At 32.0% G+C, this 60,089-nt stretch overlaps 3 protein-coding genes across 3 annotated transcripts; 1 reads left to right on the top strand and 2 right to left on the bottom strand.

The window, feature by feature from the left end:
* Nucleotides 1–6,215: 6,215 nt before the first annotated feature.
* On the bottom strand, nucleotides 6,216–27,265 carry LOC134690032 (uncharacterized). Its single transcript, XM_063550003.1, has 15 exons — nucleotides 27,165–27,265; nucleotides 26,442–26,558; nucleotides 25,430–25,567; nucleotides 24,562–24,638; nucleotides 24,082–24,138; nucleotides 23,482–23,562; nucleotides 22,662–22,785; nucleotides 20,016–20,035; nucleotides 18,179–18,342; nucleotides 17,084–17,161; nucleotides 15,487–15,761; nucleotides 13,607–13,821; nucleotides 10,676–10,862; nucleotides 9,180–9,383; nucleotides 6,216–7,261 (listed from the first exon to the last, which is right to left on the bottom strand). Exons 2-15 carry the CDS (start codon nucleotides 26,539–26,541, stop codon nucleotides 7,011–7,013), a joined length of 1,971 nt encoding a protein of 656 aa, XP_063406073.1. The 5' UTR covers nucleotides 26,542–26,558; nucleotides 27,165–27,265; the 3' UTR covers nucleotides 6,216–7,010.
* An 8,208-nt stretch (nucleotides 27,266–35,473) lies between these two features.
* LOC134690349 (uncharacterized) lies at nucleotides 35,474–44,546 on the bottom strand. The gene is made up of 5 exons (XM_063550314.1): nucleotides 44,489–44,546; nucleotides 40,880–40,936; nucleotides 38,176–38,339; nucleotides 36,911–36,997; nucleotides 35,474–35,930 (listed from the first exon to the last, which is right to left on the bottom strand). The coding sequence occupies exons 2-5, from the start codon at nucleotides 40,926–40,928 to the stop codon at nucleotides 35,580–35,582; spliced, it is 651 nt and encodes a 216-aa protein (XP_063406384.1). The 5' UTR covers nucleotides 40,929–40,936; nucleotides 44,489–44,546; the 3' UTR covers nucleotides 35,474–35,579.
* Nucleotides 44,547–49,754: 5,208 nt separating this feature from the next.
* On the top strand, nucleotides 49,755–55,607 carry LOC134690348 (uncharacterized). The gene is made up of 3 exons (XM_063550313.1): nucleotides 49,755–50,131; nucleotides 51,770–51,946; nucleotides 55,197–55,607. The coding sequence occupies exons 1-3, from the start codon at nucleotides 49,822–49,824 to the stop codon at nucleotides 55,439–55,441; spliced, it is 732 nt and encodes a 243-aa protein (XP_063406383.1). The 5' UTR covers nucleotides 49,755–49,821; the 3' UTR covers nucleotides 55,442–55,607.
* Nucleotides 55,608–60,089: the final 4,482 nt, after the last annotated feature.

Raw genomic sequence — 60,089 nt, 5'->3', positions numbered from 1 at the left:
TTTTGAATGAGTACAAACAGTTGGATCTCCTACAATATCTTGGTTGAAACACCTTTAAAAAATGGCTGGATCTGCCCCTGGCATGTACCATAGGTAGTCTAGTGGAAAGTTTACATGCATGAAATATTTTTCACTGGACATTAGGCAATGATCGACCAATTAATAACGAAATATATCAAATTGCTTTATAAATAATTTCCCTTCAAAAGGTTCATGGTTGACTCTTTTTATGTACAAAGTAATTGCATAAAAGATACAGGATTACAAATTTTAGATGGAGTTGTACTTTAATCAAGGTATAAAGAGACTATTAAAAAATAGTTTAGTATGATGTTAAAAATTTGTTTGAAAACTAATTACAAACTATTTAGTTAAATTTGGAACACAGAATTTATTTCAAAATAGCCGGTAGCAATTTTTGGTGTAATATCTTGATTACGATATAATGAAATCTTACCCATGTAGTCATTCATTCGTTGTTACCTAGTACACTGGAAAAGTATATACTTTGACAATTAGAAAGCAGATTCAAACAATTTGATTGGACGAGAAGATGTAAGTACGTGCTAAATACATATTATAAGAACAATACTTTATAAATTTTATTTGTAAATCTTCAGTTAAGGTGTTTTCATATCTTTTTTAAAGCTACAACCTAGGTTTCATAATTTATAAGTTTATCATTTATTAGATTGTTAGGTAAAGAATTTCAAATTGATTAAAACCAATTAAGCATGTAGTCTTGTTTTGTGGTTTAACGTTTCTTTAAACAAGGTAGATACTAAATAAAATTAGTTTTCAGATATAAACACATCCATTCACATTATTTTTTTTCAAAATGGTCACAAAGCCATCAATTTGCCATTGCTTCATTGAAAAATGTATATCCAAAAAATACACATAACACTTCGGTTTTATACATTTTATTAGCAGAAGATTATATGGTCGGTTGAAGACAAAAAATACACATAACACTTCGGTTTTATACATTTTATTAGCAGAAGATTATATGGTCGGTTGAAGACAAAACTTAACGACAAAAGAGATGCTTTCAGCTTTCCAATTGTGAACTTTCCATTTCTAAGTAGCAACATTCCAGCAGCACCTGCATACGGGGTATATATCTCCCAATTGATACGATATTCCCGTACTTGCATTTCCTAACATGATTTTCTTGATAGAGGGTAACTGCTCACAAGGAAGCTATTTAACCAAGAGTTCCAAATGGTGAAGTTGAGATCATCCCTTCGTAAATTTTACGGACGCCATCACGAGTTGGTTGACCGTTATGGAATAACCGTTTCACAAATGATATCGGATATGTTCCTTACGTCGTAACTAAAATCCCCTTCCCTTTCATGAATTTGACCTACCGAATTAGACTGTTTACCGAATTTGTAATCACATAAGTAACACGACGGGTGCCGCATGTGGAGCAGGATCTGCTTACCCTTCCGGAGCACCTGAGATCACCCCTAGTTTTTGGTGGGGTTCGTGTTGTTTATTCTTTAGTTTCTATGTTGTGTCATGTGTATTATTGTTTTTCTGTTTGTCTTTGTCATTTTTAGCCATGGCGTTGTCAGTTTGTTTTAGATTTACGAGTTTGACTGTCCCTTTGGTATCTATCGTCCCTCAATTATATAATATAGTGAAATACGAACTCATAAAACCATTAAGAAATCGTACCCTACATGAAATTAACGAAAATCAACCAAGCACTGACAAAAAAAGACCTAGTTTTGTGAAGTGATCTCCTTTTCTAGATAGCTTCTATCTGAATTTTCTTGTATTTTGATTCCTATATTTTTGTAAAGATTATCAGATATGATATATTCATTCGTTTTGAATTACTACTTGTGTAAAATATTTGCAACTATATATATATATATATAATGGAATAGTTTAAAACGACTGTGGATTGATTTTTTAAAATCGGATATTGATTCGTTCATCCGTCTATTCATCTATTCTTTCATTCATTCATTCATTCATTCATTTATTCTTTCGTTCATTCATTCAATCAATCATTCATTCATTCCTTCCTTCCTTCCTTCCTTCCTTCCTTCCTTCCTTCATTCATTCATTCATTTTTTCATTCGTTCATTCATTCATTCATTCATTCATTCATTCATTCATTCATTCATTCATTCATTTTGTCATTCCTTAATTCATTCATTTATTCATTCATTTATTCATTAATTAATTCATTAAATAATTTATTTATTTATTCAGTCATTCAATAATTCATTGCAGTAATTTAATTATGTGGTATGTTTGAGTACATCATCTCGGCAACGCATCAAATTGGTTTTACGTTTGTTACCAAATCAAATAAAAAAATTGACCTGACCTGTCTTCTTTAAACTAAATGCACTCGTAGATGAATGAACTTTGTATACTGACTTGACTGTGTAATCTTTTGTTATTAAAACGTACATTTTAAACGACCTTGACATATCAAAAATATTGCAAGATAAGCCATCAAAATTTATGAAACACCTGATTTTAAATGTAATGTTGTTATTTATGTAAATACTTGATGAAATGATACTTGATAACGTTATTGTCTAAAAATATGTACCACGTGCTTCTTTTTGTTTAGGGATAGGTATTTTGCAGGATTTTCCAAATAACAACTGAAGAATGTAAAGTACTAAAAGCAGTCAATATTACCGTCAATCCTTTTTTTTGACAAAAAAAAATCATCTACTTAAATGGTGTTTTATAAAAACTATTTATGAACCAACAAAGTTTGTCCAATTTCAGTTCGGTTTCTTCTTATTATTGTACTGCACTTGGATATCTATTATCCAATGGGTTTTTCTTGGTGACTTGTTTGGTTTTTAACGATATCTTACGATTTTAGAAAAAAAATTACCCAAGTTTGATCAAAATAAAAAACATTTTCGGCCCTTAATCATTTACATTTGAGGAAAAGTCTGTGCTTGCATAACATTTTCCAGGAGAAAAAAAATAAATGATAAAACAACCAATCTTATAGTAAACTTAAAAAATGCATAAAACGGCTGATATTTTTATCTCATCTTAAATTTAGTTTTTCAAATATTAGTAAGGTACATGTGTTATGTAAGTTAATCTTACTTAAATGAGTTATGATAATACATGCTTAACGTCCATTGGCAAAATTTCATAGATTTGCAAAGTGTACTATTATCACTTTAATGTAAATGCAAACTAAATTTTCCACTTCCGATTTTTTATGTTCATGTTCCTTTTCATTAAGATTCATTAAAGGCAAAACAATGAGTTCGCGTCAAAAGACCACAACGTTTAGAAATTAAGGTTTTTTTTATTGGAAATTGTTTAATTTCAATGTGCCCGAGTATGACTTTATCAGGTTATCAGATTATCAACTTCACCTGCATATGGGATATATATTTCCGAACTTATTCGATATTAAAGAGCTTGCAGCTCCTACTCAGACTTTGTAAAACGTCATCAATGTCTGAGGAGAAAGTTGATGAACCATGGGTATGTCAAAGAACGTCTCGTCCTTTTTCTAAAAAAGTTCAACGAAAGGTACCAAGACCTTGTTGATAAATATTCCGTATCAACTTCACAAATAATACATGATGGTCTTGATGCATATATTTTACGTTCTGATGTTGTCTATCATCTTAATGTGTTATATTGTTTTTTTCGTTTGTCTTTGTTCTAATATTAATATTACTTTTACTGTTGGATTGTTTTATGTGATATCCGTTTTGCATGGCATCGGTACTTAAACATCACTTCAATGTTTTGTATATGCGACTTTTTGTGTTTCTTTGATTCTTATAACGTGACGCTATACTTTAAAATATCCCGTCAGTATGGTATTGTTCTAGTATATGTCATTATGATATATTTCTATTAGAATTAGAAAATACGTTAGTGTAAACATATTATTATTATTTATATTCAGGTACATACATACGCATTTACATGATAATACATGTGAAATAGTTAAAAGGATCCAGAAACAAGCTCTTAGCTTATATTAATCCGTTTCCTAATAAGAACATTTCATATTGTAATACTCAAGGAGTAAAATGTTATAACAAATAACAAGGTTACACTAGATGGAAAGAAAAAAAAAAAAACATATAATAAGGTTGTGACACACAAGACAAAAGAAAAAAAATATACATCGGAAATTCAATAATAAAGTGAATGCTTTTGTACGGATACAATTATTTAAGATATAAGTATTACTTGTTGAACAAGATGTGTGCTATCAATGACAAATATTTTACTACTGAGTATAAATGTTTGAACTCCAAAGAATATTTCAATGTTTTGTTCGTAGCTGAAGTCCGTTGAACCGTGTAGCAAGATTTCTTCCGACAAAAAATGTATTATATTGATATTATAAAAATGCTGTTCACGCATAATGTGAAAACGCGGGCATACAACAAGTAGTGCGCTGTCGTTTCTATAGCAGTACATAAACAAAGTGGCGAATCCACTATATTTTTAACACAGATGATGATTTACAGAACTGCATTGCATACGAAGTCTTGAGTGATAAATTTGACCCAATCGCTTACCAATGTAAAAATAATTTGGAGGTTTAATCGCCCAAGACTGGACACAATTCCTGAATGCGTTGAACCACTAACGTCAATATTTTTTAATTGCGTAGTGGAATGAACTATTTATGGTTTCTCATAAATTCTATTACATAACTTTTGGACTATGTTAAATCTCGGTCTATTTCTGAAATTCATTTCTACATACTTTTGATTTTTTTAACCCTGTATGCTAAAATTGCCCATGTGAAATTTTAAAATTGTTTGTATAAACATTGAACGACACATATATGTGAGGTATACAATTTTCTTACGTCAGACACGTTTTTAGATAGACGGTTTGTGTTCTGTTAAATTGTTCCTTTTAAAATTGTACAAGATGATAACTGCTGTACCCATATTTTGATTATTTTATTTATTACGTCTGTTTAGTTCACACGCATCATTGTAAATATTACGGAATTTGCTGAGACTGTCATCAAAGTGAGAGGATTGATATGTTTTGTCTTTTGATTTGCCATGTGATTATGGACTTTCCAATTAGATTTTCCTCTTAGTTCGGTATTTTGGGGATTTTCTTTTTAAGAAGTGTCTTATACAGATCTTTAATATTATCCTAACTAACCTATAAATTAATTTTGTTTGATGAAATTGTGGTAACATGCTATATAAGCTCAAAAATGTATGCAGTCTCCTAAAAGGTTAAGAAAAACTATAGATACGATACTGTTGTCAGGTAATTGAAGGTGACATTTTTTTGAAATGAATATCGATCTGTGCAATGGAATAATACGTATTTATTCTCAAACCAGTTGAAGGCATGCTACGGGTAATGTTCTGCACATACATCTTTTCATGGAATGATATTCAATCCCTGACGGGAGGCGCTGTGCCTAATTTTCATATGGTGAAGTCATAATCTTTCAATCAATATAACAGAGGTATGAAACTGTCAAGTCAGTAACTGATAGTAGTCCTCAGATATTTTATGTTTTATATTTTTTTGTGTGTTTATTTATTATGCATATGAAAGAGGTAAAGAGGGAGGGTTGAGATCTCACAAAAAGTGTGAAGCCCCACCTTATTTTGTGCATGTCCCAGTCAGGAGCCGTTTCTATTCTCAATAAATATATAACACAATGGGTGCTTTACATGCAGCAGGGAACTACTAAGTAATCTTAGCACGTTAGCTCATTTCCAGTTTTGACGCGGTCGGTTGTGTTCAGTCTCTAGTTGTAACGTCATTGTTAATGATAGTTGTTTTTAGTCATGGTACTCGTATGTTGATATAGTCTGATTTAATATCTATATAGGTCGACAGAGAGAGGAACGTTTGTCACCAGAAAGCGAATGACATATTAAACCAAGGCAGATGTGCCCTAAAAATCTGTGGAAATAAAGGATATATTGAGACGAACATATAACCTAGTAGTCTAATCACAACGAATTAATATTTTGTTGACTTTGCTTTATTGTCATTTCGAATATTAACTAAAGCGAAAGACGTTGTTTAGATTCAATACAGTAAAACATACTAATAAGGGATATTTGACGCTAAATTCTGTTACTCTAGAAATTGTTATGAAATGAAAAAATCACAACAATTAGAACCCGCATTCTTATTTCTGAAACTTTGCTGATTTGTGTGATATCTGAATAAATGATCTCGATCTGTTATTTAAAAAAAAAATGCTTAGAAAATACACGTATTATTTCTGAATTAACAGTATTATAGACAGTTTTGTTTGGTTTGTATTTACATTGCCTTTTATTTCTTAGCAGTTAGATAAGCATTTCTTAAAATTTGAAGTTGAAACATAGTGTAGGAAAGTTCTGAAGCTCTACTCTTTTCTTGTCTTAGTTGAAATACCCCGGTTTTTCATTGAGTCGGTATCATTCATGGAAATCTTCACTCTAGTCGAATTTATTCTCATGTTCCGTAACACAATATTTTAATTGGGAGATACATGTTAGGGTATACATTGGAATTAAAATTAAAATAGAGTTAATAATCTTAAATGGATGAACTAAATTAGTAGTCAATTTTCTTAATGTACATGTACATACGAATTTATATCTCCATAATCATTTTGTTAAGGTTAAACTGTTGATTAAGAGCTTAGCAGACACAGCAACTGCTGGGGATATATCAGATTGCCTCTTCAGTTTTAGGACCATTGCACGAAATATTTAAAAAAGGTCTCTACCAAAAGGTTTATGGTAATCTACTGCTGGTACAATTGTGTTGCTTATTTACCAATATGCAATAAAAGGTTATGAGATTTTGATCTATAGTATTGAATAGGATAAAACTTCACTCATTTAAAACAAATATAGATTCTACAAATTTAAAAAAAAGTGAAATTGAATAAAGACTAAAAGGGAAAATCAATGGTGGTATTACTCCTTCATCTTTTCTCATTTTGGACCGCTTGAGGTCCCTACACTGGTGAATTAATGCAAAATTATTGAATGTTTCTATACTTTCGTGAAAGTTTGACTATTGATAATGAGTTCTGTATAATATGACACAGCATCTGCAGGGGAAAGATGAGGTTGTGTCTTCAGTTTTAGGACTAGGGCACACGTATTTACAAAAGTTCTTTTACTTGAAAAATAAATATCAATAGGTTTATGGAAACCTATGGCTGGCACAATAGTAGATCCAGTCAACCACATTAGAACGTCCTTCGGTTGTAAATTTATCCCATTGATTATAGTTGCAGTTCCTAGGGAAAAAGACAAAAAATATGATTGTTATGCACATTTTAGTTGTTTTATGGAACAATGTTTATACTAAAATGAAACCTCTCTGCTTTAAATCCATCCAAGTTCTTATAAGTGATACAGTTTTATAGGATTACTTGCACCTAATATATAAAATAACGTAATATTGTATCTTTTTTTACACATTCGTTCGTTAGATGGGTTCTTTGTTTTCCTGCAAGTTAAGTTCTGACTTTATTGTGACTACATGTAGTGTTGTGTCTTAAGGGAGTTCGCTTCTCAGTTTTAGAGTAATGAATTTTTGAAAACACTAGTTTATATAGATAGGAGATTAATAAAGGAATTCAAAGAGCCAAAACAATATATATGTCACCGTGCTTGTTTTCGAGATATTAGCCATTGAAATTTTGGCGGGAAAATAATCTCTCTTGACTTTTCATAGCTTTGTCATTGACAAGTTGAAGTTCTCAAAAACTAGTAAAAAGTAATTAAATTTTATAAGACTTTTACAGATGGCTAATCATTATACATGTAAAAGATTTACAAAAAGAAAATGGGAGTCACCGGGCAAATTTTTTCAAGGCATTCCAATGGATAAAACCAGAGGATTCCGAAAATCTGACAAAAATTCTAAAACAAGACAAGCCAGCGTCCTAAATGATACTTACTGCATATCATACCATCTTGATATATTCAGAGAAAAGACAGTATTGTGTTATGAATAATCAATTGTATATTTTCTGGACGAAAAGACAAATTGTTAATCATATTTATGTTAGTTTTTGATTTTTTCAAACAACATGTACAATAACAAATTAGTCAATAAAAGATATTATGTTGAAGAACAACAATTAAGAAACTTGTTCATAGCAAGATTTTGATATGGAAAAAGTAATATTCGATTGTATAGAATTTTGATTAAGTGTAGTGTGCATGTCAACCATGCAAAAGTAAGATTATTCATACGAATGTAAAGCATATTTCGATTTCAGCTTCATAATTGTAAACTTATTATTTCTACTTAGCAATATTCCAGCAGCGCCTGCGTACCTGGAATATGCCTCATAATTCATACGATATTGCCTGACTTGTATTTCTTATAATGATTTCTTTCAGAGAGCATTACTGGTAACAAGGAGGCTTTTTAACTAATGGCATAGTTGAATAGTTATCAAATAGTTATCAAAAGTACCAGGATTATAATTTTATACGCCATACGCGCGTTTCGTCTACATAAGACTCATCAGTGACGCTCAGATCAAAATAGTTAAAAAGGCAAACAAATACAAAGTTGAAGAGCATTGAGGATCCAAAATTCCAAAAAATTGTGCCAAATACGGCTAAGGTAATCTACTCCTGGGGTAAGAAAATCCTTAGTTGAAATCATCCTTTTGTAAATTTTACGGACGCCATCAAGAGTTGGTTGACCGTAATCATGGTTATTGAATAACCGTTTCACAGATGAAGTCGGATATGTTCCTTGTGTCGTAACTACAATCCGTCCCCTTTTCATTAAGGTGATCTAAACGAATTAGACTATTTACTGGGTTTATGATAACATGGGTAGCCACATCTGCTTAACCTTTCTGGGCACCCGAATCACCTCAAGTTTGTTGTTAGCTTTCTTTTGCTTAGTCTTTAGTATTCAATGCTGTGTCTTGTGTTCAATTATTTGTCTGTTTGTTGGTTTCAAAATTTTGTCCTGGTATCTATGATGAGTTTATTCAATATCCCATTAGTATCTTTCGCTCCTCTTTTGTAGAGTCCATTAAGTGGTACTGCAGATCCATTGTTTTATTTTGACTCTTAAGTTTAACTATGTTTTATCAAAATAAGAGACTAAAACTGGAGTTTTGAGGAGTGAGTTATAGGTAGAAAACTCATTGAGAAAAGAAAACAAATATCTAATAATAAACTAACCCTTAGTGGCCTGAAGGAATGTGATAAAACCTTGTGCAGTGGCCTCCTCCGCACGTTTAGCATTGCCGTCTTTAAAATTAAATCTTATCAGTCCTCTCAGTTGACTAACAGTTAATGGTTTCACTCTACCACTGAATAAACTTCTTGCTGATGCCATGTTTTCTGTCTGCCTAAGCAGGCTCAGGACTCGGTGTGTATCCAAACCTATCAAATAGAAAACAAATGTTTGTTAGCACAATCCAGATTTCTATCTATTTAGAAATGCAGTTCTTTTACAAATAAAATCTGTTTTGCTGTAGGAAAAGTAAAATCACAAATGACTGAACTTTGCGAAAAATTATAAAAGGAAAGCCCCTAATCAATGACAAAATCAAAATCCCCAACATATCAAACGTATGGGTAACAGCAGATATATTCCTGACTAATTGTTACAGGCATTATCTTATGTATTCACTGGATATAGGTAATGTGTGCACTGAATCATAGCTGATGGAGATGGTTTGCTGAATGTATTTCACCTGAATAAAGAACAATTTCCTTAAATAATGTTTGTTGTAACAATATTGACAAACAGGATATGGTTGCACATGACATACAAAATAATGCACACACAGTACAACGGACTAGTACCAAGATCCAGACCAATTATCACAACCCTTTCCTTGTCTTCTTCAAACGGACAATTCAAATACAGAGTAAAGGGTATTTTTTGAAGTTATGTTTTTCTCATCTTTATTCATACTCCAATATTATAAGTGCCATCTTTTGGTCAAATCCGCATGAAAGGACAACCATCATTACAAACTTATGAGATTTAGTTCATATTTGGGAGATAACAGACTTGTTTTTTAAGCTAGGCTTTCGTAAAACGTAGATTTTACGGTCGCAAATTGAGTTTAAGCTAGGTAAACAAATATTTGCGACAATCAAGTTTAACACAGACCAAAAATAAAATATAATGCAGTTAAATCTATTTAAATGCAGCATATCAAAACAATTACTGTTTAACAAATGGTTTGCGTTTAGTGAAATAAATGAATAAGTCCACAAAAAATATACGCATTTATACCGTTCTTTTGCTTAAGAATTGTTTGAACTTTGATGGAAAAAAACAACATTTTTAGCCGTGACTTTCATATTTATTATGTGAGAAATTACATACTAAACAAATGAAATCAAAATGATGGCTTTTTTAATTACGGGCTGGTATAACGTAGAATTTACCCCTTCAGAAATATTGGTGAACGTCCAATGAAAATTATCGTTACAGTTGACACACCAATTGCGTTAACACAGCCCAAATATTTCAGAAGAGAAAGCATGATACTGTGTAATGTGAAAAGTAAAAAAAAAAAACAAAACCAAATCGCGATCGATGCAACATCACAGAAGTTAATCGCACTGTGGTAAAAAAAATAAACCAACTGATAATAGAAAGTTATATGGTTTTAAATAATCAAGTGTGTTATCTACCATTATTTTTTTGAAACACAAACCTTCAATGAACTGGTTAAGTTCATCCTTGCAGCTTGAAATTTGGCTTTCAATAAAAGCCGCCTTCAGTTGTTTCACATGACATCTTGTGAATGATGTTAAAGGCACTATAAAACCAACGTCAGCAGCAATATCAAGTACAGATGAATACATGTCTCTTGCCTCACTATCTGATGCACTGTCCTGCATCTGAAAGCAATAAGATATATAGATCAATACACGTGGCGCAATCACAATCTACTGTTAACGTTCGATGATTGAATGAGTGACACCTTGTCAATAATACAACTACTAAACAGAGCAAGTAAGACTGAAAATCCTCATGGACTTATATATAAAAAAAATGTGGAAGGAAGATACATTTTTAACGGACTTGGAAAGTAAAAATGCGACAAAAAATCACTTAACTTTAATTTGCAAGAAACACATTTAAAAAAGTCAAGGATGTATAATCAATGAAACAAGAATAGTGTGAAGATTACAAGTACACGTTATAAAATAGTAACAAATATAAAGAAAAAAATATGCACATTTTCCATTTTTTTGTTGTTGATAATCACAAGAAATTTGTTTCATGGGACTATTTCTACCGGTAAACATAAAAAGTGACGTCTCTAGATAACTTCACTTAGGACATTTATTTTATTTTTAACAAATAATTTCATATGAAGGGACGAATATTTGTGCTAATTAAACCCCTTTGTTTCTTTCAATTGTATGAAAGGAATTACCCGCAATGCTTACAATTCGATTTTTTTTTATCAAATCCTTTTTATTTTGGAAGAACTTTAAACGCAATGATCCCGATTGATGAATAACGTAAAATCCACTGAGATAGTTAACCCAGGAAAAAGTTGACATAGTCTTACACACAAGTGAACACTCATGTACATATTTTTATTTTTGATTTAGGTTAACAATATATGATAATGCTATCATTGTAACTCAACTGAAACCTTAGAATAGAATTTCACGGAAATTTCTAGATAACAAGGACAAAACTAAAACGGATAAATCAGCTTGTACAATACCGTTGACGTTCCAATGTCGATATAAATCAAGAGTTAATGTTGCTTTTCGAACCGAGCCAATACTGAACAATGCCGTATTGGCCCATGGGCGTATACAGGACGTTCACTCCCGCTTTTTGCATAAGACTAAATTAACTTAAAACGAATCGTTATGCATGAACATATTTTGTAATATAACATTTTAAAGTCTTGAAACGGAAATATTTTAAAGCCTTTTCGAGTACGACCTTCGATTATTGGATTTGTTTCATGTCCGTTGATCACTCATCAGAACGCAGACCGGCAAGAGTTGTATAGCCAGCCAAGGTCTTTAAAAATTCCTTCACAAGAACGCAGACGATCCAAGAGTGCGAATAGTTAAGCTGTCTGATTGCTACTTAACATTTGTTGGATGAAATGAATTGTAATAGCAATATGTTAAGTCCTTGGATGAGAAATCAGATATTAATTTTAACAATGTTGACAAAAAATCCATGGACGTGAAATACGCAAACAGACAAGTTCCCACAAGTTCAAATATGAAATTCGATATTTTCCTCACGGTGAGTTCCCTTAAAATCATTTCATAAAAGTTTTATGAACTAAGTGTATCTGTATTGGCCCTGTAATAGATTCTCAGTCAGCTGTACTGGCCCTCTATTATTCGAGTCCAATACAGCTTACATTGAATATATAACAAAGTCGAAATAGAAACAGCAAGTTAATAACATTATATTAATACAGATTGTCATCGCAACTGCTCTGAATCCACATACCAGAGTTTCCCGAATATTTAAAGATAACAAGGACATTCTACGTAGATGTGCATATCAAAAGGAAACTATGAATATTTTTTTGGAGGTTATTTAAGAATTGAATGCTTCTTTTTGTAAATTCATTGGGGAGTTAAAGAGTTGACGGTCAACGCTTTTACAACCCTATGAAGTTACAAAAAGAAGCATTTATTACTTATAATTAATTGTTTTAGCTATGATCAGGAAAACACGTATTTTATAACTTTTTTATTCAATTCACCTGTGCACTTTTTTGTGGGACCACGTGTTATCATGAATGAAAAGTTTTATTGAGTGATGCAATTGCTTGAGGAATAACATGTGATATGCAGTTAGCCAATCAGAATTAAGTTTTATAATGAAACATACATCTTATGTAATTATAACCATTTGAATGTCATAAAACATTTATATACTGAGCATAATCTGTAGATGTACATGATGTACATCTCCACAAGAATTTTTTATCAGTTGACAATAAAAGCAGTTATGAAAGTATGAATCTGATGATATTTTGATCACTCTGTGACAAAGTGAGGGAGTAGGGTATGAGAGCGTGCTTACAACGATTATTTAGTTTGAACTTCAGCAGTGACCATTCTTAGTAGCAGACAAACAGTTATGCGACAATCGTTATAACTTTAACATAATTGCTACATTCCCTTATGAATAAAGTAACCTTATTTTTTGAAATATTAATGTCGTGCTTTAAAGGGGGCAAATGCAAAACCACGTGATTACCAATAATAAAATGTGAGGTGAACCAGTGAATTTGAACTTGGATTCTCCACAGATAGTATTTACACCGACAATCCCTACCATAAATCTCTGATGATCGTAATAAATTACAAATTGAATTATACCAGTGCAAGCAATATTGTTTATGTCAACATACTTCAAATTTAAAAAAGACTTGATGTTGTTCAACCTAGAAATGCATCTCTTTGAATATTTAAATAACTACATGACAACTGATTAAACATTAAACATGTTTAAGGAATTATATTTTGACAATTTTGTCACGTGAAGCATTATGGGTCTACTTTGATGGCATATTTCCAACTCATAATGTAGCAAAGAATAGGAAAACAAAATCATTTGGATAGAAATAATTAAAAAAATAACAAACCTTCTCCAGTGTATCTCTAAGTCCATCAGGGAGATCGTCAAGATTTAGCACAACAGTCTCTCCGTTAATTATGTAATCTGTGACAATATCGGAAAAGATTGGTAGACCAGGACCATCTTGAAGAATTGATAAGGCAATCAACTGACCAAGATGAAAAAATGTTTTCTTTTTTTTCTCTACGAAATTTTGTTGAAATGTTTGTCTACCAGGCTTTCCTGTTAATGGAAAATATATTTCTGTTTTGATTTAAGTTTCCTGAAAAATGTGAGTATGTCAAGAAAAGCTGAAAATTTTAACTTAATTCGCTAACATTGATGTAAACAAGGAACACAACTCGTTACTTGAGCAAGGATGAACACAACCAAATGGATATTCAAACTTAAAAACGCAAAACAGACAGACAACGCTAAATGATTAAACGGACAAAAAAGGATTGATGTTTATGATCCTTTCTGTAGTCATGTAATTACGAAATTTTAAAACTGAAATAGTATTAAAACAGCGAAGACAATGAATAGCAGATGGGCCATTGTGTACATATACTAATTATATAAGGGGAAACTTAATGGAAAGCATTATTTTTCATTGTTTCATTGCGTTTAATAGAAAAAGGGGATTGTGTGGCAGATAAAACCATTTTTTGTAGAAATTCCACAGACTCCAATACAGAGAATGTTTTATAAAATTCAGAACATTGATGACTGACTTGTTTTTCTATGATGTGCTAGCGTGTATTGTTGGCGAAACATTCCAAACAATCTTTACATTACAAAATACTTCGTGCCGAGTCACGAAAGGCGAGCGCACCCTAAAAGGTGTACTTGTATTGGTCCATATTTATATTTGATTTCACCCATATCCAAATAATAACTTGTTTAAAGGAAGTCTTTGCTAGCACTGCATGAAATAATCCTCTATCAATCAAGCAACAATTTTTTAGATATGAGAGTTCAAGTGGAAAGGTTGTGCATACTCTATAGAATTTCTATATGTTTTTGCATTGTTGAATTTATCTTATCGTCAATTAGCAAAATGTTTCGTATTTTTTTCTTCTCTGATGAGGCATATGCTAGAAAGATTCATTATCCGATGTACATGTACTTCGTTTTGCGACCGACGTCCGTAATATTTCTCAATAGTAGTATATCAAACTGTTATTTTCTCCGTTGATAAGGAATATATAAAAAGATCATGACATGTCATTTTTAATATCTTAATATCAAAGTCCGTATGTGTTCTTATAATGTTTTTGTATTAATGCTAAGTATAAGACTGTATCAATATAGTTAATATGGAAACATAACAAAAATATGCGATAAAAACGACTGTGAGCTTGCATCATCCATTTGTGTTAAATTGTTCATGAAACATTGATAATTTGTACCCAAATATCTGTACAAATTATGATTTGAACAACATTACAGATTTTGCACAACATATATAGAGATTCCATCGCTGCATCGAGTGTAACATGACATCAATCCACTCGAGACACTTCCATTGTCAAAAAAAAAAAGGTGGGCTTGCCGAACGTTTTAAATTTGTAAAATTTAGTAGTCGCGTATGAGTAAATATCGTATTGCGTAAAATATAGTATAACCATATGTTTCTCTAATGATTTTTAGAAGTTATACAAACAAATTCAATTATATTTTCGATTGATCTGCACAAAGTGTTCTCTTGGGCTCTGTGTGAAGTATAGTCAGAGATGGTCGTCATTTTTTTCGTCGTCATAACAATATTTTTAGGGGAGATCAAGAACATTAAAATGATTAAATGATATCATACAAGCAAATGTTAATGAAGAAAAATAAAATTCAACATGTCTAGAAAAAAAATATATCGGGTTAGAACAAGAAAAAAATAAATCATACATTTACCTGTTACATAACATGAACTAGAAATGTTGTGCAAGAAAAGACTCCAGAACTCTCTTCTTAGACCACCTATGTCAACTCCGTCTTCGCCAATAAACTTTATGCACAAATGATTATGCAAATCATGTTCTGAGAATCTAATAATTGTAATAGCATCCGAAAGCACATTACCCCTACGAACCTCCATTTGCAACAGATCCCCACTAGAAATTTTATTTATGGTCAAATCTCGATGTTGAATCAGCAAATCTTTTAATGCGTCAGCAGACTGGTTTTGACTGTGTAAAAAACATAGTAAACAGAGATTCATATCAAAATTAAAAACCAATAGTTCAAAGAACAATTAAAGGTCTTTCCACTTGTAAAGATATATTTACAAAATATCAAAGATAAGACATTAGTCTAAAATGTCAGTTTCTATGGCTTTTTGATGTATAAATATGAATTTAAAACAAAGTTCAATATCTAGAACGTCCTTTTAACATATAATTTTAACCTCAATTTCCAGGTCCCAAACCCAGGACCTTAAATCAAAAGACCCTAGGACTTTAATATGTTTGGTTAATGAGTAATATCACTTTACGCGTTATTCTAAATATTAGATAGGCGAGAACTCCCATGTATTGTCTACTTACCCTTTCAACTAAAATTTAAAAGGTACGAAATGTCGCAATAAACAATTAATACAAATAAGATGTTGATATGTTAAATGGTTTTACAAAATCATGGAACATAAGCCAAAATCAAACTTTATAATATGACCTTGACCTTTGACCTAGGACAAAGACCTCAAATCTAAAGACCCTAGGTCTTTATCTCATATGGTTTACCAGTTAGAAATGCACATCACTTATATGAAATACATAAGGGAGAATAACTCTCATATGGAGTATCAGGGTAACTTCGTTGCAAATAATATTCTTACCCTGAAAATGAAACGAGCAATTTTGTAAAAAAAAATTGTCGTTATCTTTAACGGTGCAAAGGAGAAGTGACCACAAGAAAAACAGTATTTTGGGAGATAACTCTTACAGCGTAAAGCTTTTGGTTACGCAGTTGTCAGTTTTTAAAGGGTATAAACTATACTATATCATATAACAAATATCTAAGCGACATCTTGCGAAACAAGAAAACTACGCAAGAAAAAAATTAGGCGGAAAATGAAAAATAATTATAGTTAAAACAAAATTTTCCACGGAAAGGTGGAAAAACCTAAGAAAAGAAACATGTTTTAATGTCCTCTTCAACAAATTAACAAAAATATGTTTAACGGCAAAAACTCCAATGTCGTGTCTTTGTGTTTTCCTATAATTCATGCATATTCTACAAGAAATTATGAATGAGATCAATTTTCAATGTAATATTTGCTCCCAAAGGACAATGTTCATTTTACAGAAAACTATTTGTTCTAGATAATGCATATTTAAAGTTTTTTCTTGTCGTAGAACACACCGAGGGGTGTCAGGATTGATCAAATGAAAGACCGACCGGAGGTAATATATTATAGCGGTAAATACAATTTTACATTAATTTTCTGAATTAATTATTCATATATTGTAACAGCATTTTGGTTAATAATCGAGTAATAATGAAAAATTACCCAACATCTCCAAATTGTTCAATTTCTGGTAAAAAGTCATCGAATGCATTAGTATTGGTATCATCATCTTGTAGTTCTCTGAAAAATATAATAAAAATATTAGTTTTGTAATCTTATAACATTGTTTAATGTAAAACTTTGTATATTTGTAGTTTATGTTACAATAGGATACTGCTGGTTTGCTTGCTTTGATGGAGAGTTGGAGTCACAATTTATATTTACATTTACATTTCGTGAACTGCACGAAGACCTCCCATGTAAAAAATGTTTCTATTTCCATTGTAATCCATGTTTAAATGTTGTGTTTTATGAGAATAATTCATATAATCACTAGGGGATTTAATTTGATGAAAACCAAAAGCATATAACAGCAGTAATAAACCTGGAATAAGAAATTGGTTATTTCAGTCCTTATAGCAAACATCATTCTTAAATATTAAAATAATCAGATGCAGAATGTTCAAATAAGTTAACTAAAATATACACGCGAATCATCACTATACGAATTGACACAGTTGTAAACCTCCTTCAAGTAAATATAAGGATGCTCTGTTTAATGAATATCGTTCATAAAAATAGAGTTAAACATCTTTGTTAAAATTCGAAACAAAAGACTTGTATGGCGTATAAACAATTATTTGAATCGTGATCTATTTCGTGGTGCTATATTATTTACAAAAATTGCGTTAGACAATAATGGAAAAATGGAATTCCTTTCAGATTTTTTCTTGAAGATCTTTATAGATTTCCGTATATATTTTTAAGTTTCAAGGATTCTGGTTAAAATCCCTAATAGCCGATCTTAACAAAAAGTGTACACTTTGTGAAAGCTGCAAAACAATTACAATGATTGTCAAAAGAGTTCGACTTTTATACAAACCGTAAGCTACCTACCACGCCATTATGTGATAAATAGGTATAATGTACAAGGCTTTTATTTTGATCAGCCAGGAGCCCGTTATGTCAACATGTGACTCATTAGTGACTCTCAGATTGCCAACCAAGTACAGAGATGAAGAGCTTAAAGGACCTAATTTGCAAAAAAATTCTGCTTTATAGGGCTAAGGTAAAACGAGCCTCTTAAGTACACAATACCTTGTTCTATCCATAATATCTTGTGAACTGGCTGTCGGATGTGAAGACAGTGCTGAACTTAGAGTTTCCTGGTACCCTGTACTGAGTGGTGCTGGTGATTGTGTTCTTGGTAGGGTTCTTATTGTTTGTGCCTCACAAGTTCGATATCCTATTGCGACTTGATCCTGTTACAAGTATTCAATTGCAAAAATCTAATAATGATTTAATATAACATAATTATATAATTACATTAGATGTATGTTTCATTATAATATGTTATTTTAATTGGCTGACTGCAATATCGCGTTATTACTTGGAAAAATTAACTGCGACAAAAAATGGAATTTTTATGATTTTTTAAGTCAATAACAATAACCACAATAGACACATAAGGAGAAAAAAATATGAATGCTTTTTTAAATGGCCTATGACAACAGTTAACACTGACTTAAAATTATGTTTTTGAAGAATCATATTAAATTTGCAAATCCTTTTACAAGTTCACTTGCTATGGATTTCTTTTATTGCATTAAAGTTAAAAGAAGATATATGACAATTTATCACGGGGTATACGTATTTCCCGTTTGAATCAATGATAACTATTTATACGATTTATTAATGACATATTACGTGTTCTGATTAATGTTAAAAACTAAATGTTCTTCGTTCGCAGGTAGGTTAAGGCACTTTCAGACGTGTATGGGAAATAACACTTTTACAGTGGAGATTTTTTTAATTGGAAAGTATTGCAGAGAGACTATCACAGTTTTTACACATGATCCTTTTATTTAGTTTCAACATGTTCAATGCAAAGCATAAAGAGGAATATCACGTCAAACTATCTTACATTAATCCTTGCACTAATTGGTTGAATTCTTCTAGGATGTTCCTGTAAAAGAAAGACGAAAGATACGACCAGGACTCACTAGGAAATAAACAGTGTTTCAAAAGTTCATGACAAAAAAAAGAGTCTTCTCCCCTTGTATACATTCAAGATCAAAACATCAATGAACATCAATATACAATTTACTTGATTTATATGTCAAAATAAGACAATCATACCACATCTTCTTTTTTTTAATCTTTATTGATTTTTACGATGAACAGTTAGAAACAAAATTACTCATCACATCTAATAATGAAATCAATACATAGAGTGTGTGTATAAAAATACTTTTGACTCCGGAATTAATAATATTTTAACAGTTTATCTACTCTGTCATAGGTAGGACATTCTGGTTCTTGGTGAAGTAAGAGAAAGTTATAGAGGTAAAATAAAACAAACAGCATATAGTTCAATGTTTTTTAAACAACAAAAACATCAAACAACTGTTACTTGTCCAAAAATGGCTCCGATCATACGACGAATTTAAATTTGTTGAATTGTTTTCACTTGATCGAGTTTCAGAATGTTCAATCATGGACTAGATATCACGTCAAATTCAACAGTATAAGACACAATCGATTGAACATGTACATGTACCTGGGGTGTTTCTGTTGTCCTATCACTAATTCTTCGCTATGTTGACGCATTATGTTATAGATAATGCATATTTTAAGGGTTTTTTTTTGTCGTAGAATACACCGAGGGGTGTCATGATTGATCAAATGAAAGACCGACCGTAAGTAGGTCTTTCTTTGAGTAATTCTGACACCCCGAGGTGTGTTCTACAACAAGAAAAACCTTACAATATGCATTATCTGACTTATATACCGTCAAAAAAATATTATTTTTTATAAAGATTTGCAAAATTTAGTATCCTATATTACCGACAACACTAAAGTGGGATATTTCTTTCTTATGCTTTCAGGTTTTAATACGCCCTACGGCACATTTAGAATGTATAATAAAACTCACTAATAAATCTAAATATAAACCTTTTAAAAAATATTATCCATACACAATAAAAATGTTACTGTAACTGCATGAAGTAAGACACAAATGTATTGTTCCCATCCGATAACGGTGTATGACAAATTCAAGACTCATTGTAAGTAATTTATTGTACCACTTAGTTTATGGAAAAGGGGGAGGAGTATGTTTTTTTTTCTATTTGTAATGTCATTTCTATCGCGGAAAAAATTGTTTTTTTTTTTAACAATTTTGATTGAATCGAAAAAGATTGTCTTTTGAATAGCAATATATTTTATTAACAGATAATCAGGATATAATTATATACCCTCTGCACCCGACCCTTTTTTGAGTTACGTTAATGTTATTCAATAGAATATAAGATTATCTTATTAGTTGATCATTTGATAGAGTAAAAGGTATACATAATTTAAAAAAAGTTAAGAACTGACACAAATATGATAATAAATACATGTAGGTCACAGTATGATTTCGTATTCGTATTCAGCGTTTATCGTAACGAATATGCATGAAATATTTGCCACTGGACGTTAAGCAAGCAACCAAAAATCAACAAACCTCTTCAGTGTGACTCAATAAAATTTTCAAAATCTAACACTCGAATATGTTAAATCTGGCTATTTCTTCATGAAAGTCGATATTAAAATTCATCTCACATATATGATAATGTTTCTTTATTGTAGCGATAAATTAACAAAACTTCACGCGTTATTTGTTATTAAAATTAAAATGCGGGCAATGAAGGTTTTCTTTACATCTATTATCGATTGAACTTTAAAACATAAATTTCCAAATCGGTAACAAAAAACTATCAGACGCATACAATTTTGAAGTAAATTATAGATTGCATTTTTATCAAGGAAAATAATGACCTCACGCAGGTTATTATTTTATGCGTTTGAGCATATTTCATTGAAACATGGTATCGTCCGGGTTGACTCTGAAAAAGAATGAACTGTCGTTCTGAAAGAAAATAACTCCGTATAGGTATATAGACGCTTGTTCCTGCATACTTGATCATTGTTGATATATTGTTAAAAGTATAAATCAAAGAAAAACAGTATTTCCCCGCAAATGTTACACATATGAGCAATTTGAGAACATGTACATGTTTTACAACATGCATTATTTTGTTCACGCTTAGATGTCTGGTAATAGAAAAGACTGTTTGTAAAATCTTGTACTGAAAAACAAGTGTGTAAGTATTTAATACCCGCAGTGTGTAAGTATTTAATGCCCGCTGTATTCTTCCCAATTTTTTGAAAAAGGTAGCAACTGTTTTGTTGCCACTGAGAGACATTTCTTGCATTGAATATATTTCATTTACAACATGATAAAGCATTCACATGAATACATATTAATATGCTGACTAAATGATGATTTAACATATCTAATATATATGATGAGTTTGTACATGTTATTTAAAAAATGAAACGCTTTTTATTGCATGCATTGACTCTGTATAAGTTCAGACTTATTAACCAAATAAAGAAGTTTCTCATTCAAATTTGAAATTAATAACAGTACAGAATATAAACATGAAAAACTTAGTTTCACTTTCAGGCACATAATGTAAAGCAAAATGAACAAGACAATGAGACAAGATACAATATAGAAAAAAAGACTGAGCAACACGAAACCAATAAAAAAACTATGGGCGGTAAAATTAAACATTTTGTTGTGCACTCAATGTGTCTTTCTATTTTTGTAAATAGGATGAGTGGTGTAGTGGAAGCAGTTTTAAAATTTACTTTTAAATTTTTACATTGTTTTTGTTAAACCATGTCGTTGATTATTAGTAAATATTAGTTATCTATCAGATTCACTAATTGCAAATGTATCCTATCTTCATTAAAAAAGGTATATAATCATTTGATAATTGATTCATAAAGTGCAATTGTAGTGTGTCGTATTTATTTATATCATCTAAAGGTTCAAATAGTGCCCTTTCAGAATAAGATTGGGAATAGTTTTGGAAGAACACCTTTGCTTTTCACATCCATGTAGCCTCACTTACTTTCAGACTATAATGAAAATGAAAATAATAATCCAGTAATATCCCTATCTTAACCTTTCATCCTCTCTCAGTCCTACATCGTGGCTTCCACTCACTTCCTTCATAATCATTCATCCCGACCTCTCATTCCCATTTCTCTCTACCCGTAAACAACCACTCTACTATATATATATAATATAAATAATTGATGCTGATTTCAACCATATGGGAAGGGTTTTAATAAACTGAAGAATAAATTATTTCTGCTAATTGTTTTTGTGCATAATGTGCATAACGTTATTTTTTGTAAATGGTATTGTAGTGTGTCATTTTTATAAAAGACCTACAGTATATTCAGGTTCATCAAAACTATTTGAGAAATGTTACCGTATTTCAATACATCATTTAATGTGCTTTTCATTGTTCTATCTTTCGAATGGTTGAAAAATGAAGATGGGGAGGAGTTATGAGGATCACCTCTCATATGAAGAGATGAAATGATGAGAGTTTCTTGAATCGCACGTTCCATCTCAAATGTTACAAAACCCCTCAATTTACTACAACTTCCTTTCTCTTTACATCTAAACGACAACCAGTTATAACTTGGTAAGTAAACTGAAAGAGTTAATTGTTACTTTTTAAATCAAATTGTAATCTGCATTCCGATTTGCTACATACCAAATCTCCAATGGTACTCTCATTCCTTTCCAATCTTGATGTTAATACTGTACTTGTACCTGCCGGAATATTCTGGGTTTCCTGAAAGACATTATCATGCAATTATCAGTATACTAATTATCAAAGATACCAGGCTTATATCATTGATTTTTCCGTTTGAATGGTTTACACAAGATATTGTAGGGCCCTTTATAGCTTGTTGTTCGGCGTGAGCCAGGGTTCCGTGTTGAAAGCCGTACATTGACCTATAATGGATTACTTTCATAAATTGTTATTTAGATGGAGAGGTGTATCATTGGCACTCACATCACATCTTCCTATATTTATTATAATTTAAAACGCCAGACGCGCGTGTCGTCTACACAAGGCTCACCAGTGACGCATAGTTCAAACTATATAGAAAGGCAAAAAAAACACAAAGTTGAAGAGCATTCAGGACCGTAAATTAAAAATAAATGTTCCAAATACCGTTAAGGTACTGTTTTCAATGTCTGGGATAATAAAATCTTTATTTATTAAACAAAAAATCTTTTTCTTATTCTCGGTGAAAGACATCGATTCTTCAAATTATTTTCGTAGAACAGATTAGAGGACTGAAACACAAAGAACCATTTTAACTATGTTTGAAAGTTTTTCCAATAAATGCACCGCCATTAGGGTTAGGCGAACATAAATAAAAATTATCAATACTTAAATTAATCCTATGACCAGTTATCGTAATGCTATTCGTTTTACTTTTCAAATCGAATTGTGATTTCATTCTAATTCGCAACTTACCAAAAATCCAATGGTGCTAGCAACCCTTCCTGAACTTGCTGTTGATACTCCACGTGTACCTGCTGGATTGTTTTGAGATTCCTGAAATATTTCGTTATACAATTATCAGTATACAAGTCATTAAATAAGGGAACCTTTCTCACATTCAATAATTTCAAAGGTATACTACCTTTACTACGATAGTTCAGTTAATGATTAATCAAAAACTATTGGTATGTGTCATATTTATTGCAGACTTACAGATCTTAGTTTTTTTCATAATTCTCATGTGATATGAGATTCAAACTTTGTAACTAAATTAACAACATCAATTGACATTGAATGCTTTTTGTCATTTTTAGCAATCTAAAAAAAAAAATTAATACATCAATATTCTGGTAAGTTTTAAAATGCATAATAATTTTATTTTACAAATGCATTAAAACTCTCACGTATCGGTTTTCCTTTACTCTATGAAATTTTAGTAGTGTGACTACGGTAACTTGTAAATGTTTTTAGATGAAACCGTTAAGAACATGACATATAATATCAATATTCCTGAAAGGTACTCATCATTTATTTATCAGTTTCACAAAATATAACACTTATCATTATTCCTACATTATTTGTTGTACCCATAATAGTAAATCTTCTTTTTTGAATCGGCCGATTAGCATTCTGTGAAAAGAAACAAAATATTAGACTCCATATTTTAGAACTTTTCTTAGATTTAACTAATATCATCATAATACATGTACATATAAGAAATATCAAGAAGAATTGAATACACAGGTTATTTTATATTAAATTTCTGTTTGCCTTGTGCACTAACATTATTTTCTAGTGATAGCCAAAATGCTAATTGATCATTATCACTTTTTCATGCAAAACCACCATTTTTGTTAATTTATATTTGTTTATTTGTTTTTCTTTTCTGTCTTGATCATGATTATTAGCTGAATATTTTGAACGGGAAAGAACGGAAATTGTTCCAAAGAGAGTTTTTGTTATTTCATTATGGGGACATACATGTAGAATAATGGAGGATTAAGCTATAAAACAGTAATTTGTTCATATATTGAAAACATTACTTTTTCTTACCTGAGTCTTTCCCACATTGTTTGTCAGTTTCACATTACAGTCTTTCTTTATGTAGCTAGGCACGTGATCATTTTTACCTGAAAAATGTGAATGTCAAATTATTATGTTAACTTGAAAAAAACCCAGTTAACATAAAGGTTTATTAAACCTGTGCATAGATTTTTTAATTCTTTTTTTCTGGAGGAAATATTTTTGTCTTTTTATTTACAAAGATGTATGAAAAATGTAACTGAGTGTGTTTCTTTGTATCATGAGACTTTGTATAATAAACGTCTGACTTATGACAAATGTGTTTTTAATTATAGACCACAATCATTGCAATTTAGAGTCAAGAGTCCATGTATATTATGGACTAAAATACACCAATGTATAAAAAAGAATATTTGTAACAAATGGATTTTTTTTATGAATATTTTTGTACAAGTATAAACAAGTCAAGTCTACAATTTAACAAGATTCAAATCCCTATTAAACCCCAAGCTAATCTTTGAGGGTTTGTTTGTGTGTTTAAGAATAGGCAAACATAATTGTGGCAATGATAATTCATGTAAAATGCGACATCCATGTTGTAAATGCTGCCAAATTTAGAGCACTCCGCTTAAACATGTTAAATTTGTGGAGCACCCGGGATCATCATCGGTTGGTTTGGGTTTTGTGATTAGTATGGAGTAGTGAAACAAATTATAACAGACATTCAAATAAAAATGTAAAATAAATCACAACTTCCTTCTCTAATCTACACTTTGATTTCAACAATTGTTTTTTTTTTTAAATAATGGTTACTGTCAATATTTTCGTAAAAGATTCACTGGGTTAAAAAATGTTTAAAGAAAAGATCAAAGATTTTTTTTTATTGATGATTGTATACCTGGATCGGCAACCCATTCACTAAGGATGGTTTTGAATCTACGAACATGCAGTGGTTTCTTGTCCATTCCAACCTTTTGCATTACGTCTTTAAATGTCCTCTCTTCTGCATTTGATAGCTTGAGTAAATCAAATTTACCTGAAATAAGATGGTTGCATTGGTTTAATGTTATAACACAACATAATGAAAATTCGAACTACTCATGTCTTTTTAGAATGTAATTCAATCCATCTCAGATACAAAAAGGAATTCAACATGTTTAATGGTGCTGCTTTTTATGTTCAATAATTCTTTCTAAATTTTCAAAATACTCGGTTGAGTAATGTAGATTCTGCAACTGAATTGAGTATGGTATCATATTTCACTAAAGATGCCTTGCTTGGGATAGGTACATACATACAGAATGTGGCGGGGTTAAACATGTATCATATTGTGTTTGCTTTTTTTTATGTCCCATCTACGATAGTAGAGGGGCATAATGTTTTCTGGTCTGTGCCTCCGTTCAGGTTAAAGTTTTTGGTCGAGGTAGTTTTTGTTGAAGTTGAAGTCCAATCAATTTGAAACTTAGTACACATGTTCCCTATGATATGATCTTTTTTTAATTTTTATGTCAAATTAAAGTATTGATCCCAATTTTATTGTCAAACGAACAAAGAAAAAGATAGTGTGAAACTCAGGTTTAAGTTTTTGGTCAAGGTACTAGTAGTTTTTGATAAAGTTGAAGTCCAATCAACTTGAAACTTAGTACACATGTTAACTCTGATATGACCTTTCTAATTTTAATGCCAAATTAAAGTGTTGACCCCAATTTCAGGGTCCAGTGAACATGGAAAATGATAGTGCGAGTGGTGCATCCTTGTACTATGGACACATTTTTGTTTAGACATAAATTAGGCCGTTGATTCAAAATTTGTCATTTTTGTATTGCAATCAAGTCGTGTTCTCTCACTGGCAATCCTATCACATCTGCCTTATTCTCTACTTTTGTTTATATCAAATATTTACACCGTACCTTCTCTGATAAAACTGTCGTAATACTGAAGAAGGTTAACTTTTTGTAGAACATCATGTAGCTGCCATTCGGTCAAGTTCTGTGGTTGGTTGGTTGCCATTTTGATCAATTATGAAACTAAAGAAACACATCATATATCACTTAAATGTATTCCCAAAATTGTGTGAACAAAATAAATAGCTTTAATAGGTAAAACAGTTGCTACGGCAGTCCTATGTAATTTTTTAAATGACAATTAAACAGTGTTGGAAAGATGAAATAAATACACTTTTGTTTTTCGTTTTTTGTTTTGTGAAATCAAAAACGAAAAACGAAAACACTTCTGTTTTTCATTTTGGTTTTTAAGAAATCAAAAACGAAAAATGAAAACACTTTCGTTTTTCGTTTCGGTTTTTAAGAAAAAAAAAACGAAAAATGAAAACACTTTCGTTTTTCATTTTGGTTTTTAAGAAATCAAAAATGAAAACACTTTTGTTTTTTATTTTTTGTTTTTGATTTTTCAAAACGAAAAATGAATGGACGCAGATATACACGGACCCGGATCACCTTTTCAAAAATAGTAGTAATTTGAATATGCATATTATAATTTTCAATATTATATGAAAAACAAACTTATTATAACAGTTTTATATTGAATGACAGCTTGTAGTTTGATGCAAGAAAGAAACTTAGTACCGCATTGAAAATGTATAATGTATTTATCAAAATATGTGTTAAACTCACCATTAAGGTATGGATACTATCATCCATCTTTTATAGGAAAAACATTCGAATGCAACCAATTTAAATAATAATTAATACACTGTTTACCTATCCTTTTATTAAATTTGTAATTTCTTTCTCACGGTCATACTTTTACCTTATTAAAATAAGTTTTCTTTATTTTCGGAAAATGAAATTGTTGGAATTTCCGTGTTGTAAATTCACAATGATTATGATATGAACTTAGTTAAAGATGCAAAAATGATCGATCGATCACTTATAAGTAATTTGTTTACATTTCAGAACTCGACAAACAGGTTTTGTGAAAGTGGCATTTAAATATGAAACAGGTACATTTTTAGATCAACGTTACTATGTTTTAAAAGCAATTTAAAAATAGATTGTAGTACGTTTTTCTAAAAGTTCTTCAATCTTGAAATATAGTGTAAATGAAGGAAGGGAATTAAATATTGAATTGTATAAAAAGTTGATTTACAGAAAGTGTATCATAAGTGTATCATAACATTGCATTATCACAGATTTGCAAACTAATTGGCTTTTACTAGTAAAACAATCAAATACTAACCTGATAAATCCCAATGGCTACGGAAATAAAATTTCCCTCTTGTTTGGTGAATATGGTGTAGGCACCGTTTTCTTCTAATTTAAGATACAAGTATCATATGCTGTGGATGTCCTTCGTAAAACGTGGATAAAGCTGTCTCAACTCGTACAGTACTCCATCACAACGAAATTGATTTTCTCGATTGATTCCGAAATTGAGAAAAGCAATCGAGTTGAGATAATTAATGATAATCTGTCTATCGGTATTTGAACTATGACAACGTTGTTGATTTCACAGACAATAACATTAACGGTACCAATTATCCTGCACCAGATGCGCATTCCAACAATACATTTCTCTTCAGTGATGTTCGTTGCCAAAATATTTGAAATCCAAAGCTTATATAAAAGATGAAGAGCTACATATTCTAAAAGGTCCAAAAAGTGTAGCCAAATCCGCGAAAGGAGTAAGAGCTTTGCATGAGGAAGATACATTTCTTCACTTATAATAATTTCGAACATTTTGAAATTTTAATAGCACAAAAAATTAGCGTATGTTCATGCCAGTACCAATGTACTGAGTACTGGGCTAGTGAAACCCTCGGAGCACGTGCGTCCTAAATTTATAGTGATATTTTTTTTGTATCTCTCTACTGTGACCAGTGATTGACATAAAAGGAAATTTCCGTTAAATAGCGATAACGCCAAATACTAAAATTAATTCCATTTCATAAATATTTTGAAGGAAAATGCCATACATGAAAAATTCCACAAAACTGTGTCATCGCATTTTTTATCCTAACAATGTGACGTCATTTTTATATTTTCGGTGTCAAGCATGAACAGAATTATAATATTTATTGTACAATTCTTAATCGTTTTATTATTGACAAAAACAAAAGATGGTATGAACAAATGTGACTTTCTTCTTATTTATTTTGGAAATAACATACCGAAACATGTGTAAACTATAAAACATATCAAAACATATATATGTTACAGTGCATTTGTATAATCAGGGATTATGTAGAATCCCTGATTTTTCAGGAATATATGTATAATCAGGAATATGTAGAATCACTAAAGTCATTAGTAATTATATATAATCCCTGAAAATGACCAGTGATTTTACATAATCACTGAACATTTTAATAATTATTCTACAAATTCCCTAATATGATTTTAGGGATTATGAATAATTTAATGTTCCTGTGTTTAATAAACAAAATTAATATAGACAAATTATAATTTTAAGTTTCTTTCATTTTCTTTGCCAGATGAAAAAATTTAGCTTTTAAACCCAAAGGATGATCTAAAAGATATAATCAACACAAGGTTAAGAGATATAGTTGAAGACTTCAAAATCAAAAATATTAACCTTCCCTTATAACGATAGCTTTACATGTATTGTTTGTTTATTAAAAGCCATCGTCAGATGAATATTCATGCTCTATTTGTAAATCCACAAGCATGTTATTTGTGATACATGTAAAGCAAATGGTGAAGTAGATTATGGAACAACTGTTTTGTGTGTTTTTTTTGTTCAAATAACAATTTGCAAGAAATTCAAACTGAGAGAACTTAGGCATTCAAATGTAAAGAAAAACAGGCAGAACTTGGGATTAAAATAGAACAAACTGTAAGAGGAAGCTTGCATATTCTCATACCAATTCGATAGGATAAAAAAGAAAAGGGAAACCCAAAAAACATAATGGCAAATCTTAAAAAAAGGGTCTAAAAAAGGATATTGCCTGAACACAAAACAATGGTATCTTTATCTTTCTTGCTCGAACCACTTCAAAGTTGCAAATTTCCATTTTTTTTATTATTATTTTTTGTGGGGGGGGGGGTACCTTCGCATGTGTCTACTGAACTTTTTATTTCTCTTAGGCGTGTTGTTAAACTCTGATTCGATATGCGCAGGAGAAGGATTTTTAAAATGTGGATATTGTGGTAAAAACAGATTTGAATGCATATTATTTTAATATATTGTGTTTAACATTTTAATATAGTGTGCCTAACTTTAAAAAAAAAATGGGTTTATCATTTCTATATATTGTTATAATTTTGTTACTTTATTATGATGTTTTTATGTGATTTTATAGAATAAATTATTTTATTTTTATTAACTTTCTTTATAAATACAACTATTTCTTTATTTCAGTTATTATGTAGAATCCCTGACGTTTTTTCTAGTGATTAAACATAATCTCTGAAATTTTCAGGTATTCTACATAATCACTAAACTAGCCAGTGATTCTACATAATCCCTAAAAAATTTCAGGGATTCTACATAATCACTGATTATACAAATTCACTGTAACATATACATGTTTAATTCCAATCAAATGTATGTGTAACTCATTGTAAACGAATTCCGGTTACTATTATAAAGCTAGCTCTGGTTTTAACTTTTCGACAGTATTAGCTGAAATATATATAACTTTATAATTTAGCATTGATGAAATAGTAACTCGTGTATCAAGAAAATGAACCGAACTGTACATACTATTTAGATTTATGGTATGGCAAGAGAAACTATTCTTAATTTCACGTATTCAGGTTATTTGAATGTATTTATATATAAAAATCAGTTTAAACATATTTAAGCTTTTATTATTTTCTTTTTTGTGAAGAGTAATGTATTTTGAAAAAACACCAAGCGTAACGTTATGTCCTTAGAACAGGTATACATATTGTACAGTTAAACAGGATGTACACATATTACGGTTCATATGATAAGACGGATGTTAAACACTTCAAACATGTTAAATGTTTGTCACTATTGCGGTATTATGGTCATATAAAACTGAACACTGAAAGTGAAACAAAAATAGTTAGGTAGAACAGAAAGTGAAAGTTAATAATGTATAATTTTTTTTTGTGGGACAGCTAGTCAGTAAGATTTTGTTCTTCAGCTGAACACAGCTTCTTTCACATAGGAAACTTTTATGTACTAAAAATCAGGAAATTTATTTTTAATATTTAGTATTTTTCTTTACTTTAACATTATTGTAGTATCTAGGTACCTGTATTTTACAGACAAAAAAATTGGTACAGAAATAATACCAACAGTGATCGCAATAATCAATGTTTACTTATCATAATTTTCAGAGATTTGATATAGACAAACTTTCAAAATGCTGATAATGTAAAAGTGTAACCAAAAATGTGTAGTACTAAATTTTCAAGTACAAAATAAGTACTGTAAAATACAGCTACCTAATTATTTACAATAATTTCAAAGTAACAAAATATTTATAAAAATTTAAAGCAGGTTTAACAGTATTTTCAGTTTTTGTACAGAAATAGTACACATGCAAAAGTAGCTGTGTAGATAATATGGTTGGTATCTTTTTCATATATAAGGATTTGTGATGGATATTTTCCAGGCAAGTTTTCATATTCCTTAAGGTCTTACTATTAAACGTATTTCAACCTTTTGACTACTTCTACTCCAGTTCTGACGTGGTTAATGTATGTGGTGTTGTCTAATCTTTTTCTATATATCGCTTCTTATATAAAAGTTGATGGCTAGGTATTCAATTTCTGTGGTATAATTGTTCTGATCTGTCATCCTCTCCACAAGATTGAAGTTTGTTTTGTCTTTTTGTTAGTCTTCTGTAATAAGTCTATTCGTACCCTATAATGTAATTGTGTTCATGTGTCGGTTTGATAAACCTCCACTGTGCAAACTTTATTATTTCAACAAACACAAATATAATGTTTTGAAGTTGACCAGTTGGTACTGCCTGCCGGAGGGTAGTTGTCCGGTTGGTACGGCCTGTAGGGGTAGTTTGCCAGTGGGAACGGCCTGTCGGAGGGTAGTTTGCTGATTGGTACTGACTGTCGGAGGATAGTCGGCCGGTTGGAACGGCCTATTGGAGAGTAGTTGGCTGATTGGTACTGCCTGTCTGAGGGTATTTTGCCGGTTGGAAAGACCAATTGGAGGGTTGTTGGCTGGTTGGTACTGCCTGTCGGAGGGTAGTTGGCCGGTTGGAACGATCTATTGGAAATACTTAGCTGGTTGGTACTGCCTGTCGGAGGGTAGTTGGCCGGTTAGAACGACCTATTGGAGATACTTGGCTGGTTGGTACTGCCTGTTGGAGAGTAGTTGACTGGTTGGTACCGACTGTCGGAGGGTAGTTTGCTGGCTGGTACTGTCTGTCGGAGGGTAGAAGCCCGGTCGGTACTGACTTTCGGAGAGTAGTTGGCTGGTTGGTATACGTACTGCCTGTAGTAGGGTAGTTGGCCGATTTGAATGACCTATTGAAGGGTAGTTGGCTGGTTGGTAATGCCTGTCGGAGGGTAGTTGGCCGGTTGGAACGGACTGTCGGAGGGTGGCTGAACGGTTGGTTCTTCCTTCACGTGTCCTATATTATACAGGATCGCGTACATACTTTTTTGTCAATTTGAGTTCTTATATTCAGTCTCCATAATGTGAATGTATGTTCACACAGTGAATGTAAATAAAGGCAACAGTAGTATACCGCTGTTCAAAAGTCATAAATCGATTAAAAGAAAAGAAAACTCAAACCGAGGGAAACACATCAACTATAAGAGAAAAAGCTTCATCAACGTATAACAAATTTGAATGCAGCACGACCGGAAGGTATTATTTATCTCCTCTATCTATACTTTTGACTTGAACATATCATTTCGTGATTTTGAATTCCTGCTTGATTACAATAGATTGATTTTAGTAAAACGATTTACTTGTATTCGTATCTTACAATATCTGTAGATTAAATATTCTGTAGTAAGATCTATACATTTGTAGTTGTCCTGTAGACGTATATTTTAATTTGGGTGATATGTTATTGTTGTTTGACTCATACCATTTATTCATACTATGTATGCTTTGTCACATATGTCGTTATCCGAAGTACTTTCGGATGTTTGGTAGTTATGTTTTGGAATTTTCATCAGATTTTTGAAATCCTCTGGTTTCATCGATGTTGATGTCTTAAAACATTTAGCCCATTGGTTCCCTGGAATGGCGTATTAAATGAATGAAGAATACTCCAAATGCAGGCTCTGTTGAAATAATGCTACGCTAAAATGGAAAGTTCACAATTGGGAAATTGAAATCATATTTTGTCGTAACATTTTGTTTTTATTCTCCCTCATTGTAAATATTGGCGATATTGTTTCTATGTCAAAAACATTGTTTAGTAGCTTACAAGTTACTCACTATATAAAACATTATGTTATTGTTCATAAGATGACAACTCCCATTACAACTGTCAATATATGTAATATTCTCTTTGCAATACATTGTACTTCTGTATTCTTTTTAGATTGGTGCGAACAACACAGTTAATTTTAAATTAAAAACTATAATGAAATTATTAAATATCTGATAAGTCGTAATCTACCGTCCTGAATTTTTAACTTAAAACCTTTTGTTATCTGATATTTTATAATCACCTGTCATACTTGTGATTATGTCCAAAACATTATGGCTCAGGTTGCGTCTAAAACATGTGAAATTTGTTTGAGTGCCACTGGATCACAATATTGCTTAGATTGTGAGCAATATTATTGCGAAAATTGTAAGGTTCAATATCATAGTAAGAAGTTAGTGAAAGACCATCTTTTTCAAAACGCTGGGCAGAATTTAGACAAGACAAGACAAGAACTAGATAAGACAAGACAGTGGGACAGTTTGGTACATCATAATCTGAAAGAAGAAATCAACAACCTACATGTAACCTCTCTTCCAGAGTTTCCCAATATATCATTCAATCGCAGATATGTAACTAGTGATGACATATGGCAGCCGATAAATACCAACACTATCAGGTGAATATCAAGATAAGATTGTGTTTTACTATATTGATTGCATTTTCTTCATTCACCCTGCAATATATACACTGATATATATTTAAAAAGCCTTAAAGTGCACAAAACAACACCAATAACAAATTGAAACTATAAAAAAAGTAATTATTTATAAATAACATAAAATTATATCCTTCATCAGTATGATTGCGATTTTAAATGAATCATACAAGTCTATCCGGATTAAACTATAACAATCTTGAAATTTACACAATAAAAAAGTCCAACCGACCATCAATTTTATTGGGTTAGTGTCACTTTACAATTTGACTTTATTTAAACCAGCACGTTCACTTAGATCTTAAAAATAATAACAAAAAAAAAGTAACAACAACAATCTAATAAGCATTCTTAGAATTCACGAAAAATATGAACGCTGCCCGGATTACTCGACTATAAAAAAGACATCATGATGTAGAACGCATAGCAATGAAATCATCTACTTAAAACTCATATTGTCGATAATGTAGTGCTATAAATGTCTTCTGGAAATTAAATCAACTGTAACAGGTAAGTTGAAATTCGAACGGCTTTTTTTCTTTATGATATTGTATATTCTAGAACCTGGTTTCAATGATTCTAACTCTATCTGTATTCAATAGCTTGTAAATACTATTCAGACTTTATAAAACGTTACCAGACAGTTGATGAACCAGGGTTACGTCAAAGAACCTCTCGTTTTTATGGATAAAATGCATATAAAGATACCTTAACCTTTTTAGTAAATATTCTGTATCAGACTCAGAGATACTACTTGATGGTCTTCGAGAATGAATTCTAAGGACTGAATAACTCATCATTTTTTCTTTTTGTTGGCTTTGTATATTTGTTACCTTTACCGATTTTCATTAACATCCTTTTGGGTTAGCTAAGTATTTATGCTTCCAACTATTGTGTCAAAGTGCTATGGTCAACTGTTTTGTCACCATGTCTTTCATATGTGCCTAAATGGTTTTTCTAAAGAGTTCTATATGTCATGTTGGTTAAGATTATTACACAGTGATACTGCTGCTTTTATTCTGTCGATTCGTTTTCTAACACGGTGTTGTCAATATTTATGGAATGCCATGCAGCTGACATACACGTGCGATAGCCATAAAACCAGGTTTGTTACACCATTTTTTACATAAGGAAATGCATGTTTTAAGTAGGATATTACTCTACTATCGAACTCGGACTTCTTTTGAACTGAGTTTAAATTGCGTATTGTCACATGTACTTGTTCATTCCACATTGACTAGAGTTATAGGGTTGGGTTGAGATACCAAAAACAAGTTAAACCCCCGCATTCATGCGCCTGTTCCAAGTCAGGAAGCCCTTGCATGTGTTTTTAAATTTTGATTCATTTATATATTTAGTAGAAAGTGTGATAGATATAAGAAGATGTGGTATGAGTGCCAATGAGACAACTCTATGATCCAAGTCACAATTTGTTAAATAAACCATTAAAGGAAAACGGTCTTCAACACGGAGCCTTGGATCACATCGTTATCTCTGAAGGTATACAATATGTGTATTTGTCAGTTGAAGCCTGGCTCTGGATGTGAAATTTGTTCGCTTAGTTGAAGACCCATTCTTGGTTAGGTATGTTGTCTCCTCTTTTTTGTCCGACTGTCTCTTTGACGCATTCCCCGTTTTCATTCTCAATGTTATTAATGTAAAGGGAACGGAAAAGTCCTACTGATTTCTATATACGGATTCTTATCTTGCGTTTACGATTTTTTATATCACTATTTCTGTATCTAGCTAAAAACATGAAAACATGAAAATATCCATCATGAAGCTTCCGAATCACTTTTCTAAATTGATCTTCACCAGGGAAAAATCCTTAAAAGCCAAGAAATTATTTAAAACTTTAAAACTTGGAGAAATATGTATCCAAAAAAGGACAATGATATTAAATATCGATATGCAAGAAAAAACATTGTAGGTGTACATGTATGTAATTTTATAAATTAAATATAAATCAAATCATGTGCATTAAATGGCCGTATACTTATGTATTACTAATAAGTAATTATAAAAACTCTACACGAAATCTTTCATGTCATCATGTACTTCATTGTGATGCACGCTTATAGTTTTAGAAACAGATCTCGGTGGATCCTTCCGCCATTTAGACTTCTTGTACGGCGAAACACCAAATTCTTTTCCAAATCGAACAAATAGATAAATTCCAAAGCATGTTAAAGCAATGCTTATTAAAATTAATACAAGAGTTATCGCTCCTAATGCTTTGTATACTTGTGCATGATTGGAACATCCGGGTGTGTCATTAGAACTTGCGCATGATTCGAGAACCCTCGAAGCGCCAAATACAACAATTGCAACAAAATATCCAAGCATTGATATAACTGATAGAATCAGGTGGAGTATTACCTGCAAAGGAAAAGACATATTTGTTTAGTATGCTGAGCTAGTGTATGTGAGCACTGTTTAATCGATTATATTATGTTACTCAAGCTAAATGCGTGCTTTTTTTTTTAAAACAACAAATTTACAAATATTAAAAGTTGAATATATGTTTGATGCATGCTCATGATTTATGGACAACAAGATTACGTAGAATAAAATGCATGGCTGGCGATTATAAATATGATAACTACGGGTTTAAGGGCAATAATTATGCTTCGATTACATATACATGTATAATTTGAATGGCTACGTTCGAAATATATCATTTAGTGTAAATTATCAGCACAAATCTTGCTTTCATGATACTCAGACACAACTTTCTTTATTTCATGTCTAGTTTACGATAAGTTTAAATATAAAATTAAGAGTTCATTCCCAAATTAATGATAAACGAGTTCATGTTGTTTTGGTCTCATTTTTCTAATTGTTTTGTCTGCAGTCAGTTTCAATTGTATATTAATTACTAAACGCCCGAGGCAAAACCGAACCGAAAATGACAGCCTTTCGAATCGCAGTCGTATAAGGTTTTCTTGAAAGAGAAAAATCTGACCTCATACTGTTCTTGTAAGTTCAAGATCGAAAGACCGTACGGCGACTTATTTTAACGACCATGACTACCCATGAGGGTCTGGCACTGGGTAGACGTCTGGCACTAGGAAGACAATAAAACCGGATTCAGTAGGGACCTTTGCTATGTATAGATCATGGTGCCATTTGACTTCTTATCAAAATATTAAACAATGTGTATCTGATAAATAAATTGCGCAATAGATAGAAAAATGATGATTTAAAATGATTATTTCATCTATTTATTAAGTGTTGTAACAGAAACAATGTGTAACCGGGTTCTCTTTGAACTGTAGTTTCCATACAATAGACGAGAGAAATGGCTATCAGAAGAACTAAGCGAACATTAAATATAGTCATACAGAAAATTAACTTACTAATGCTGTTTCCGGTTCATCTGGCTTCTCCTTCACAAACAGACCTTGGACAGAGAAACATCCACCAACAGTTGCTTTGGCCATTACCTATACAGACAAATATAAAAAAAAAATGTGTTCAAAATCATTTTGTGTAGAACATCATGAGATTGTCCGAAATACCAAATAAAATTATAACTGAAAACGGGGAATGTGTGAAAGATAACATCATGACCAAAAAACAGATAGCAGCCGAAGGCCACCAACGGGTCTTCAACAAAACGAGTAAATCTCCCATCTTGGGATGGACTTATGTTGGCCCCTAAACAAAAATGTGTACTAGTTCATTGAAAATAAACGTCATACTTAAAAACATATAAATGATATAATATTAAAAATCATAAAGACTTACAAATCCAGAATTGTTGAAAAATTATCGAGATATCGAATTTTAAATCTTATATGACATTGATACTTTGCATGGAAAGCCACAAGGAGATCAAAACAAAATATAATACAAAACAATTATTGATAACTTTTCCTGTACATGTATATGCGTTATCAGCATCGAGGTGACTTGTTGTTAAAGCGATACATAGATACTCATACATGCTATAAAGGCGGTCTTTTGAAGGATTCAGAATTTGAGTTTGGTCACCAATGTATGGCACATTAATGTTTGCCAGCTAAAAATATTCCGATACATGAAATTATGACGATTTAAAATATAATGCTAATGTTGACAACATAACAGCAAACAACAAATTTATGGAATACTGCTTTCTCAACAATTGCTAAGACAGGGCTATGAATCAATCAAATTAAGGTCATCATTCAAGAAATTGTACGGTCGTCATTATGAGATGATTGGCCATGATGACAAAAGTGTGTCAGAAATCATATCTGATATTCTTCCTCAGTCATAATAGCCTTCCATCATTACCGGACTGAACAATTTAAGAAATAACAGGACGGGTGCTGTATACGGTGCTGGAAATGCTTACCCTTTCCGGAGCACCTGGTTTCACTCTCGGTTTTTAGTGGAGTTCGTGTTGTTTCTAAATTATTTATTATAACTGTTGATGTAAATGTCTTTGGTTTTGTGAGTCTTTGTTTACTCCTTGGTTTTGATTGTAATTGTCTTATGAGTTTCCCTGCTTTCAGAATTAATTTAAACATGTGTAGGTAATACATTTCGGATAATTCTTCATATGTTATTAGTTATTATGAAGTCCCGAAATATTTTTAAAATTAACACGTGTGTGATGATTTTTTTTAAAACTCACAACTGTTGCAGCTACAAAAGATGCCACATAGAAAGGAGGTGTGGAATATAACTCTCCGTTCATCCAGATTACTCCGATTATTCCGCAGACAAGAAGTCCAGTCATTATAATAGTGTCAACAATAAACAGTAAAAAGTGCGAGCGGAAGGCTTCACGTCGTAAACCTGAAAATAACAAATAATATCCTCTGACTGAATACAAGCAATAACTCATGAGGTATTGAAAATTACATTAAGAACACTCAACTGTTTCTTTTTGTTTCATCGAACCAGTTCAAAATTTAAAAAAAATCCTAAATTGAGAAATGCTATTATAATTATACCAGCACTGGTAGATAACCACTGCTTGTAGATCGTTAGTCGTCCAAGCGTATTATAAGTTCATTAGTCTGTACGTAGATTGTGATGACTAACATCTATTTCAAAACAGCCCGTTGTTGATTTTGAAAAGTCAAACGTTTCAACTGCATAAACATTTCTTACTTTATAAATAAACTCATCATAGATACCAGGTCTAAATTTTGCATATTAATATAATTATAAAATTTCCATCCTGGTATATATGGTGAGTTTAATTGACAAAGGTGATCTGAGATAAATTTGATTACTATCATTTAAGGTCACTTTTAGTCATATATTCCCAAACATGTATATGTATAAATACATTCCTGGCGTTAAAACCTTTTAATCCGTGAGATATCTCTATAAACAATAAAGCCGGAATATCTCTTCGGATGCACGAAATTATATCAGTGTTGCAAGTAAATTTATTATATAGCACGTTGCAAAAGAGGGACGAAAGATACCAAAGGGACAGTCAACTCATACATCCAAAACAAACTGACAACGCCATGGCTAAAAATAAAAAAAACACAAACAGACAAACAATAGTACACATGATACAACATAGAAAACTAAAGAATAAACAACACGAACCCCACCAAAAACTAGGGGTGATTTCAGGTGCATCGGAAGGGTAAGCAGATCCTGCTCCACATGTGACACCCGTCGTGTTGCTAATGTGATAACACATTCGGTAACCATTGATAAAAATAATAGACAAGCCATACTCAGACTGCGCTTACAAAATTAACTAAGTATCAAAATAAGAAAGTACGTGTTTAGCATCATGATGGTTTTTAATGGATTTTTTTTTATAGTGGCTTATAGTGTTCGTACCTAGAAATACAAAACAAAAGATATAGGGTATCCTTCAATGACAGTGTCTCATAAGTCAGTATTATAAAAAAAAAAAAGATGTGGTATTATTGCCAATGAGACAACTATTCACAATAAACCAAAATGACACAAACATTAACAACTATAGGTAACCGTACGGCCTTCAACAATGAGCAAAGCCCAAACCACATAGTCAGCTATAAAAGGCCCCGATTATGTCTAGATATTGATTGGTGTATGTGTTATTATTATACATGTTGTATATCTTTTATGGCAATCAATTAAATATGTAACACTTGTTTAAATGACAAGTTATCGTCAAATGGTCAACAACTCATTTTAAAAAAGCGAAAGAACTACATGTACGTTTTTGGTGTTGTTCTCCATCTCAAAGAAGTCTTACATCTTTTAAATACCTCTCCTACTTTGAGTTAGATTACATAATACCGATTTATCATATGACATTATTTAGTGTGAAAGAAATTTATGCATTTCCGGCTTCAAAAGGAAGACACACTTTCCTGGATTGATATTCCCCAAAAAATGTAAGATTTTTAAAAATCTATATCATATGTTTCGATTCAGCATATACTGTTAAACAGTAAGAATCCAAATAAAAAAATATTCTGACTTGCAACATGCCATATACAGACCCCGCAAAGTGGTTCTGCAAGGGATATTAACGTGCATACACAGGCAAATTTCACTCACATCAATTTCACGTGAATTTAATCTCAAACGGTCTTATACGTGAAACTTACATGAAATCAGTTTTTATAAATTTCATGTGAGATTCATGTGAAATTCATGTGAACAAATTTTGCTTGTGTAGAGCATGACAATCTCTCTACACGAAATTTCGAATTTGACGTCCTCGCACTGAATGGACGCGTGGCAGCGTTCTTGTTCATCTCTCACGCCTAAATGGCATCAATAAACAAAATTAGTAAAAAATGGACTTTTTAATTTCCTTCCATGTTTTTACCTGCAACTGGAGTTGTAATACAAGACTTGTACCTTTAAACAGGTGCAACTAGATTAATGAGCCAAAAATATACAGAAAATTTTTGCTAGGATTTTTAAAGTAAGGAGAGTCTTGCATAGAATTTGACATCACCATTCTGACTGGACGTGGGTGCGAATTTTAATATCACGCACAACCAAACGGTAATTTATCTTCGACAATTATTTTACTGCTACATGTATTTGTAAGAGAACCAAGAGTTACTATTTTTTCTTTTCCCCAGTCCACCGTAGATCTATTGATCATCGAGTTATTGAACTATGTGGAAGTTGAAAGAAAATCTATAGCAAAAGGACAAACAAATGCGGGTATAGCACGTAAACAAATATAGCGAAAGAGTCAAGTGGTATGGACACTGAATGAATGTGCCGAATATTGGAGGTTATGGAAAGGCCTTTAAGCTTGCAAACAAACAAAAAACAGAAACAAAACAAATCGATTTTGAATCAGCTAAAAAAAAATATCTCCCCCTGAAATTGAATGATAGTTTACTCATGCGTACCTCTGTTAGGTGTCTTGTACTCTCCCTGTGAGCCTGGAGGTTGATACATTGCATTTGCTGTAATAAAAAAAACCAATGTTATGCTTAAACTGGTGAAAAAGTAAATATAAATATTAGCCAAATGTTAGAACATGTAGAACATTACAAGTCATTCACATAGTAGACACCCAACAAAGTATTTTGATTTTAAATCTGCAATGCAATTTATGTTGATTTGCTAGGCTCTTATATCAATATAAGTTTTCTTCTGATAAATGTATGCTGAAGATATGCATGACTATTCACATGACCTTTACATTATTACAACGGGTGTTGTAAAAACTTACTTACTAGCAGACGATCTTAGACTGACGAGTGGTGTCCCCTGGCTTGATATTTACGCGTAAGTTCTATATCGAACATATTTGAGACATATTCATTAGACTAATATAACTATAAGTAAAGATTGATTGTATAAAGAGTGTGCATTTTAAGAACATGTAAAACTGGAGGCTCTCAAGAGCCTGTGTCGCTCACCTTGGTCTATGTGCATATTAAACAATGGACACAGATAAACTCATAACAAAATTGTGTTTTGATGATGGTGATGTGTTTGTAGATCTTACTTTACTTAAAATTCTTGTTGCTATACAATTATCTCTATATATAATGAACTTGGCCCATTAATAACAGTGGAAAATATTTTCGAAAAATCTACAATTTATGAAAAATGTTGAAAATTGACTATAAAGGGCAGTAACTCCTAGAGGGGTCAACTGACCATATCGGTCGTGTTGACTTATTTGTAAATCTTACTTTGCTAAACATTATTGCTGTTAACTGTTGATCTCTATCTATAATATTATTCAAGATAATAACCAAAAACAGCAAAATTTCTTTAAAATTACCAATTCAGGGGCAGCAACCCAACAACGGTTTGTTTCGATTCATCTGAAATTTTCAGGGCAGATAGATCTACACCTGATAAACAATATAACCCGTTTCAGATTTGCTCTTGATGCTTTAGTTTTTGATTTAAAAGCCAAAAACTGCATTTTACCCCTATGTTATATTTCTAGCCATGGCGGCCATCTTGAATAGTTGATCAAGTCAATGGACACAATTTTTAAACAAGATACCCCAATGATGATTGTGGCCAAGTTTAGTTAAAGTTGGCCACCTAATTTCAGAGGAGAAGATTTTTGTAAAAGATTACTAAGATTTACGAAAAATGGTTAAAAATTAACTATAAAAAGCAATAACTCCTAAAGGGGTCAACTGACCTTTTTGGTCGTGTTGACTTATTTGTAAATCGTAATTTGCTGAACATTATTGCTGTTTACTGTTTATCTCTATCTATAATATAATTCAAGATAATAACCAAAAACAGCAAAATTTCCTTAAAATTACGAATTCAGGGGCAGCAACCCAACAACGGGGTGTCCAATTCATCTAAAAATGACTGGGTAGATAGATCTTGACTTGATAAACAAATTAACTCCATGTCAGATTTGCTCTAAATGCTTTGGTTTTTGAGTTATAAGCCAAAAACTGCATTTTACCCCAATGTTCTATTTTTAGCCATAGCGGCCATCTTGGTCGGTTGACCGGATCAACTGACACAATTTTAACTCACTACCCCAATGATGATTGAGGCCAAGTTTTGTTTAATTTGGCCCAGTAGTTTCAGAGGAGAAGATTTTTGTAAAAGATAACTAAGATTTACGAAAAATGGTTAAACATTGACTATAAAGGGCAATAACTCCTAAAGGGGTCAACTGACCATTTTGATTGTGTTAACTTATTTGTAAATCTTACTTTGCTGAACATTATTGCTGTTTACAGTTTATCTCTATCTATAATATTATTCAAGATAATAACCAAAAACAGCAAAATTTCCTTAAAATTACCAATTCAGGGGCAGCAACCCAACAACCGGTTGTTCGATTCATCTGAAATTTTCAGGGTAGATAGATCTTGACATGGTGAACAATTTAACCCATGTCAGATTTGCTCTAAATGCTTTGGTTTTTGAGTTATAAGCCAAAAACTGCATTTTACCCCTATGTTCTATTTTTAGCCATGGCGGCTATCTTGGTTGGTTGACCGGGTCACCGGACACAATTTTTTAAAATAGATACCCTAATGATGATTGTGGCCAAGTTTGGTTAAGTTTGGCCTAGTAGTTTTAGAGGAGAAGATTTTTGTAAAAGTTAACGACGACGGACGACGACGGACGCTGGACGCAAAGTGATGAGAAAAGCTCACTTGGACCTTTGGGCCAGGTGAGCCAAAATAAAGGAAAACCGGTATGAAATTTTGTGTTATGTTAACTGTTTCTTTGGTCGTTTTAATTCTTTGAACGGGTAGTACATGTACCATTTTGTTTTCGTTTTAAGAGTTTGCATATCCTTTTGGTATTTTCGCCTCTTTTACAGTGAATATTAACCATAACTTCTGCGATTAGATTATTATATAATAGTATACAAATGAAGATAGAGAAATCAAGATCTAGAAGATATAGCTAACGCCCTGTGCCCACATTTCTTGTATATATACTTAATAATTAATCAATCGAAATATCGGTTTCTTTTTCTGTCCAAAGATGTTCTATTTGTATTATCAAATCTTGCTATAGTGGCCGTTTGTATTTGTTCCTTGAAATACCATCTTTTATAAGCACACATTTGATAACATGTATATTTTATGTAAACAAATATATATATATATTCCATGAAGAGCAATATTTTATTTACATAGAGGTTTATATTTCAGAACGAGAATTTACCATAACTTGAATTGGACATAAACAGATTACCACATCACTTATTTTAATCTCTTTTTAACTATTTCGTATCCAAATGAATGTTTAGATTTTTTATTGTACATAAATTAGAAATTTTGAATAACGTACCGGCTGCTAGCAACCGGTTGGATATGGAATATCGAATAAACAATAACGAACCGTCCGGCCGCGTACTTCAAACTCCTATGATCATTCACTTTTGTTAACTATATTTATTACAAGTGTACGTATTAATCAGCATTGATGAAAATAACATAAATTCAACACGAAAGAACTGATTGATTGTTGGTTGCTTAACGTTCAGTGGCAAATATTTCATGCATATTCAGGACGATTTCACGAAAGAACTGATGTTATGAATTAATTAATAAACACGGTGATATCAAAACGTGGTGTTTTGTCTGTTGCTTGTTCCGTTTCTGTGTGCTGTTGCGTTTCGGTGTTGTGTCGTTGTTCTCCTCTTATATTTAATGAGTTTCCCTCGGTTTTAGTTTGTTACCCCGATTTTGTTTTTTGTCCATTGATTTATGAGTTTTGAACAGCGGTATACTACTGTTGCCATTATAAATAACTGAAACATATTAATTTGGTCATAGTTATTTTCTTCTTCAGGAATGAATTTTATTATCATAAAAAAGGGGGTTCCGTTCAAAGAACAGACTGTTAATTCCGTTTAAAAAACCTCCCATATATATATATATATATATATATCGTATACTTTATAATTCATGATTACTAATATTATCTGAGCCTTATAAAGGATTAAACATTTTTTCTGATACATATTATTTAGTAAAACTGTTTTAATTGTGAAAATAACTAACCTGCACAACAGTGTGATATCTTTGTTTATTTAAATCTTGAATACAAACATTTAAAAACAACTAAAATCAATACATACAAAACTCTTCGACACGGAACATGCACTTTTTATATTCATTGTATTCCGAATTTTTAAACATTGCAAAGATATCATATTTGTCCATATGGAAAGTTCAATTGATTTCATTTTTAAATTGAAAGCATGGTAATGTCGTAGCATTTGAATGGTTTCACACTAGTAATTTTGGGGCCCTTTATAGCTTGTTGTTCGGTGTGAGAAAGGCTCCGTGTTGAAGGCCGTACATTGATCTATAATGATTTACTTTTTTTAAATTGTTATTTGGATGTAGAAATGTCTCATTGGCACTTACACCACATCTTCCTTTATCTATCAGAACGCTTTTCTATTTTGATTTTGACTTTTAAAAAAGAAAATAGATTTTCGAAAAGAAAATGTGCAAAATTCAAATTTGAATTTAGAAATTAAGGTTTTATTAATTATATTTATTTCGGGCATCAATATTCAACAAAATCATTTGAATAACAACAGCTTATGGAACATTTGAGGATATTACAGAATAGAGAATTACAGGACACAATAAAGAATAAATAGTAAAACTAAAATATTAAGAATAATGTACTTAACTTCGGGAGGGAGGGAGGCGCGGTAAATTATTTGTCTATACACCATTATTGGCTTAAATTATTTCAAGCATTTTTTTTTCTTTCTTTTTTAATAATGTACAAAGGTGAGGTTTTGGAATAAGTGTAAAATGTTACGACTCCTTAGTGTTTTTCCATACGATACAAGGTAAAGCATTTTGCCCCATAACACCTATTTATCTCTTAACATAAGACTAAAATAGCTCATAATAGGTAATTTTTATCAAAATTTTAGCAGATTCTTGATTTTCTTTTTTTTCATTTGAGACCCAAATGATACCAACGCAAATATAAGTAAAAGTCCGAGTCAGCCTTTCCCCGCCATATTTTATAAATCAAATATCTAAAAAGGAGGTCAATATTTTTAGCTTATTTTGATCCTTAATTAATACTCTTCCAACTCAAAATTATCAATTTTGAATTCTTAATTTATTAAATTTCACCTTAGATCACCTAAGTACACCCTTAAGGGCCGTATGTTACGATATGGCCCTCGTCTTTATACTTTAGTTTTGGCGTTGTGACTAGCGTATGAACAAAAACACGTCTTACGTTAACGACATTCAATAAAAGAGAGAGAGAGAGTAATTATAAAGGCTGCGTTTATCGGCTTAAGGATGTCTGCTTGTCATGATTTGTATGTTTTGTCAGATTTTCGGAATCCTCTGGTTTTATCCATTTTAATGCCTTAAAAAAATTCCCCATGGACCCCCATTTTTCTTTTTGTAAATCTTTTACATGTATAATAATAAGTCATTTGTGAAAGTCTTATACAATTTTATTTATTTTTTAATAGTATTTGAGCACTTGAACTGGTCAATGATAAAGCTATGAAAAATCAAGAGAAAACATTTTCCCGCTAAAATTCCAATGGCTAATATCTCGAAAACAAGCGCATGCACCCCTTTATTGTTTTCTGCTATTTTGATTCCTTAATGTATTCCCTATCAATACACACTAGTTTTATGAAAAGTTATTTATTTTGAAACTGAGCAGCGAACATCCTTAAGAGATGTGTTAACTTTAAGGCAATCATAGCTGTTTACTGTTTCATGCATATGTCTTTGCTAATACTTAGTTGCAGAAGAGCTTCAGTGTTTTCCAAAGGTCGGTGGGACATTGAGCGTACTGAAGTTTTTTTCCCACTAATACAAAAGGGGCCGCAAAGGTACACATGTAGCATCTCTTATTTTTTTTTTATAAATATCTAAATGCAGAGTACAGTTAATTAGTGTAATTTATAAAAACAAAGACGCTTTATCTCTTGACGCATCTGCTTTAGTTTTCTATTTTGCGGATGAATGCAGAGCCTTTTACATCATGTTTCCATTGAGACCAAAAATATAAAGCCATTATCAACTAGCAAATTTTTGACAATAATAATGTTTATGAGCATTTTCAATGGAATCCAAAATACAATTTTTAAATATTGAATGTATTTGTACATAGTAGTCATTATCTAAAATAGCAAAACTATTTCTCACTTTTAGTTTAGCCTTATTTTAGCGAACTTTCTGGTTTAAATGACGGGAAAAGTGTACACTATAAAACCTGGCGAAGTTTCATTAGTTAGTATGATTATCGTACTTAGATTATAAAATCCTACTGGTCCGAGACCGCCGAAATATAGTCCTTAGTGTTACTTGCCATTAATATTTATATCCCTTCCAAATTTATTTCTCCATGTTTAATACCTCAAATTGCAAGTAGGGGGTGACATTACAGTGTAAAAAAAATTTGGTCCAGAATTTTAAATGAAAGTAGTGATTTTGTCCAGTTGAAAAAGGTTTAAAATTAGCACTTTGGAAGCTGTCAAAAGATTGAGTGTCTGTCCACATTCAGGAGCATATAGTCCAGTGGTTGGTATTAGTTCATGTCTCACTCTGTCATTATATTTGTTTTTCGTAAACTTTTTGTTCTATCTTAATCCGTTCGTAATCTCAACTTAATCGTTTCATATATTTATGTTTGATCTTTTAATAGCGGTATGGGATTTTTCTCAATGTTTAAATTGAGAATGGAAATGGGGAATGTGTCAAAGAGACAACAACCCGACCAAATAAAAAAACAACAGCAGAAGGTCACCAACAGGTCTTCAATGTAGCGAGAAATTCCCGCACCCGGAGGCGTCCTTCAGCTGGCCCCTAAACAAATATATACTAGTCCAGTGATAATGAACGCCATACTAGTTGAATGTTTTATTGCCTACATCCACTTCATTTGAATTTGGGTGGATAGCTGTCTCCTTTGGCATTCAATATAAACATGAGTACTGCAAGATTTGGCACAACCATTGACATTTTTTGCGTGCCATACTTTTTTTTTAGGGCATTTTGTTAAGCATTCTTTGAACTTTATTAAGGTGCCACTACTTACTTTTGAGTGGACGACCGAATAAAAAATAAAACACCTTATGAATATGTGCACTACTGGGTCGAAGCCAATGCTTGTGTATGTTACATCTTCGAATGTTTCACAACCAGTTACTGTGAAATTTTATCGAAAACCATTCACACCGTTTTATTAAATAAAAACATTGACTCAGTCAGAGTTGTCCAACAGTTTGATATGTAAGCATGTTTTATGCTTTCCGACTACATGTTTCATTTTGCTTTGGTTTTGATTGGTTTCGAGTGTCGCTGATGAAGCTTACATCGTATGTATATTATTGGTACTGTTTCTTTGATTTATTTTACAAGTTCTACGTTACTGGCACTGCTAATTGATATTTTGCCGAAGTATTAAGCACCAACTCATTAGTTTTTCTCTTCTATACTGTGACACAAAATGTTTTTTTTCTCTTTATAAACAATTGAAATATTTCTTAATACTTGCATCATTGCATGTATTTCATATACTAGGCATATACCTACATTTTACATTAACAATCGCCATATAGCTTTAGTCAGACAATGACAAATATTCTCACACGTCCTATTTCAATAGGGGGTCTCAATTTTTCAGGGGAGGGGGTCTTATCCCAGGTCACGCTTATTGTTTGTCAGAATCCGGTACTCCGTGATCGACCTCATTTCCTGTTTTCGCACAAAATGATTTGGTGTTCACGTGTAAATCACGCATTACGCTTACACCCAAGTCCGACATATCCAATATGTTCATCCCTTGTATCATTTTTAATAGTCAGCACTTGTGTTTTAAAATAAAATATTTAAAAAATTTTGGGTTTAACGAAATACTAGATAGTTATCTTATCTGTATATGGCAATAGTTTTGAAATTTCGAGTCCTCGATGCGTTTCATTGTGTGGTGTTTTTTATGGCGTTTGAAACTTTTTCGCTTTGAGTGTCGACCATTAGTCTTTTTTTTTTTTTTTTAGACAAAATGGCATTGAACGCATGTTAATGTTGGTATCTGATTTTTCATATTCAACCTTAGTCTCTACTAAAATAGTCATGTCTCGCCAATCAACAGTGGAGTATAGAGGCCCCTCATGGGGGGGGGGGGGGGGGTGTCCTAGTAATCACATAATCACCATTTTTTTGCCAATATAATCACATAATCATTAAATATTTGCTTATCTTTAGTAATCAAATAATCATAAACTAAAATACAGTCCTCGGTAATCAAATAATCATGAAATATTTGGCTTAATAATCAAATAATCATTAAAAAAACGGCCAAGTAATCACATAATCAAAAACCCCATGAGGGCCCTCTCATATCATCCCCGTGCTTGAATAAGATAATAACACTTAATATAAAAAAGAAGATGTGGTATGATTGCCAATGAGACAACTATCCACAAAAGACCAAAATGACATAAACATTAACAATTATAGGTCACCGTACGGCCTTCAACAATGAACAAAGCCCATATCGCATATAGTCAGCTATGAAAGGCCCCGATAAGACAATGTAAAACAATTCAAGCGAGAAAATGAACGGCCTTATTTATGTAAAAAAAAAATGAACGGAAAACAAATAAGTAACACATAAACAAACATGTTAGTATACAATGTATTCCTGTGTATTATTGGAAGCATACTACTAAACTTTTCATGACATCTCAAGTCATTATGAAATATAATAACTTAAATGTAGATTACATTTCAGTGCATTAATACAAGAATCATATTGAAGTTTAGAGATTATTAATACTAAAATTTGAATAAAAAGGATTTTCTCCTTTACACATCTGAGATTAGATTTAAAAAAAATGATGAAAATGAGATTATGTGTCGGTTTCGTAACAATCTTTTATAATTTATCTTATTAAAAATTATTAGTTTAATTACATAGTACCTTCCTCGTTATTTTATTTAACACAATAATGGCTTTCCGTTTTAAGTTTTCCTCGGAGTTCATGCAGTACTTTTGTGATTTAACTTTTGAGAGCGTTGAAATGTCAATAACGACAGCATCAAATTGCATACAATATTTAATCTGATAATGGATATTATTGAATTTTAATTAGAAATACGGGATTAAAAAGTCCAGAAGTAAATTGTTCTGTCAGTTTGAAAGCGTTTAATCCACCTTGTATGAATATAAGATCTATACAATATTTGTTTTACCATTTCCGTTTGGTAATTGTAATATTGAACGAGCAACCAAATAAAAAATCAAATCAAAAACGGAAAAGAAACGAACAAATCATATATAAGCTTAGAGAAGTCATAAATACAACACGATGTTTATTTTCTGAGATAACATGGTGTCCAAGAACTGCATTTATATTTGTGCTTTGTTGTATTTCAACTGCATTGCAGGAACAGTTGCAAAAGACATCTTCTCACTAAATGTAGAGGCTTATGACGACACCTACGAAGATGCAAAATCTCTTCACATATCTAAAGTAGAAACTTTAATTCATTGCTCAATGAATTGTTTAAACCAGGCTCGTTGTGTGTCCTATTTTTACAATGGATTATCGAACATGTGTATCCTACATGAAGATCCTTTTACGTATACAATCCGGTCGCAGTCTGGAGCAGGATGGAAATTTTACATTACCTTTGTCCGTAAGTAGAAGGATAAATCGTTATTCATCATATTGAATAGTATAATTTAACAGTAAACAACAATAAAGATACAAAACTGAGTAGTAATTAATTATAAAGTATTCTGCTGACAAAAAAAACCCCATTGTAACAAAGATTGCATTCACATAAAATCGCGAAATATTTCTATTTCTATCGTCATTTATATCTTTAGGGATTTTTTTTAATACACAATTTATCTTTTTAAGGATAGAAACCTAGGTTAAGGGAAATAACTCTTAAAATCAGTACGTTTGTGTCAACCATTTTCAGAACTATATTCTTCTAGGTTAATATATTATTTCCAATCTGTTTCAGGTAAATGCTTAGATTACAGTGTAACTTTCTAAAACGTATAACTGATTTAAAGAGTTGTCTCCCTTAATTTTTTTTCAGCATTGAATTCTATATATCAACACAAAATTTGGCATATGCTACTTTTATTTGCGGTAAGTGGTGGCAAAACATATATTATATATACACATCCAAGCATAAACTCCATTTAAGGTGGTATGGGAGTCTAAAATAAAAATGATAGAATTTGTTCATACTTTGTTAAAATGTAGTATCTATTGATACATGTTCAAAAATGTTATAAAAAAGATAGGTCACCGGGCATTTTCTCAAGCTACAGGTTGTGACGAAATGACAAATTTTGTATGGATTATACAGGAAAAAGCACCATTTTGTGAATAGAAACTAAACAAAATGATAGAATCTTATAACAAATTAGAAAAAAAAGATAGCTTTCAGACAATGCTTTTAGAATATCAAAAGAAAAGATAAGGTCACCGTACGTTTCTCCGGCTAAAAGACAAAATAGGAAAATTTCATGTAGAGTCCTTCAGAAAATGCACTGTTTTAGTGTTACCTCCCCTTAAAATGCCAATTTGAAAATATTCAAAAAACAACCAAAAATAATCTACACTTGTAAAAATTTAATATTTCTAAGTTATATTCTTATAAATTGGTTCTTTTAAATGAAAATTCACATTAAATATTGCATTCATGCATCAAATTTTGCTAACTTGATGGAAAATATGGACCTTAGATTCTCTGTTTTTTTTACAATTCAAGATGGCGAAAGACACCCATACCACCTTAAATTCATTCTAGGTTGAGATCTCATAAACATGTTTAACCCCTCCGCAATTTTGCGCCTGTCCTAAATCAGGAGCCTCCGCTTTTGTTAGTCTTGTATGATTTTTAATTTTAGTTTCTTGTGTATAATTCGGAGTTAAGTATGACGTCCATTATCACTGTACTAGTATACATATTTTAGGGGCCAGCTGAAGGACACCTACGGGTGCGGGAATTCTCGCTACATTGAAGACCCATTGATGGCCTTCAGCTGTCGTCTGCTCTATGGTCAGGTTGTTGTGGCTTTGACACATTCCCCTTTTCCTTTCTCAATTTTAGATGTTTCTGATTAAATTTTCAAGAAAAACACGTTTTGACTTATATTGATTAAACTATATATTCTTTGTTAGAAAACTTGTTGCAGAAAAGTAATAAAAACTCATTAACGAATACTAACTTATAATCCAAAAAAGAAAAAGAAAGATGAAAGACGATTTTTGAGATATGCACATTACAAAATGTAGTTTTAAATTTCAGCAGACTCTAATCGATGCAAGCCTGATTTCTTTTACTATCGATATCATGATCTTTGCTATAAATTTGGACCAGCAATAAATGCTAACGATTCTAGCATTGCTTCGATATGTAGTGAACCTAACGAAGATCTTGTGAGGGTCGATTCTGAAGAAAGACAATCCTACATAGAAACAATCACAGGTATTCCTTTTTATTAAAAACAAAGTCGGTTAAACGTTATATTCAAAAATATCTGATCCAAGTTTTCTGATCCGCATTTTTGCGTCTATCACAAGACAGGAGCCTCGGGCCTTTGTTAGTCTTGTATTATTCTAATTTTAGTTTCTTGTGTACAACATGTACAATTTGGAAATTAGTATGGCGTTCATTATCACTGAACTAGTATATATTTGTTAAGGGGCCGGCTGAAGGACGCCTACGGGTGCGGGAATTTCTCTCTTCATTGAAGACCTGTTGGTGACCTTCGGCTGTTGTTTTTTTTGTATGGTCGGGTTGTTGTCTCTTTGACACATTCCCCATTTCCATTCTCAATTTTATTTCATAACACCAAGTGACTTATATATCCTTGACATTCAGAACGAGAACAACTAAAATAGTTCTGTATACACTGTTAAGTTGACTAATCTGGGGTCTCGGTCATAATTTTTATTCAGTACCTGGACTGGCATATTGACCTAAAAGTATCAAATCAAGTACTTTGATTCATTGATAGCTGAGTCTGAGTACAAAAAGCCGTTCTTGAAAGATTTTGTATATTGTACTTATATGGAGAGGATTATCTTAAGTTGTTATAATTTGTATCCAATCCTATTGTATATTTAGACAATAAAATATGTTTAAACTAAAGATTAATCATCACACGGGCGGCGGAAACATTAGCTATACTAATCCCTCAAAAAAGGATTACTGGTTTTATTAATAACAAACGTTTGTAGAAATTGAGAAAGTCTGAGGGTCAACACTGCATAACCAAATAACATTTTGTAATTTTCAATAAACCGAAAACAGAAATTCTAAATACAATTAGAGTAAATGATAGTTGTTAAGATATGCTTACAAAAAAAAAAAATAATTAACACAAATACTGAACTCGAATTTCGAAAAAAAAAAAGTGAAAGTAAATAAAACATAACAACACAACTAAACGCATGGAAATCACCCTTCAACTAGATAGAGTCATTTTCCAAAAGAATATGGTAGGTTTCATATAATTTCTTAACATAACATAACACCATTGGATACTTGGGATCAGCGATGTGTCGGATTCTTAGTGTACCAACCAAGGTAAATGAATGGTAAAGAAGACAACATTTTTTTTATTTTTTGTAAATTGTTGTTAAAGACCAAAATATAACATACACATTACGGATTACAGTTGTTTTAGATAACAACACAGATATATCAGTATATATTATCGTAAAACGGGCAGGGTATATACGACGTTTGTAATTAAATCTTACAAACGTCATCGTTACATATGTGACTATGTGACGTATTCCTAAACTATACAGATCACTAAAGAATGTCAGAGTAAAACGATACTTTTTCATAACATGCTACTCGCTTGAGAAGGAAAAGTTTCGATAGAAACCAAGAACGCACGTGTCGCTGCTAATGCAATTGACATGGCATTGACAACGTCGTCATAGGTAAAATAGCGATTAACATTGGTCATACCTACGCGATTGCTATGATATGTACAGAATTGCTTTCTGCTTTCGCTGTACCGGTTTAAGCGAGAAAATCAATCTCGTTGAGATGATCCGATCGACGATAATATGTAAATTTATGTGTAGTTTATGGCCCAGGAGATAGTCACAGTATATACTACACGTATGGCTAAGACCCGAATAAAACGTTATTTCTTATGCAAAATCCCTGCAATCTGATTGGTTAATTACCCCGGTGTGTATACCAACGTATCCTTGTTCACCCCAGGATAAATAAAATTTTGCCAAAATAAGGGAGAAATGTCAATTTGAGGTGAAAAAAAAAAAACAGCCGCCCCTCCACCATTCCCCCCTAAAAAATCAAAAGAACCCCTTTTTTTGTAATATCCCAAAAAATGTATTTTACAACATTTTACAATAAATAGCAAAATCAACGTCGAAATAATGTTACATCTATATAATCAGGGGATGCGCCCCAGGGTGTAAGTATTGTCAACAACGGTGTGATTTTCTGTACACCCCTGGTTACACTAAGATAACTAACAATATCCTGTTGTTCTACTTTTGAAAAATGTACACAAAAATTACTCACGAAATCATTAAATTAAACTGTGAGATAAGAACACAGTTTTTCTAGCAGACCTATTGGTAATTAGTTTGGCTGATTATGATGTTATATTGTCCAAACCCTTATTGTTGAATGTTATGTGTTTGCCATTTAAGTTTTAGCTAGTTATAAACCAGTATCAAGCCACAACTTTCTACATAAGAAAATGCCATTACCAAGTTATGAATATGACAGTTATTTTTCATTCGTTTGAGCTTGTGAATTTGCAATTGAAAAGTGACTTTTATATTTCATCTCATCTTGGGATTCGAAACGTCACTATGAGGTTACTCTGTTATCATAACTGTTTCAATAGGGAAAGACGGTAGATAACAAAGAGACGTCCACGTTTAATAGTCAGAAAATTAAATGCATTGGCAAACACGATAAATAAAGACAACAGTAGTATACCGCTGTTTGAAAGTCAGACATCGATAGAGACAAAACAAATCCGGGTTACAAACTAAAACCGACGGACACATATCAAATATAAATGGAAAAGAAAGAAACTAAAAAAAAAAAACTAAAGTGCAAAAAAACCCCACATCAAAGCTCCATGCACAGAAACGAACTATAAGATAAAAACTGTCATTTTTCAGTATTGGTACAGCACATAGTAAGAAAAATGGTGGGTTTAATCTGTTATTGTGGCTAGCCAAACCTCGCGATTTTAAGGCAATGTTAAATATAACACTATACGAAATACATTTTATTCATATGACAGGACTGCATTACAAAAAATGTAAGAACATGTAGGACAGACAAATAGTAAACAATTAAAAGATAAACAACGATCTATATTTAATGGAAATTAAAGATTGAACAATCTGAAAAAAACACAAAGAAAAAAAACCAACAAATTATTAACGATTATAATATTTGGATCAATAATATAATCGCAAGCAACAAATGGAAGAGAGATGGGATATACCAAAGGAATATTTTAACTGAAGGTCAAAGACGAACTGTCAATGCCATGACAAGAAATCAAAAACAAATCATAGAAAAAAGTTTATAAACATGTGCAAAACACAACTGACAAAACTGAGGCATGATAACTATAAACCTTTCCAAATGCAGAGATTTTTAAAAAATTATTTCAACACCATGTTTTTTTTGCTTAGTTCAATCATAATTATGTTTAAAATTTCAGCTGACATTGGTCTTGTGTACAATAACGCCATCTGTATTCAGGGAACAAGCATGCTAAGCTCATCACACCAATGGACATTTAATGATGGGACCAGTATGCTGTATTCAAAATGGGCTCAAGGTCAACCGGAATCAAATGGAACATTTATACGTATGTTCCGATCTTTAAAGTACAAATGGTACAGTTTAGTTGATGACAATAAGTGCTCTTTCATCTGTGAATATAAATACAATGACGATACATAAAATGTATATCTAACACTAATAAAACACAACTTTTTGCAACTCTTTGACATTGAAGGTAAAACTTTGTCTACGACTATTATCAAAGAACCAAAATTCCACCACTATACCTCTTGTACAACGGTATTTCCCGTCTCTCAATTGTACAAATGTAATTATGCAAAGTACTCGCCAGCCTCGCACTTTGAATATTAAAATTTTACTTTATCGTGCCAGAAGTATCGTAACTCATTGATACAGTGGTTTAATTTTCGTCACAAGTTGGCCGATTCCGTACTTAATCTAACAAAGTTAAGGATTCACATGAGAATTGCCGGTGGGAATGTGTTCCATTCTTCACAGAACGGTCGATTCCGTACCTTCATCTAGAAGTTGCGGATTTACCAGATGATTGCCGATTGGAATGTGTTCCATTCACCACAACTCCCCCGATTCCGTACCCTCGTCTAACAAAGTAGCAGATTCACTTGAGGATTGTCTATATTGGTTGAATATATATATATAAGTACGTAAATTTGCTACATCTGTTGTAGGGTTGTCACTGACGCAGACGTACTTATGTATATATATATATATATATATATATACAACTCGTCTAAACATCAACCCAACAATGTTAGATCTGTAAATTTGCTTTCGCAAATTTTTGGTTCTTCTCTCGCCGGGATTCGAACCCATGCTACTGTGATATCGTGACACCCAATCGCCTGCACTGCAGCCGTCCCACTAGACCACACGACCACCTGGGCTCTCAAAAAAAGAGCTTCCGGTGGGCATGTGTTACCTTTCCACGTCAGTTTTAATCTAGCGGCGTACTACAGTACATGATATATAAGGCATGAAGATGTTATTGTTACAGATCAGCTAAATTATCTATAGTAAAGGATCCTACAAATTAATGTTAGATACAGTCACAGAAAATAATTATATTCATAAGTACGTCTGAGTCAGTGACAACCCTACAACAGATGTATCCATCGGATCGCCATCAATGATGGTGATACATGGCTGTGTACATAATGTATATACAACTCGTCTAAACATCAACCCAACAATGTTAGATCTGTTAATTTGCTTTCGCAAATTTTTGGTTCTTCCCTCGCCGGGATTCGAACCCATGCTACTGTGATATCGTGACACCAAATCGCCTGCACTGCAGCCGTCCCGCTAGACCACACGACCACCTGGGCTCTCAAAAAAAGAGCTTCCGGTGGGCATGTGTTACCTTTCCACGTCAGTTTTAATCTAGCGGCGTACTACAGTTCATGATATATAAGGCATGAAGATGTTATTGTTACAGATCAGCTAAATTATCTATAGTAAAGGATCCTACAAATTAATGTTAGATACAGTCACAGAAAATAATTATATTCATAAGTACGTCTGAGTCAGTGACAACCCTACAAGAGATGTATCCATCGGATCGCCATCAATGATGGTGATACATGGCTGTGTACATAATGTATATACAACTCGTCTAAACATCAATGGCGATCCGATGGATACATCTGTTGTAGAGTTGTCACTGACTCAGACGTACTTATGTATATATATATACATACGAGTCTAAATTGAAAATATATATATATATTGCTTGTTAATATGTTCCTGCATTTTGTAAATGAACTTGAAACAACGTAAACAAAAACAGAAGCTTGCAATACTGGAGACACATTCTTGAATTTCGAATTATGATTTCGAAAATTTCATTGATATATTTCACTGATCATTGTAGAAATGAAATCCACTGGACCAATTAACTGCACAAGATAATTCTTCAAAAATTGTGTGGCTTTTGGCAATTTTTAAGGCCAAACTAATTGCAATTCAAAGCCGTATATTACAAATAATGTCAAAACTGTGAAGCCATACGTGACAAGGATCTAGGGTTTGCATAAGGGAGGTGTATTTCTTAACTCAACAAAAAGGCGAAAGATAGCAATGGCTCATTAGTCGAAGCCCTACCTACAGCCCAATGGCAAAAAAATCTAAATAAAACACAGCTTAGTAAACAGTATACATGCAACATAAAAATCGACAGACTAAGCGACACGAACCCCAGAAAATATCGGGAGAAGTCTCAGGTTCTCCTGAAGGGTAACGCGATATTGCTTCACATTTGGCAAATAACGTGTTGCTCGTGTAAATGCCAACGCATGGATATGTCTAATTCGACTGTGTTCATTACAATAAGAACATATTTGTCGTCATCCCAAAAATAGATCAACCCGTTACATTTTTATCAGGGACGATTTCAACGTCATCACTTGGGTTAAAATCTTTCCTGTGAGCAGCAACCCTATATCAAGTTATTTATGACATCTTATGCTGTTTATAGATTTCAACTTGTTCGAATCGGTCGTGTATGTAACAACGTATTAGATTTTAGCGAGAGAAATTTATGTATTACTGAAAAAATTATAACACCAGGGTTGTCGATATCACAAACTTGTCAAAACCTTTACTAAATTTTATCACCTGTATGAGGTAATAATTCGTAAATATAACTCAACATGCAGACATCTTATACGTTCAAGTATTTCACATCAAATCTTTTATGGTAATATTCTTTACAAATCACAAAAATGTCAGTCTTCACATCGAAAGCTAATAAAACCTTTAAACAGACTTATTTAAAAGGATATATGTACGATACTGTTGTCAGGTCATTAAATATTGCATATTTTGGCTTTAATATTGATTCATTCATACGGTCTTTGCATCGGAATTAAACACATTTATTCTAAAACCAGTTGTTGGCATGACACGGGTTCTGTTCTTCTCATATATTTCATGATGGTATAATACTAAACCCCTAACAGGAGGAATGTGCCTGATATTGTTATGATGAAAACATAATCTTTCAATCAGTTTGATTGAGGTCTGAAGCTGGCAGGTTAGTAACTGCTAGAAGTCTGTTGTTATATATGTATTATTGTCGTTTTGTTTATTTTCTTTTGTTTCATATTCTGACATCGGACTCAGACTTCCTTTAAATTAAGTTTTAATGGGCATATAAGTGCGTTAATTGTTTTTACATTGGCTAGGGGTATAGGTGGAGGTTTGAGATCTCAAAAAACATGTTACACCCCGCTGCAATTTTGCGCCAGCCCCCAGTCAGGAGCCTCTGACTTTTCTTAGTCTTGTATGATTTTTAATTTTAGTTGTTTTTGTAGAGTTCGGATTTCAGTATTACATCCATTATCACTGAACTAGTATACATATTTGTTTAGGGGTCAGATGAAGGACACCTCCAGGTGAGGGAGTTTCACGCTACATTGAAGACCCATTGGTGGCCTTAGGCTGTTGTCTGCTCTATGGCCGGGTTGTTGTCGCTTTGACACATCCCTTATTTCCTTTCTCAATTTTAATAACCCCTTAAACGTTTGAGAATGTTTAATGTGTTTTTTAGTTGTCTTTATCTATTATCTATTCTTAGTTGTAATGGATACATATTTTAATAATTTATTTATTTTACAAGTTGATATATTTCGATATAACATTAATCTTTTTAATCAACAAACATACCACTAAGAATGTAAATGTTCAGGTAATTCAATTCTACGAACATTTTCACAAAAGAGTGCTAATTAACTGAAGGGCAATGATTTAACAATACAGAAAACAAGATGCACTGCCCATCAAGTCAATAATGTAAAGGCCATAACATCAAGTTGTTATGCAAACGACTTACTCCCTTTTTGACATAAAATATGCCGGAACCCTCCATCCATATAGTATATATTTTGTATTCTAAAGTTGGGTATATATGCAGGAGTTTTGAAAGAAAAACGAATCATCCATTTTACAATCATTCAAGCAAACTACAAGATTATATTTTCTGTGGGTCATTTGGATTAAATGTTCTTTTCTAATACATATATTAGAATAACATAATTGTTTTTGAATGCATTAAAATAAAAGTGTGTGTGCATTCTATTAGTATAACTAAAACAAAATATTTTCATATAAGCAAGTTATATAAACATGGAAACCTTGCAAAAATATTAATGGAAGTTATATAAGAGAGGGACGAAAGATACCAAAGGGACAGTCAAACTCAAAAATATAAAACAAACTGACAACGCCATGACTAAAAATGAAAAAGGCAAACAGAAAAACATGACACATAGAAAACTAAAGAATAAACAACACGAACCCAATCAAATTCTAGGTGTGATCTCAGGTGCATCAGAAGGGTAAGCAGATCCTGCTCCACATGTGGCACCTCTCGTGTTGCTTATGTGATAACACATCCGGTAAATAGTCTAATTCGGTAGAGCACATTCATGAAAGGGAAGAGGATTGTAGTTACAACGTAAGGAACATATCCGATATCACTTGTGAAACGGTTATTCCATAACGGTCAACAAACTTGTGATGGCGTCCGTAAAATTTACGAAGGGATGATTTCAACTTCACCATTATATATCATTGTTTAGACCCATACTTGTATAAACCAAGATCTTTTGTATGATACCGGAGTACTCTAGAAGATGAACGCTAGCTAGGTTGCTGTCTCACTTAATTATACCCAAAAACTCTACTAACTTTCCAGTAAACATATATAAGAGAAACGAAATATCAAAGGGTCATTCAAACTCATCTATCGAAAAAACTGTGCAACACAAACCCAATCAATAACCGAATT

Source organism: Mytilus trossulus, chromosome 11, assembly GCF_036588685.1.
Source record: "Mytilus trossulus isolate FHL-02 chromosome 11, PNRI_Mtr1.1.1.hap1, whole genome shotgun sequence".
Taxonomy (NCBI): domain Eukaryota; kingdom Metazoa; phylum Mollusca; class Bivalvia; order Mytilida; family Mytilidae; genus Mytilus; species Mytilus trossulus.
This window is presented reverse-complemented; position numbering and strand designations above follow the sequence as displayed.

Excerpts from the sequence above, each read along its gene's own strand:
- LOC134690032 (XM_063550003.1), bottom strand. The coding sequence starts at position 26,541 with ATGGCAACCAACCAACCACAGAACTTGACCGAATGGCAGCTACATGAT. Across the intron at positions 24,139-24,561 it reads ACAATGTGGGAAAGACTCAG|AATGCTAATCGGCCGATTCA; the intron begins GTAAGAAAAAGT and ends TTCTTTTCACAG. Across the intron at positions 18,343-20,015 it reads GTTTATATTTAGATTTATTA|GATCAAGTCGCAATAGGATA; the intron begins GTGAGTTTTATT and ends TACTTGTAACAG.
- LOC134690349 (XM_063550314.1), bottom strand. The coding sequence starts at position 40,928 with ATGTATCAACCTCCAGGCTCACAGGGAGAGTACAAGACACCTAACAGA. Across the intron at positions 38,340-40,879 it reads GTACAAGACACCTAACAGAG|GTTTACGACGTGAAGCCTTC; the intron begins GTACGCATGAGT and ends TGTTATTTTCAG. Across the intron at positions 35,931-36,910 it reads ATGAACCGGAAACAGCATTA|GTAATACTCCACCTGATTCT; the intron begins GTAAGTTAATTT and ends TTTCCTTTGCAG.
- LOC134690348 (XM_063550313.1), top strand. The coding sequence starts at position 49,822 with ATGGTGTCCAAGAACTGCATTTATATTTGTGCTTTGTTGTATTTCAAC. Across the intron at positions 50,132-51,769 it reads ATTTTACATTACCTTTGTCC|ACTCTAATCGATGCAAGCCT; the intron begins GTAAGTAGAAGG and ends AAATTTCAGCAG. Across the intron at positions 51,947-55,196 it reads CTACATAGAAACAATCACAG|CTGACATTGGTCTTGTGTAC; the intron begins GTATTCCTTTTT and ends TTAAAATTTCAG.